The sequence below is a fragment of the Octopus sinensis genome, linkage group LG23 (genome assembly GCF_006345805.1).
Source record: "Octopus sinensis linkage group LG23, ASM634580v1, whole genome shotgun sequence".
In the NCBI taxonomy this organism is placed as follows: Eukaryota; Metazoa; Mollusca; class Cephalopoda; order Octopoda; family Octopodidae; genus Octopus; species Octopus sinensis.
The window spans coordinates 18,035,946-18,108,034 of record NC_043019.1 but is presented as its reverse complement, the minus strand read 5'-3'; the positions used below and the strand labels follow the sequence as shown (position 1 = coordinate 18,108,034).

General features: G+C 39.2%; 2 protein-coding genes across 4 annotated transcripts; one reads left to right on the top strand and one right to left on the bottom strand.

Moving 5' to 3' along the window:
• Window positions 1-29,521: 29,521 nt before the first annotated feature.
• LOC115223429 (transcription elongation factor A protein 1) lies at window positions 29,522-47,907 on the bottom strand. Of its 2 annotated transcripts, XM_029793968.2 has the most exons (9): window positions 47,594-47,905; window positions 40,992-41,060; window positions 37,730-37,856; window positions 37,375-37,587; window positions 36,528-36,581; window positions 35,699-35,853; window positions 33,514-33,660; window positions 32,030-32,101; window positions 29,522-29,800 (listed from the first exon to the last, which is right to left on the bottom strand). In XM_029793968.2, the coding sequence occupies exons 1-9, from the start codon at window positions 47,660-47,662 to the stop codon at window positions 29,792-29,794; spliced, it is 915 nt and encodes a 304-aa protein (XP_029649828.1). In that variant the 5' UTR covers window positions 47,663-47,905; the 3' UTR covers window positions 29,522-29,791. The 2 variants fall into 2 exon arrangements, with proteins under 2 accessions (XP_029649828.1, XP_036368443.1); XM_036512550.1 differs by lacking the exon at window positions 40,992-41,060 and having other exon boundaries at window positions 47,594-47,907.
• Window positions 47,908-48,937: 1,030 nt separating this feature from the next.
• On the top strand, window positions 48,938-68,219 carry LOC115223422 (integrin beta-1-binding protein 1). Of its 2 annotated transcripts, none has more exons than XM_029793952.2 (5): window positions 48,938-49,152; window positions 51,894-52,076; window positions 59,500-59,595; window positions 60,491-60,634; window positions 62,607-68,219. In XM_029793952.2, the coding sequence occupies exons 1-5, from the start codon at window positions 49,123-49,125 to the stop codon at window positions 62,682-62,684; spliced, it is 531 nt and encodes a 176-aa protein (XP_029649812.1). In that variant the 5' UTR covers window positions 48,938-49,122; the 3' UTR covers window positions 62,685-68,219. The 2 variants fall into 2 exon arrangements, with proteins under 2 accessions (XP_029649812.1, XP_029649811.1); XM_029793951.2 differs by having other exon boundaries at window positions 48,938-49,170.
• Window positions 68,220-72,089: the final 3,870 nt, after the last annotated feature.

Genomic DNA, 72,089 nt, shown 5'->3' with positions numbered 1-72,089 from the left:
TTGACATATTTTTCTTTCTTAAATATATATATATATATACACACACACACACAATAGTTAAGGAATGGAGTAGATAAAATTCGGGCTACATATGTTTCATAGCGAGCAGAACCTTGGAAGTGGTAAATATCCAAGCGATGTGTGTATCGCAGGTTACTCTTCAGGCCAAGGTCATCTTGATTAAATGAAGTTCCCATTGTCCTTAGGAGGCACATGTTAACACAAGGAAGATTCGATCAGGATGACATTGGCCTGAAGAGTTTGGATATTTACCACTTCCGAGATTTCGCCCACCATGAAACATATGTAGCCTGGATCTTATCTATTCTGTTACTAAACTCTTGTATTCTTATTCACACACCTGGCAACCCTGGTTGCCAACCGTGAAACATGGAAAGAACTTGTAGTGATACTATAACGGTGCGCGCGCGCGCACCGTCCATTTTCTATTTCGCGCGTGTTGGTGCCTTCACCAAGGCACAGAAAGGAAGGGCCCTCTCGCGCATGCGCGAACCACCGGAAGCACGACCCTTTTGCCTATCGTGGTAGTTAGCCAAGGCAGGGGGGTCGTAGAACGTTTGACCGCTGGCAGCAGCAGCGGCGACTTTGAGACATGGCTATCGAAGGCAACGGTCACGCATATTTTCTCTCCGTTCGAACTTGCTTCTAGCAGTCCTTACCAAAAGGCCTTTAACCAAATTGTTGCAGACCAACATCGTCTCCATTGTTCGACGCCATCTTGAATCCGTTCTGGTTTTAGCGGCTGAATATTGTAAATATTACAATCGATTAACTTTCAGCCTTGCGCGCCCAGAACCAAGGACATCAGATAACACACTTATTGTTATTGTTACCAAGAAAGAGAATAAAGTAGTTATATGTATATTTTACGTCTGCGTCTTGTTGTTTCTGACTGGTAGAATTCTGGATTATTAAAGCAACGGCTAGTGAGTGATTGCTTTCTTGTACCCCGAAAGTACAAGACAAGATATTCACACTCACACTAAGTTCGTTACAAACTTTTTCCAGTTTATTGTACAAAAGAAATCCACGAACTTCTGTCTCAATAAACCACTTTTGAAAGTTTTTTTTTTCTATTTAGCAGATTGCTTGAAGCTAACTTTCTTGCAGTACCTTGATCCCTGGATCTTACATTTATGTGTGTGTGTGTGTGTGTGTGTGTGTATGTGTGTGTGTGTGTATATATAATAATGAAATTATTGTACACACTGCTCAGGTGCACCACAACTTGTCAAAAGTGCATATAAAGCATATGCAGTAATGTACAAATGTCTGGGAAGTGAATAGGTGTATGAGTCAGATACATGCTTGCGTTTGTATGGGGGAGGGGAGAAAATCAGGTGTAGTGATGGTGAATCTCAGGAAGCATGGAAGTTTTGAAGGATGCAGTGCTCCGACAACTAACACTTGATGCCGGCAGTTTGTTCCATGCTTCAGCAACTCTTAGCATGAAAAAATGTTTCCGAAAGTCATGGGAGCTGTGCTGTTTTCTGACTTTCTAAACATGTCCACGGGTGTTAGACAGGTGGAGTTTGAAAAGGTGCTCAGAGTTATTGTTTGTAAGATGGTTAATAATTTTATGAGTGTCTGCCAAGTCAGCTGCCAGGCATCGGAGTTTCAATGTGTCCATGCCCAGGGAAGTAAGGCGTTCAGGATATGGCCTGATGGAGGGAATTCTCTTGGTTGCACATCGCTGAATGGTTTCCAGATGATTAATATCCTGGGCAAGATAGGGGTTCCAGACTGATGATGCAAATTCCAGGTGAGGCTGTACCATAGCTATATAAAGCCTCAGATAAATAGCCGGAGAGCAGCTCACAAAGGACTTGGTAAGTGATGGGTATATATATATATATATATATATATATATATATATATATATATATATATATAATATATATATATATATATATATATATATATATATATATATATATATATATATATATATGTATATATATATATATATATATATATATATATATATATATATATTTATATATATATGTATATATACACCAATGAAATCAAGTACAGAATGAGGTTGAACCTTGAAGGTTCTGATCCTTACAATCTCATACTGAAGTTTTATTTTTATATATTCATTCATTTACTTTCTTTTTTTTTTCGTTATTAAGTAACCATGGTTACATGCTATATCTATATCCCAGATGACTTACCTGGTTACCTGGCACTTTGCCCAGGTAAACATCTTTAGAGGTGAGCTCTTCTCATTAGGTTCAAATCTATGGCAGGGTTTACTATTCTAATGGCAGCAAGAGTTGAATTGGTGCTGACTTGGAATCGGTGAACAGAGTTTTGAAACTGGCATCACCACCACCACCACCACCACCACCACCACCACCACCACCACCACCACCACCAGCACCACCACCACCACCACCACCACCTTCATTCTCTTTATAATCTTTGTCATCATCATCATCATCATCATCATCATCATCAGTAGCAGCAGCAGCAACACCATTATCAGAGCTGCCCATTGTAACCATCCCCAGAATTATTTCAAACATCAATCCACTCTTAACATCACCACCACCTCCATTACCACCACCATCCCAAACACAACCAACCCTTCCACTCCCATCACCCCCACAGTTACCACCAATGTTATCAAAGTCTCACCCCAATCCCGACCCTACAACATCACCATGACCACCAGAAAAACAGTCCCTCCACCTCCCACGATAATTAAGCCATCGGGTGGGGAGGAGGATACTAGTCATAACATTGGTAGCTTTCTTTTTTGTTTGGTCTTGTCAAGCAACCAACTAATTACAAAAAACTACCAGTCTGTGTTAGACAATGGCAGGTAGGACTATATGCTGCTAATTAACAATAATAATGATGATGTTGATCATTATCATTATCATCATCATCATTATTGTATACAGTGCTCAGGTACAATACAGCTGAGAGTAGCCAAAAGTACGTGGAATGATGGAGAGGAAGTGAACCGTGAGTGGGTCGTTAATAAAAAATTCTTTTTAAATAAATAAGAAGATGGAGGGACATCAGGTGTGCTGTTGGTGAATTTCAGGTGTGCTGTTGGTGAATTTCAGGAAGCATGGAAGTTTTGAAGGGTGTAGTGGGGATAAAAATTGTCCTTTAGTCTCATATAATAAAGCGTGAGGGAGTTGTGTTAGTTTATGTCATTTAAGGGTTCATAGGGGCTGCTTTGAGAGACTGTGTTGACAATCCAGCTTTTGTGTAATCACTAATGAGGTTGCACTTATGAGGTTGGACAGGTAGACATGCCAGGGAATGGAACCATTCTGGCTTCACCACAATATACATATGTTAGATATGTCTGTAGATAAAAATTTTGATCTTGAGCTGCTTCTATAAGATAATTTGAATTTTATTTTAGCGAAGCCTGGGAAATGTTTCTTAACTGTTTCTCTATACTTGAGACTGGCTGACATGATTTCCTGCTGGAGTATATGACGTTGACAAACTGCAAAGACAGTGAAGTGCACATCTGTTGTTCTCACAGTTGCTTTCAGGATTTCATTTCATTACAGCGCCGGAGTGTATTGTTTTTAACACACTACATTGACAAAAGGGACTTGTTCCCAAATTATCACAGCAGTTTCTGGCTTTTCAACAACACATATGCATTGTTTCATATACATAAATATATATAGAAAGATGTTTGTATGTATATGTTGGGCTCAAATCATTTGCGAACCCATGGAAAATGAACCTCTACCAACTATTCTGCCTATATGTCTGTGCACACCTTTGAATGCAAGGTATGCCAGAAGGTCTGCAAATCTAAGGAAGGCTTCAAAACACATTTTAAGATCCACAAAGATCAGAACTTATCTGCAGCTCTTGGTGGTCCAAATTGGATGTGCATTCTATGTGGGTGTCTTTTCAAAATATTGTCTGCTTTAAAAATCAGGCACCAAGATGGTTCTAAGGTGTAGGTAGAAGGGGGGGGGGGTCAGACTCTGCATAAGGAGTAGACAACCATCAACTACCATATATATATATATATATACGTGTGTGTTTGTGTGTATTTACACATACATCTATTTATATACATGCTACACAGATACATAGACCAATGAAATATAATATTTTATATTATGTAAGTATATAAAATATATTAAAATGATTTAGTCTTCATCCCACCACCTCCACCCTCTTTCCCATTGCCTTAATCCTCCACATCCCTTTTACCTCCAGCCCCACCCAACCATCTAGTGTACAACATCATTTAAACTGAGGATAGTGTATGGAGTGAGGAGATAATCCCTGCCAACCCCAATCTTCTACCCCAACACATTAGCAGCCCCTAAGCTCTCGTAGCAACCCCCCCACACCTGCCCTCCCTTGCTCCCATCACCCTCGTTTCCTCGTCATCAGAGTAGTTCTTCTTATACTATGCAAACATGCTTTTGAAGAGTGGGTGTGCATGCATGTATGCATATATGTGTGTGTGTGTGTTTGTGCGTGTACACACATATGTATGTATGTATGTATTTATGTATGTATGCATGTATATACGTATGTACGCATGTATGTACGTATGTACGTATGTATGTATGTATGTATGTATGTATGTGTATGTGTGTGTGTGTGTGTGTGTGTGTGTGTGTGTCTGGATGGATGGATGGAATGTGTATGTATATATGTATGTATATATCTTTGTATGTGGTTCCACTGCCCTCAAAAGCCTGCAACTCCTGAATCGGAGCCGCTCAACCGGATGCAGTTTTCAGTCATACTTAGGCAGCAACCATTAGAGCCTGAGGGCGTGGTGCTCGTGCCATACAAGCACCCATCACTATAATCCAGTTATGTAGAGAGATCTCTTTGTGCTGACCTCATTTCTCATCCTGAAAATCCGATGGTGAGGGAAAAGTGGTGACATGTGCAGACCTAACCAGTTGGAAGGGGGCAAAAAGTTAACAACTTTTGTCAGTCACATATGCTTCAACCCATGCAGATCTACAACGGGACTGAATTGTCATCTGAGAGGTCATGGATGGAAAGTCACAAGTGCTATACATACTTCACATCACACTTTGAAGGCTATGCATTTGCAATCCATGAACAGGAGATGGCCACAAAGTACCTGGTGAACAAGAGAGGCAGTGATGCTTTTGTAATCCCAAGGTGCAACCCCATGTGTAGGCTATGTCATGCTTCTGTGGAAGTCATTATGCATGTGATTAGCAACTGTCCTAAAATGTTGTCACGGTACAACCTCCCAATGCGGAACGATGTTGTTGCTTAAACAATTTACAATGCCCTCCACAAAAAAGACTCTCCTGAAATAAACTTAGAAAATCCCTCTGTTACGGAATACATTCATAAACACCAACTCAAGGAATACTGGTGGAATATTCCCATCAAAACTTCAGTCAAATGTAAACGTAACATTGTTGTTTGGGAGAGAGGGGCAAAGGTATGTACCATGATAGAGGTCAGCTGCCCAGCGGATGTAAATGTCTCTTTGAAAAACAAAGAAAAAGAGGATATCTATGGACAATTGCCTCAAAACCTCCAGTTTCTGTATCCAGACTATGAATTCCTGTTCATTCCGATAATAATTGGAGCACTGGGTTTTGTTAGTAAATGCTTAAAGGAGAATCTGGATGAACTGGGATTTTCAGAAAGGGAAATTGACTGGATGATTCGTACATTACAAGTGCAATCTGTGAGTGGCAAACGTGAATTTGTCTGTGTTAAACATAGTCCCAAAGATGGAGCCTTGTATCTTTGTTGGGAACCGGTTCCCTCCTCAGTGGAAGATTTATAATATTTAAGAAATAGAAGAGACCTATATGTGCATATAATCTATATAGACACATGCACACATACACATTTGTGTATTACACACACGAAAACGAAAAAGGCAGAGTGAAAGAGAGAGAGAGAAAAAGCCTGAGAGAATTAATTGTAGAAGTCTGGAGAGAGGTGGAGGAAGAGGAGGAGTTGGATAGTGAAGGCAATAGGGGGGGGGGGTGAGGGTTGAATTAAAATTGAGATTATCAGTTTTGTGAGTGTTTCCACCTTTCAGTTTAGCTGTAACGATAGTGATTGCCAGATTTACAGATACCAAATACCATTTATCAGTTTAGGGAAATTGCATATCACTGTAACTCCTCCTTCCCTTTTTCACATGCAAACACACACACACACACACACACACGTATTACATGTTCAGGTAATTGTTACACATTCTGAAACTAAAAGAAGCTCTTCTGGAATGGTCTCAGTGAATTCCTTAGTCTTCTTGATTGGAGAGATAGGTAGATAGATAGACAGTTGGAGAAAGAGAAGGAGGAACAAGAGAGAGGGAGAGAGAGTTAGAGGGAAAGAGGGGAGAAAGAAATAAAGGTGGTTTCTTAGTAAATATATATATATATATATATATATAGAAAATAGTAAAAAGTGAAAAAACTACAGAAGGCTTGTTTTAAAAGGTTAAAATATATATTTGAGTCATTATGTCAGAAGAATGTTATAAAATTTTTTCATACAGTAACATAGTTTTTGAAGAAATTACCGGTTTCGTGTTAACTTTTCAAATTTCTCAAAACATCGTGTTACGTCTTCGTTATGAAGTGCAAAGAAGAGTTCCAGGTAGGGGGAGGTAATAACCGATTTTTCAGGTATAAGGGAGATAATCGCTTTATATTTCTTTTCCCTTTTATTTAATGGGGTGAATTTCTCTGTATAAGAATGTTAGAGTGGTTAAGTTTGGGCTTATATTTTTCAATGAAGAATGTTTCCTTGTTTAGTCTAATTTGTGTTGGTGTTCCAATAGCACATTGATAAAATGGAAAGATTAAAAATTGTGGTAGTAGTTGCTTTGTGCATTTCTCAATATGCTCACTAAAGGGTATCATTCTGTATTCTGGGAATGCAATTTGTTGTCGATGCAGAGTGTATCTATGTCTGAGTGATAGTCCCGTGGACCCCACGTAGTTTTGGTGGCAGCCCGAGTATCTTATGACATAAATTATGTTTTCAGAAGCACAGGTTAAATTAGATTTGATCTTGAATTTTTGTTCTTGACTAGTGATTCATCTTCAGTATTGAAACTGGTTGATGCTTCTGCTAGTCTTAATTTTCTGCAGAATTCTGTTATATTATCCTTGATTTCATTTAGGTTGGCTTTGCGTGGAGTTGGAGTAAATTTGAGCCCTTTTGAGAGGATGTCAATTTTTATGTTAGAGAGAGGTTTGGTTGAAAGGCTGATTATCTTCGGTTTTTCCTTATTACTAGGTTCAAAGAGGGACAAAAATTCAAGATCAAATCTAATTTTACTTGTGCTTCTGAAAACATAATTTAGGTCATAAGATGCTCGGGCTGCCACCAAAACTACGTGGGGTCCACGGGACTATCACTCAGACATAGATACACTCTGCATCGACAACAAATTGCATTCCCAGAATACAGAATGATACCCTTTAGTGAACATATTGAGAAATGCGCAAAGCAACTACTACCACAATTTTTAATCTTTCCATTTTATCAATGTGCTATTGGAACACCAACACAAATTAGACTAAACAAGGAAACATTCTTCATTGAAAAATATAAGCCCAAACTTAACCACTCTAACATTCTTATACAGAGAAATTCACCCCATTAAATAAAAGGGAAAAGAAATATAAAGCGATTATCTCCCTTATACCTGAAAAAATCGGTTATTACCTCCCCCTACCTGGAACTCTTCTTTGCACTTCATAACGAAGACGTAACACGATGTTTTGAGAAATTTGAAAAGTTAACATGAAACCAGTAATTTCTTCAAAAACTATGTTATAACATTCTTCTGACATAATGACTCAAATATATTTTTTAACCTTTTAAAACAAGCCTTCTGTAGTTTTTTCACTTTTTACTATTTTCTATATATTCAACCATGTGCTTTCACACACCACTTTCTCACCTATATATATATATACATATATATATATACATATACATATATATATATATACATATATATATACACACACGCACATCCATATATACATATATTCACTCACACACATACACACACACACGTGTATGTGTAATTACTTGCCCAGCTGCCAATATAATCTGCTACATAAACCAATAACCAATCTCTCCTCCTCCTCTTCCTCTTTGCTAGCCTTACTCCAAGCCAATTAAATTCCTCCATAGCAGCTAAATCTCCCTCAAATCATTCCCTACCATGTTAAAGTCAGGATAGATTGAATAATTTAGTCCTACTCACACAGACATATATATAATATGTATGTTTGTATCTATCTGTCTAATTATGAATATATATGTATATACATATACATATAATATATATATATATATATATATATATATATATATATATATATATATTATATATATATATATATATATATATATATATATATATATATATATATATATATATATATATATATATATATATATATATATATATATATATATATATATATATATATATATATATATATATATATATATATATATATATATATATATATATATATATATATATATATATATATATATATATATATATACACACACTAGCTTAAGGTGACCCGCTCTACGCGCGGGTAAGAGTGTGATTGTTACTTTCTGTTGCTTCCTTTCAGCACGTAAAAAGCACCATCCAAACGTGGCCGATTGCAGTGCCGTCTTGACTGGCTTCTGTGCCGTTGGCACGTAAAAAGCAGCAACCGATCGTGGTCACTGCCACCCACCCTGGCACGAAAAAAGCACCCACTACACTCACAGAGTGGTTGGCGTTAGGATGGGCATCCAGCTGTAGAAACACTGCCAGATCAGACTGGAGCCTGGTGCAGCCTCCTGGCTTCCCAGACCCCGGTCAAACTGTCCAACCTGTGCTAGCATGGAAAACGGACGTTAAACGATGATGATGATGATGATGATGATTCTCCCTCTTTGTTTCTCTCTCACTTTCCCACTCTCTTACTTTTCTTTTCTCTCGGACTCTCCCTCGCTTTCTCTTACTCTCTATCTTTATCTATTTCTCTCCTATTTATAAACAACAAAAGATCTTGAGTAAGTTGAGAAATAAAATATTTAGAAAAATCAATCATAAATATCAGGCAGTGGCAACGGAAAGGTCTGCTTCAAGGCAGACAGCAAAACACTAACATTTAAAAGGGACAGACGAACTCGCGAGCTGAATAAAAATAATAAAATATTGGAAACCAAAGTTTGAAGGGATAGAATCTGATGATAGTAGTAGAGTCACCATGGCTGGCATTTCTTAACGACGGACAGCAACGTTTTGACAGTTTTAACGGCTGGCGTAAAATTTTGAACTTGATGAAAAAGAAAATTCGTAAACACCAAGTTTTGAAGTGATTCTTTCTCACAACAGTAGACTCACGATGGCAAGCATTCAAAACTTCTTCATCGTGGACGGCAACACATTGACGATTAAAAGGCTGGCACAAATTTTTTAGCTTGATGTAATTTTAATCCCCTTCCAGCCCCATTTAGACCCCTTTTCACATTTTGGTTAATATAACCCGATTTGATTCGGGTCTACTGGGGCCACACTTTATAAGATGAGGAATTTTGTCTTAGAGGTCATGCCTTTCATTTGAGGAAAAAAATAGTTGTCATGCAAACTTGCCAGCACTTTTAACATAGGTGTGCATATTTTCAGTACATATATATATATGTATATATATATATGTGTGTGTGTGTGTGTGCATGCATTATATATACAAATGTATACAAATCATATATATATGTATAAATTAAATTAGAGATAAAACCACTAATAGGCAAATCAAACAGTGAAAAACAAAAAACAAAAACATAAAAATAAAAATATAATATACAAAATATATACAATATAAAATTGAAAAATTTAAATTATTTAAATTTAAAATAAAAATTATTAATTTATATTTATAATTTTAAATAAAATATATAATAACATATACATATAATATATATAACAATATACATCACATATATATATGAACTGATTCATAATATTTGTTCTCATGACTGTGTGTTTGTGGTGGCGATGATAATTCTCTCTATGAATGCAGACAGACGTAGAGAGAGAGAGAGAGAGAGAGTGTGAAAGCGCTGTGGGAGGCGGGGAGGAGGAGGGGAGGAGGAGGGGGAGATATAGAACGCCGTTATATATAGAAAGTGATGGGGGAAGGAAATAGAGTGAGTGATGGAGGAAGAAAGATACATAAAAGAATGAGAGTCGACTTGTCAAAGTGGATTTTTGGCCCTAGCAACGACACCTTTTAAGGTAGGGATTTCTAACCTAGCCCACTGGCATCCTCATCTCATTTTACATGTCCCTGTAAATTTTGGAGTCAATCCGATGGGATGTAGTGGCCTTTAAACCGTTCCAGACAAACAAACAAAAAAACTTTTCGCATTTCAGTTTTATAAATAGATATATATATATATATATATATATATATAAATATATATATATATATAAATATATATATATATGTATGTATGTATATATAGAGGTATCAAGCTGTTGGATCAGGTAATGAAGGTCACGGAGAGGGTCATAGCCCAACTAATTAGGGTGAGAGTCAGTTTGGATGAGATACAGTTTGGGTTTGTGCCAAGGAAAAGCATCACTGATGCTATATTTCTGGTAAGACAGCTGCAGGAGAAATGCCTAGCCAAACATAAACCTCTGTACCTGGCTTTCATTGACATGGAGAAAGACCCAGATCCCTTATCTGGTGGTCAATGAGGAAACTAGGGATAGATGAATGGTTAGTGAGAGCCGTGCGAGCCATGTACAGGGACGCTGTCAGTAAGGTGAGGGTTGGCAACGAGTACAGTGAAGAATTCCAGGTAGAGGTAGGGGTCCACCAAGGTTCAGTCCTCAGCCCCCTCTTATTCATCATAGTCCTCCAGGCAATAACAGAGGAGTTTAAGACAGGGGCTCCTCTATGCTGATGACCTTGCTCTAATTGCTGAGTCACTATCAGAACAAGAGAAGAAGTTTCAGGTGTGGAAGCAAGGATTAGAATCGAAGGGCCTTAGAGTCAATCTAGCAAAAACCAAAGTCCTAATAAGTAGGAAGGCAGGCAAACCACAAATCCCTTCAGGTAGATGGCCCTGCTTGATCTGTAAAAAAGGCATAGGTAGAAACTCTATAAGATGTACCCACTGTAAGCTATGGACACATAAGAGGTGCAGCAATATCAAAGGAAGGCTAACTGGGAAGGTAGTTTTTGTATGTGGCAGATGCTCGGGAGCAATAAACATCGAAAATGTGCAGAGACCAACTTCTGCCACATTCCAGGGAGAAGAATTAGAAGTAGTTGATAGCTTCTGTTACCTAGGTGACCAAGTCAGTAATGGGGTGGGTGCTCTGAAAGTGTAGCTACTAGAATAAGAATAGACTGGGCAAAGTTCAGAGAGCTCCTACCTTTGCTGGTGACAAAGGGCCTCTCGCTCAGAGGTAGACTGTACAACGCATGTGTATGAACAGCCATGCTACATGTCAGTTAAACATGGGCTGTGACTGCTGAGGATATGCGTAAGCTTGCAAGGAATGAAGCCAGCATGCTCTGATGGATGTATAATGTCAGTGTGCATACTCGACAGAGTGTTAGTGCCTTGAGAGAAAGGTTGGAGCTAAGAAGCATCAGATGTGGCGTGCAAGAGAGATGACTGCGCTGGTATGGTCATGTGGCGAGAATGGATGAGGATAGCTGTGTGAAAAAGTGTCACACCCTAGTGGTTGAGGGAACCTGTGGAAGAGGTAGACCCAGGAAGACCTGGGATGAGGTGGTGAAGCATGATCTTCAAACACTGAGCTTCACCGAGGCAATGACTAGTGACCAAGACCTTTGGAAATATACTGTGCTTGAGAAGACCCATCAAGCCAAGTGAGACCATAACCTTTGGCCTATGCCAGGGGTGTAACCAGCGCACTTATGCGTACCTTTCCTTCATTGAACATTAAACTCTGCTTGCGAAGACCTGTTGAGACAAGTGAAATCGAAATGAAAATCAAATTCGATGACAGCACCACATGACTAGCATCTGTGGTAGTGGAGTGCTAAGAGCACCATCCAAGCATGATCGTTGCCAGAGCAGCCGACTGGCTTCTGTGCCAGTGGCACATAAAAAGCACCATTCAAACATAATCATCACCATCATCATCTTACTGGCACTTGTGCCAGTGGCAAGTGGAAAAAAAATATTCGAGCGAGGTCGTTGCCAGTGCCACTGGACTGGCTCCTGTGCAGGTGGCACACAAAGATCACCATTTAAGTGTGGCCGTTGCCAGTACTGCCTGACTGGCCCTTGTGCTGGTGGCACATAAAAGCATCCACTACACACTCGAAGTGGTTGGTGTTAGGAAGGGCATCCAGCTGTAGAAACTCTGCCAGATCAAGATTGGAGCCTGGTGCAGCCATCTGGTTTGCCAGTCCTCAGTCAAATCATCCAAGCCATACCAGCATGGAAAGCAGATGTTAAACGATGATGATGATGATGATATATATATATATATATATATTTCAACAATTGAGGGCAAAATTAATCAATTTCACCAAGTGTTCAGTATGCAAAGGGACCATTCAAGGCGAATTCAAATTATTACATTATATAAAAGGGCTTAGTAAAATAAATTACTTTGCCGCATACTGAACTCATTAGAAATAGCAGCTAAAAAACTTTTTTAAGGCTATTTCTAATACTTAAAGAAAATCTCTCTCATATATAGTGTTTGCTTAATTCAACTCACAAAAGTATATATATATATATATATATATAGCTGCTATGCCTCAGATTGTAGATCTTCATCAGAGCTGATTTGAGATTAAACAACAACAACATCAGCCACTTTTATCATCATCATCATCATAACCATTGCCATCGTCATCATCAAGACCATAATTAACGAACCATTTAGTCAGTTTGCTAAAAGTAGCAGCCAGATTTATTTCAAATTTAATGATGATGATGATAATGAAGAAGATGATGTTAGTTGTACCACCAGTCAGTGAAATACTGTAAAGATGGCAACCACAGAACCTGGGTACCCCATCCACCTACCTAAAACCCCACCCACATCAATACCATATGTTTACCCAACTGTAGCAGTTTCTTGATGTATTTCACCACAATGTCTGCTTCTGCTGTAGCAAGCTTGATTACACCTTTATGGCTGGTGGTGGTGGTGACCTCCTCCTCCTCCTTCTCCCCCCCCCATCATCATCATCATTGTACTTCTGTTTTCAATGCTGGCATGAGCTGGTCGGCTGATCCAAGTCCATCCCCATTGGGTGCGACTGTTCCCAAAGACTCAGAGCTCAAACATGTCTGCTTTGGCACAGTTCCCAAGTGTTCCAGTCAGTGTTTTCTTGTGGCACCAATACATGATGAGCAAGGCTGAACAGACCAGAGGGATCTCATAACCCTACACTTCTGCCATTCATTCACGGAACCACTTGAATATGTGAACATTAAACGTAGTAATTATGATGACCTCTTCCTTAATTATAAATCTAATGAGAAGATTGCTTTAGTGTCTCAATTAATTATTTTTATGCAATCAAAATTTTTGTGGAAGAGGAAGTTAAAATAACTGAAACTTTACAGTTTTCTTTTATAAATGCCAGTTTTCAAACTGATGACCGTTCTGGTCGATAATGCACAGAAATGGAATCATGAACATCAGGAAAGATTTCCTTTGGACTTTCTCGTTCAATGGTTGCCCTGAATTCTGTGATTGCTGCTGCTTTTCTACCAACTGAAATATCATGGTGTCATTCTTGTTAGAATATGGTCTTGGAAGATTTAGTGAAGTATTTGTCACTTCATAGAGATTAATTAAGCAGGGGTTTTAAGCAACTGAGGTCAAAGGATATCATTCCTGATTGACTGGAGGAGATTTTGATGGAGGTTTTAATTTAAATGTGAATATTTTAGTTCACTTTAGTCTCAAACAGGTTGATATTAAAATGGTTGATGAAGTTTAAAGAATAAAAGAGGAGGATGAAGATAATGATGACAATGCCGACATCATCATCATCATCGTCGTCATCATGATTTTAATGTCCACTTTTCCATACTTGCATTGGTCAGATTTTCTACAGCTGGATGCCATTGCTTCACCCATTTCCAAATTAGGTCATCTCTTCCCCATGGCAGGACATGTTTTCATGAAGGAGTGGAGATGAAGGGCACAGCTTGTTTGATGATGATGATGCTCGGTTACAACTATCATCGGATGTTAAGATCAGGAGACGTTAACACACACACACACCACACACACACACACACACACACAATGGCCTTCTTTCAGTTTCTGTCAGTTTACTCAAAAGGTTTTGGTTAGCCTGGTGTTATTATAAAAGACCCATGCCAAAGGCGGCACGCAGTGGAATTGAACTCAAAAATATATAGTTGGAAGGTACATAGCTACACCTGAGTATGTGTGTGTGTGTGTATAGATTTCTTATATACCACAAGATGGTCTTAAATTAGAATATCCCCACTATTCAGCTGGTACTTAAAACATTGACCTTGGAAGGCTAAAAAGCCAACTGACTACTGCCAGATTTGAACTCAGGCCATAAACATGCACAACACAACAGCACAAGCCTTCTCTGTGTGTCACTCTACTGACTCTACCAATCCTCCATCCAATGGAATGATTCAATGGTTTCTTCCTTATTTTAAAAGACATTTGGTTCTGATGTGAGGGAGATTTGGCTGCTGTTTCTAGCATGTTTAGTGACCATGTAGACGTTCCTTTATTGGTTTATTTATAATAATAATAATAATAATAATAATAATAATAATAATAATAATAATTGTGTACAGTGCTCAGGTGCACTACAACTCATCTAAAGTGTATATATAATCAGGTGTAGTTTCGGCGGATTATTACTCAGTTGTTGATGTAATTTTTCTATGTGAGGGGGCAGCATTCATTAATGCCCCCTCTTTCTGCTTTATTATTTGAAGAGACCCACTTCATTTGTTGTTGTTGTTGATGTTGTTGGTGGAAGTGGAGATAGTTGGGTGGCCCAAAATCAATCCTGACTGAGCAGAACTGTTATCAAAGGCATTCCAGTTGTGACCATCATGTCTTTTTTTAAATACGTGTAGGGCTGTAGTATTCAACATGTCCTTTTCCTATTTAACTTGGCAAAATGCATAATTTTTATCCGGGCGATGTGACTGTTATTTCTAGCAGGTCGAGCGACCACCTAGAGCCTGCCTTCCTCGTTGAGTCGACCCACTTCAGTTGATGGGTTGTGTTTATTAATAGGCTGTTAATTGTTTGTTTTCAACAAGAAGACTGAAACAAGAAAAACAGCAACAACAACAGCAACAACACTCACATGCACAGTAACTCACGCCCACGCATGCACTTGTATGCACAAAGACACACATAAACACACACACACACTCACATATGCATACATACACATTAATACCTCCATGTACACAAACTCACACATTCACAAATATATACAGACACATATATACATGCACACATATACATACAAACAAATTCATTCATACACCCAAGTACACAGACTCACTCCCACACACACACAAACCATCCACTTATTCCCAGTGAGACCAACTTGGTTAAGTAGAAACTCAGTGCAAGGCAGGCGGAGGGCGGGAGAGATCTTCGTCAGAAGAACTTCTGCCAAGCAAGTGTTTGGGCTCACTGGTTCCTAGAATGTTTGTAGATCAACTGGGGAGTTAACTGGGTATTGTTTCAATGGGGTACCAGTCAAGTTCTGGGGTTGCTGGAACTGACTTGGCCCCTCCCTTCAAATTATGCTTATTGTAGAAAGGACATGTTTCAATCATTATTATACAGATGACAGACGTAAAACCCCTGATCCCTGGACACAACATGCAATATTTTTGTGGGCAGTGTTGGCCATATTACAGGGGTTGTCGCTAGATTTTTGCCAACACTGCCCACAAAAATATTGCATGTTGTGTCCAGGGATCAGGGGTTTTACGTCTGTCATCTGTATAATAATGATTGAAACATGTCCTTTCTACAATAAGCATAATTTGAAGGGAGGGGCCAAGTCAGTTCCAGCAACCCCAGAACTTGACTGGTACTTATTTCATCGACCCTGAAGGATGACAGGCAAAGCTGACCATGGCAGAATTTGAACTCAGAACATAAAGAAGGACTACATACGGCAAAGCATTTTGTCCAGCATGCTATTGGTTCTGCCTTAAAATATGTTTTGTGGAGGAGTGAATAGGGTCTGTCTGGCAGTAAATCGTTTTGAGGTGGAAATGCAACATACCATCCAACATAACTAATTAATACTCTCTCTCTCTCTCTCTCTCACACTTATAAATATATGTATGTATGTAAATTCCAAACTACGGTAGACTGTCTGAGTACAAGTTTGGCAATTAGTAAATTTGATAATTGTCATCATATATTAATTGCCTAATTTAAAACATCAGATGATGTATTGTGAATATTGCATGATAGAAGCACGCACACACATATGCACACACACGCGCACACACACACACACACACACACACACACACACACACACACACACACACACACACACACACACACACACACACAATGAGACATTGATGGCTCTCTTCAGAGAGGGCTATGGCCCCAAATCCCCCAAAACAACTTCGTAGAAGAACCAGCAAGCTGAATGATATGTATATAAACACCACCAATAACTCACAGCTCTGCTCTGTGTGTTTGTGAGGAGGCTGTGCAGTGGAGAAGAAGACTCTCTCAAAGCACCAGGTGTTAAAACACCTGAAAGTTGGCCACAGTCAAATGACTGAAACAAGTAAAAGAGTAAAAGAATAAAAGAAATCTATACCAGAATAATGTAAGAGAAGGATGGAGGATATGAGGCTTTCACTGCAGATCACAACATTTGTTTCTGCACCCAACACCAGCTGTGAGTTGCTGAGTAAATAGTCATATAACATTATATTCACACACACACACACACACACTAGCACACAAACACACACACACACATACATATATATATATGTGTATGCGTGTGTATGTGTGTATACATATATATATATATATATATGCATATATACATACACTCATGCACATATACATTATTATTATTATTATTATTATCATTATTATTGAGTGAGAGAGCAGTGCATGCCATCAAAGTGACACTGGGGTACAAATATACGAAACCCAATATACCCATCATGACTACCCGTCTGATAAGGGTACACCTGGCACATGCATCACAGCAATATGTGCGTGACATGGTGATCTCATATCAAGATAAACAGCACATGACCTTGCAGGTGGGGCCCAGTTAGAATTTTCTTCTGGTCGAGTAACCCATCCTGCTCAAAAGGTTCCTGAATAAGGGTTGTTTAAGGATGTTGAATGAACCACCCATGTTTCCAAAGGTGAATTATCCAAACCCCAAAGAATCCCTCTCAACACATGGTTATGATGCTCCCCCACTACTTCTGCTTGTGATCAGAGATGTACATATCGTCAGCCACTAAGGGACACATTCAACTGGTTAAGGTCAAACAACTGACAAGCAAATCGGTGGTGTTGAGCAGAATATTTGCTGTAGCCCATCTTTTATACCAAGACAAAACAATGGACATGATAACACTTCCAATCAGTTAAGATCAGAAGCCATGAGAGCCACTGCCTGGTACTGCACCAGGGCATTTTATTATTATTATTATTATTATTATTATTATTAGTATTATTATTATTATTAAGTAGTAGTAGTAGTAGTAGTAGTACCAGTCAAGAACTGAGGGTTAAATCTATTGCTGAGCCTCTTCCCCTCAAAAGTTCTGGGTTTGCCTCTTGAGAGAAAAACAAGTGTGTTTCTAACATTACCAAACTTAATGAGATCCATACCACACACACACACACACACACACAGTGTTTTCCCTCCAAAATTGTTTCACAGCAAAACCAGAAACATTAGAGACTATCTATATAGAATTACTGAATTCCAATGGTTTATGGTGTATTATGTTAATTCATAAGGTGGTGGTGGGTGCGGTGGTGGCGATGGTAGTAGTGGTAGTAGAGGTGATGTATTTTGTTATTTGTGGTTGTGGTTGTAATTGTACTTTTACCGTTGTTGTTGTTGTTGTTGTTTAGTCCCAATTCATCCCTGACTGCACAGACTAATGATTGAAGCTGTTCTAGCCATGACCATCATATCTGTTTCTATATTCACAGCTGAATTGTTCAACATGTCCTTAATTTTCTAACACTGTTGTGCATGATTGAAAAAGAACATGGCTGCTATTTCTAGGAAATTGGATGACCACTTCCAATAGTTGTTGGTGTTGATATAGAACCTCCAGTCAGTTGTTCAACAGCTGCAACCCATTCTACATGAGAGACTTTAGCGCCAAAACCCTCGTCTTGCTACAGAAACAGGGTGTGCTACTGGTAAATATTACAACCGACCAAACTGGAACACTGGTTGCAGTAGACACAGATAAATGCCATATGTTGAAATGGTGTCAGATGCTGGGCTTATTGAAGAATATATACACTGTATACATGTGTGTGTGTGTGAGAGAGAGAGAGGGAAAGAGCGTGTGTGTAAATATATATATATATATATATATATATATATATATATATATAAACAATTGCCGCATGGAAGGTGTTTATAAGCCATTTAAGAAACATACAGAAGCCGTTAGATTCACTTCAACATTTAAGTTTAATTTGTCAAAATATTTTCGTCGCTTTAAGACCGCGACCTGTTCACTGACAAAACTTCGTGCAACACAAAGTTTTGTCAGTGAACAGGTCGCGGTCTTAAAGCGACGAAAATATTTTGACAAATTAAACTTAAATGTTGAAGTGAATCTAACGGCTTCTGTATGTTTCTTAAATGGCTTATAAACACCTTCCATGCGGCAATTGTTTTCGTTCCAGCACACAATCTCAGATCAGGTCACTCGCTATGCAAGTACATCTCTGTATATATATATACATACATACCAGGACTTATTCTTTGTAAGCCTAGCACTTATTTTGTCAGCCTCTTTGCCGAACTGTTAAGTTACGGGTATGTAAACACACCAATAATGGTTGTCAAGCAACCGTGGGAAGGACAAACACAAACACACACAATGGGCTTCTTTTGGTTTCTGTCTACCAAATCCAGTTACAAGGCTTTGGTCGGCCTGAGGCTATAGTAGAAGACACTTTCCCAATGTGTCACACTGTGGGACTGAACATGGAACCATGTGGTTGGGAAGCAAGCAAGCAACCACACAGCCATATAAGTGTGTATATATTGTGTCAGGTCCCTTGTGAATTGTCTCATGTGTGCTACTAGCAACATGGAATCCAGCACAACCTGTTGCATGGTCAACCAGCACCCCGACTAGGCTTGCCTGGTGAACTGCGGAAAAGGGTTGCGAGAAACTCAGCTGAACTAAAAACAAATCCTGTCAAAAGCTGAGATGAACCCAGTGTAAGTTCAATGACTTTCTAGGAATAGCGTGGGCCCTCAGAAATTCCAGGTTGGTGTCTGGCATGCTGGAAGACTACAGGGTGTGGGTACACCTCAGTTTTTGTTAAAGCATGTCTCTAGAAGATGATTGCTCTGATATAAAACCTGATATGCAGGGGATGACATGGCACATTTTGGGGTTCTTTTGCTTAGGCTGGAGATCATGATGCTCCCACATTCCTGAGACTGCAACCCATGTTGGCACTGGGTATCTTTCCTTGGTTTGTCCCTGGATCATGTCAGTAGGGTGAAGGTGTGTGAGGTACTGTACAAGCTTTATTAGACCAAAAACTTCAGGTTGTGCAATCACTAGTGAAGTGACTTTCTGATGGCTGGCCAAGTAGAAGGGTGCTGTAGGGAGCATGGAAGCCACAGGTGCAAACCCATGTGCCATAGGGAGCATGGAATCCACAGGTGCAAACTCAGGTGCCATAGGGAACATGGAAGTCACAGGTGCAAACCTAGGTGCCATAGGGAGCATGGAATCCACAGGCTCAAACCCAAGTCATAGGTGCAAACCAAAGTGCTGTAGGGAGCATGGAAGTCATAGGTGCAAACCCAGGTGCCATAGGGAGCATGGAATCCACAGGTGCAAACCCAGGTGCCATAGGGAACATGAAATCCACAGGCTCAAACCCAAGTGCCATACAGTGCATGGTAGTCATAGATGCAAACCAAGGTGCTGTAGGGAGCATGGAAGTCACAGGTCCAAACCCAGGTGCCATAGGGAGCAAGGAATCCACAGGTGCAAACCCAGGTGAGGCTGACCATAGATGTAATAACCTCATGCATGAAAATTGCTGACATTTTGTACAGGTTTTCTTTGGTTATAAGTGGACAGCTGTTATCATCATTGTCACACACAAATGCATATACATTATGTCTATCATCATCATCATCATCATTTAACATCCGTTTTCCATGTTGGCATGGGTTGGACAGATTAACAGGAACTGGTAAAGGCCAGGGGACACACTGGGTCCCATATAGTCTGTTTTGGCTTGGTTTTTATGGCTGGATGCCCTTCTTAATGTCAGCCACTCCACAGAGTGTACTGGGTGCTTTTTACATGGCACCATCACCTGTGCTTTTTATGTGGCACCCACACCAATATTTTTCACATGGCACCTTGGTTTTAGGATCTCAATTCTGTTGTGGTGGTCAGGTCTTCTCAAGTACCACATATCTCCGTCCTCTGTCATCTCCTTTGTAAGGTTTTGAGATCAGCCTTCAAAATATATTTTGCATTTTTAGAAATGTGTGTTGCATGTCTTTGAGTGTGTGTGTGTGTGTGCATGCATGCGTGTGGGTGCATGTGTGTGTGTGTGTGCATGCATGCGTGTGGGTGCGTGTGTGTGTGTGTGATATACATATACATCCGTAATGCACAGAGCTACTCTGAACTCCTGTTACAGTCTGCTGATAAACTACTTGTGGCTGAATGTGTTAAGTATCGACCAGAGTGGGGCTTCCGGTGGGGGAGGTGCAAGACGAATGGGGGGGTGGGGTGGCGAGGAAGGAAAACACTGACAATTCACCCACCACCACCCACCACCATCCATCCAGTTACATTCTTTCTGCATCCTTTATTTTTCTTCTTTCCCATTATTTTCTTCAACAAAGACTGATTGATACCACACTGATGAGGGTGAAATGGTGATGACGATGATGATGACGATGATGATGACAAACCAAACCCACCACAGTTACCGAGGTCAGTACTACAGCTGCCACCTCTACTATTACAATCACAACAACTTGTACCATCACTTGTTACACCCTTTCTCAATATGTATTAGAGAAGTATTCAGCTGTCTGTCTGTCTGTCTAGCTACCTCTATGTGTGTGTGTGTGTGTAAATATATATAGGGTAAAGAGTAAAGACCCCCTTTGGTCATGAAGGACCTTGGGATTGTACCTAGAAAGTTCCCCTCTGAGGCACATGTCAGGGCAATGTTGTTTGTGGAAAACCAGCAATCGTCCATGCATACCAGCCTCGCCTCCCCTCCCCATGCCACTGATGTTGTCCAAGGGAAAGACAAAGGCCGATACAGCTTGGCACCAGTGATTTCACAACTCATTTCTACAGCTAAGTGAACTGGAGCAACGTGAAATAAAGTGTCTTACTCAAGAACACAACACGCAGCCCAGTCTAGGAACTGAACTCACAACCTTGTGATTGCGAGCCTGAGGCTCTAACCTCTGAGTCATCTGCCTTCACCATACATATATGAAGAAAGAGGAGGCAGTCAGAATTTTGGATAATTCTTTATTTAGCAGTTTCATCCATTCATGAGGATTATATATATATATATATACACATATAGTGGGTCATTCCACAAATAATGTGTTTTTTCTATACTTCTATTTTTCAAAATTAAGATAAAGTTCTTTTTTAATCTAAAATATTCTCTCCTTCATTTTCTGCAATGCTCTTCCATCTCTCTGGTAGACTTACAAGGCCCCTCTTCCAAAATTCACTTGTCCGTGATTAAAAATACTCCTCCAGTACTGTTCTGACCTCGTCTACAGAATTCATATTCTTTCTGTCCAAATGATTTTGAAGACTGCGGAATAAATGCTAATCAGATGGGGCAATGTCTGGCAAATATGGTGGGTGGGGCATCGTTTCCCATTCAAACTGCTCCAGCCTTTGGAATCTCATCCTTGCTGTATGTGGCTGAGCATTATCCTGATGGAAGAACACCTTCTGCCTTGAAACCAAAAATGGTATTATGATGACTTTGAAGTTTTGGGTTTGATTGCCTGATGAAATTTCGAAGTCACTGTCACCCTTCTTTATCTTAGAGTATGTATCAAATAATACGTACTCAGCCCCCCCCAAGGGCTGGTGGGGGGGAGCATTGAATAATTCTCTAGATTAATGCTAAATTGTTTTTAATAGAAGATGACAAGGGGCAGCAAACTGGCTGAATGATAATCCTCAGAAAATGCTTAGCAATATTTTATCGGTCTTTACATTCGGAGTTCAAAGTGTGTGTGTGTATAGATATAAACAATTAATCATCAGTATATAATTAATTAATTATCAAATTTCAGAGATTTGAAAGATAAAATATATTTTATCTGTGAATTCTCGGAAATTAGAAATATTATTATTTACTTCCTTGACCATTGTGATTCCTGGATTTTCTCAACGATGGAGACATTTAATTACATGAATTAAACTCAACTCCACTCTTCTTGAAAGTTGTAAACTCAGCAAAGAGCTTAGTGTGAGTTTGGTTTCATTCTTTGAATTCCAATTCTTGTTTTATGTGTATATATATATACACACACACACACATAACATGTGTGTATGTACACAAACATTCAGACATATATTCTTGTACAACAAACATCTTCCATGGACTAAATCCAGTCATAAGCATTTTGGTTAGTCTGAGGTTTTTGAGAGAAGACACTCGCCTTAGATGCTGTGTAATAGGACTGAACCTGGAACCATGTGGATGGGCAGCAAAACTCTTCACACCGTATATATATATACACACACATATATTTATATCTATATAAACATGTTTATAAATAGACCTATATATATATATATATATATCAATCTGTTTCTTTCTTTCTCTCTGTCTCCATATGAATGTGTGTGTGTGAGAGAGAGAAAGAGTGTGTATGAATTGGTAAATGTTTGTTTTTACATTTGAAGAATAAACTTAGAGTTTGTGAATTTCGTTGGAATCTGAAGCTGTTGTTGATGAGAATCGTCAAATGAATAATTGGAGCAATTAGCAACAGGAAGCTTCTTAGGAGTTATAATAGTAATAACGAGTTTACTGTACACAATGCTTGTATACAAGAAGCTTCAGTTTATAAATAATAATAATAATAATATCTACTGAAGGCACAAAGCCTGGAATTCTGGGGGAGGGCAAGTGAACTTTGACCCTGAAAGGACGAAAGGGCAAAGGTCGTAACACTTGTGAGGTTTCCATGCAGAATGCAAGAAGGTACCTCAGGCTAGTCACATTGTAGAAGAGGGCTGAGGAGCTACCCCTGGGTGGACTCTCAACATAGCACACTCGTGTATCATATATATATATATATATATATATATATATATATATGCATATACATTAGACATATATTCATCATCATTTAACGTCTATCTTTTGTGTTGGGTGGGGGCTGGCATAAAATATATAGTCGTTGTATATATATATATACTCTTTTACTTGTTTCAGTCATTTGACTGCGGCCATGCTGGAGCACCGCCTTTAGTTGAGCAACTCGACCCCGGGACTTATTCCTTTTGTAAGCCCAGTACTTATTCTATCGGTCTCTTTTGCTGAACCGCTAAGTGGCGGGGACGTAAAAACACCAGCATCGGTTGTCAAGCAATGCTAGGGGAACAAACACACACACATACATATATATATATACGACAGGCTTCTTTCAGTTTCCATCTACCAAATCCACTCACAAGGCATTGGTTGGCCCGGCGCTATAGCAGAAGACACTTGCCCAAGATGCCACGCAATAGGACTGAACCCGGAACCATGTGGTTGGTTAGCAAGCTACTTACCACACAGCCACTCCTGCACCTATATATAAATATAATGTCTATGTATGCATGTATATATGAGCTGCCGGTGCTTTTAGGAATACGTGTAACGTGTGTGCTTGCAGCTCTCCATCCTCATCAGCAGTCAAGTGCGCGTGTGTAGCTTCATCATTAAGGATATCAACCAGGTGTTACCATGGAGCTCTGAGATTATCTCTGATTAGAGGGAGATGAACTCCTTCCACTTCCACCACACCTGGTTGGCCTGACTCCAACCTACACAGATACTTCTGCAAAAAGGGAGTGTGTGTGTTTCAAAGGATTCGGTAATTAGATCTGTTCATATGAGCCCCAACCCTAACCTGTTATCAAATTACACGGATGATTTACTCATAGTAAAGGTAAAGAGGCAGGTGTGAGAAGAGGGATTCGGGTGGGTTGGGGTCTCCCATTTCCCTGGTCGGAATCAACGGGACTTTTTTCTGATGCTTTTCTCCAAGCAAACCCATAATCAAGTGACTTTTATTATTCTTTTTAGGCATAGTGTATCAAGGATGACATAATCCAATGTACTTTCACTCCTTCTTTTGCTTGTTTCATTCCATGACTGAAGATCTTCCAACCATGACCATCCAGTTTAAGTAGGATGACTCCGACCAATATATTTCTGTTGTTTTGTCCTAAGTCAGTCCTGATCCAGTAAATGAAACCCAACCAATAAAAATGCATGGGGAAAGAATCTGAACCATAATGGATCCATCTATTCTCAAGATGTTCTGAAAGATCCGATCACTGCTGCTTTTCACCATCGAATAACATCTCCACTTTTTAGATGATCTGTGTTTAGGACACATATTTCCTGGATGGGAAGCCAGTCCTTCACAAGGTTAATTTCCCAGCCATTGTGGGAACATCTTCTATGGCTGAGTAGATTGAAATGACATGAAATGAAGCATCTTACTCAAAAAGACAATGTAGTGCCCAGTTTGTGAGTGCAATACCCTAAATATGGGGCCATGTGCCTTCACCTGAAAGAAAAGAAAATCCTGGAGTCATGGTTGAGTGATTAAGGTCACTTTGCAACCATGTGGTGTCAGGTTCAGTCCCACCGCATGGCATTTCGGGTGTCTTCTGCAACAACTCCAGCAGATCAGTGCCTTGTGAATGAATTTGGGAGATGGAAACTATGCGGAAGCCTGCCATATCATTGGGTTGGACAGATGACCAGGCTCCATGTCTGTTTTGACAGGGTTTCTGCAGCTGGATGCCCTTCATCTATCCTTTGAGTTTTTTTAATGTAGACTTTCCTAACATGACATCATCCAATAATTGCTCCCCTCACCCACCACCACCACCACCATTTCATATCTGATGTTGGTTTGTTTACAACCCTGAAACTTAGCAGTACAAAAAAGTACTGATGGGGCAGGTAGGGGTCATCAATCTGCATGACCCCTACTCCCAGCATGGCCACTGTCCAATGAGAAAATAAGGAGGAAAAAGAAGAAAAAAAAAAGTTCCAAAGAAGACAAAAAATGTGGAAGTGTGAACAAAGTTTATTTTAAAATCCAACAGAATATTCCTTTCTTTCCTGCCTTCCTTTTTTTCTGCTTGTTTCTGTAACCCAGGGGCGGAGGGTGGTCAAAGCAGCTGGAGGCAGCAGGGGGGGGGGGATGAAGAGGGGGAACCTGGGGATTAAAATGAAGACAACAAAAATACAGGGTCTTTGACAGAAAAGACAAAAAACTGTTTAAATATATACACACAAAGACAAAGCTATAGAAAGAGTTTGTGTGTGAGAGCATCCTGGAAGCAAGTACCCTGCTTCTATTTTTAAAGGTATATTATGTTGCCACAGGTGGACACAGACAGTCTCGACTCTCATACCTTTTGAACCAGTGGTATATTGAGAATATGGCAGCTGAGGAGAGAGACCGGCATTGGTTGACTGGCTAGAACAGGAAATGGAGAACGTTGCTCAAGGACAACAGGTCACCAGGCCCAACAATTGAACTCGACACGATTACAAGCAGAACACTTCAACCACTTGGCCACGGGTCTCAATGCGTCTGTATTTATACACACACACACACACACATTCTCTCTACACTTTTGCCATGATACATATACAATATATATCATTTATACACACATACATGTATGTATACAATCATACACACATTATGTGCCTGTATATAACACAGACATACATAAAAGTGGAGGGACATAAAACAAAAGACATTTACTTTGTATAAAGTGAGTGGAGAATCAGTGATGTTGCTGTAAATGAAAATAGGGAACAAGCTTGTAATATTGTGCGAGACAGAGACAGGAACGGTGTCGGGGGAGGGAGAGAGAGAGAGAGAATATGTGAGTTGGAGGAGAGATGAAAATTTAAATAATGAGCATGAGAGAAAGAGAGGGAAAAAAAAAAAGTTCATTTTAAAATTGCAGACACGTGTATCTATGATTGTGTGTGTGTGTGTGTGTTGGAACATATATTTTTGGTAGGAAGTCTTCTGAGATTTTATACAATGGCGACAGTGACAAAACATTTTTTCTTTCATCTCTAAAACAACGACGAGATTAATTAATCTTGATCTGATAATCACATCAACAATAACTTATCTCAGAGATTTACATTCAACAGATATGTATACAAAACCAGTGCATGCGTACGCATAAATGCACATACATATTGACATGCAAAAAAAGTGTGTGTGTGTGTGTGTGTAGCTGTGATCAAAAACAAAGCCCAGGGGTCGAGGGTGGGGCAACACACAGCAAAGCCTCACCAGCAGATTACAGAACTGCAATCCAGTCAACCAAGTTGGCAGCAATGGATCAAAAATGAGAGAGAGAGAGGAGATTCCTTCACCAAACTCTATGTTCCTCTCTCAGCCTCTTTCCTTTTCACCAAGAGCACTGCAGCCCAAAATAAGCATGGCATATAATTGTGTGAGTGTGTGTAAAAAGCACTCACTACACTCTTGGAGTGGTTGGCGTCAGGAAGGGCATCCAGCTGTAGAACCTATTCCAGATCAAGATTGGAGCCTGGTGCAGCCCTCAGTCAAAATCGTCCAACCCATGCTAGCATGGAAAGCAGACGTTAAACGATGATGATGATCTCACTTCCCAACCTCAAGGATTCAGGTTCAGTCCCACTGCATGGCATCAACTCACACCCAATCCTTTCAAGTAGATTCAGCAGATGGAAACCGAAAGAAGCCCATTGTGCGTGTGTGTGTGTATGTATGTATATATATATGATCATCATTTAACGTCCACCTTCCATGCTGGCATGGTGTTTGCATATTTGTGTGTGTGTGTGTCTCTCCCCCAGTCTTGACATTGCATGATGGATGTAAACAAACAGGCACACCATCAAGCAGTGCTGCTGGTTGCCATTCTTCCGTGAAAACATTTCCTGGACACGGGGGACATAACACCTTGCTTGGAAGTAATCAGGAAAAGGCATCAAGCTGTGGAATATTTGCCTCAACAAACTCCACCTGACCTACGCAAACATGGAAAAGTAGATGTTGAAGTGAAGATCATATATATATAGTCTTCTTTTTTCTTGAAAGGGATTTAAATCATAAAACCGATCCCAAAGAAGCAGGATTCCCCTTTCGGGTTTCAGAGATGCTTTTATGTGTGGTTGTGAACAATTGGTTCAATGAACACCCAGCCTCAAACTGAAACAATATCCAGAGATTTAGTTTTAAAGTAGAAATAACCTATCATTATATACACACATATATACAATATAAATACATATCATAATTTAAGAGTAGTATATTAAAAGGAAACATTATCTCAATACATTGGATAGAAATCATTGTTTACTTTGAGTACAAAGCTCTACTCTGGATCTGGTACTGAAGCAGACAAAGGATATCTTTCGAATACCCTAAGAGATGATGCCCTGGCATAATAAACTTGAAATATTGGAATTATTTGACGGAAAAAGAGAGTCTGTAATTGGTAAAGAAAGACCTGGATGACTACAAGAAATTCAGGTATTGACAAAGAATTCTTCTGCAAAAAATTGAAGCAGCAGAGAAATAAACTGGGTTTAGATTCCTATTAAAGCAGATCAAATGTTAACTCTAAGTTTATCCTTGATTTCAGGCTCTTAGCCCTTGTTTCATATGTTCTGAAGAATATAGTTTTCTTTCACAAGGCCCCTCCCCCTCTCCGCCCCAGCTACTCTGGACGTTGAAAAATGTTGCCAATGTGTATGATTTATGGACACCAAGGAAATATGTCCTGAATACCAGCAGATGTGTTTTCACAGGACAGGCAAAGGGTGAATACAGTCCACAGAGTCAAAAGACTTATTTTTAGAAGAGTATTTCTGCATTTTGCAACTGTGAACAGCAGCACCATTTACAGCAAGTCTGCAATGATGGACTCACACCATTTCTGATGGCAACAGGGCATGTAACTTGATGCAGAACAAACATCACAGGGGACTTATTACATTCTCAAAACATTGGCCAAAACACTTGTGAACACGATGGGAGTGCAGACAACTTCAATGAAATGAGGGAAACAAATGTGAGGAAAGCCTTATTTCCAGAACAATGTCACCCGCCCACCCCACCCCGTTACTTTCCCTTACAACCTGGATGACACCCCTACCCTTCTCCAACCCATTTCTTGGATGTTTCCTTGTCTCGGGAATCATTTATCAGAACTCAGAAGATATTTATTTTGAAAATTAAAGAATGAATTTAAGCCAAGAGCAATGGCAGTTTTTTGGTGAAAGCAACCGAGGCCTTCTTGCATCTCAACAATGTGTTAGTAGTTATACAGAGGAAACCCTATATAAATGTAATCATCACCATCGTTTAACACGTCTTCCATGCATGCATGGGTAGTAGGATGGTTGACAGAGCCACATACACACACACGTCTGTACTGAGAATATAAATATATTTATGGATCATGTTGGGTAATTCAGCAATTATGAGAAGAATGGTGTGTATGTGTGTGTACACAGACACACATTGTGAAAATTAATTTATACTTCAGGTTGGGCAACGACAAACACACGTTGACAGAGATTCAAAATACAATGTATGCAACAACAAATGCAGACAGATAATAAATACACACACACACACACAAAAACACAGCAGGGTGGGAGAGAGAGAGAGGAAGAAGGAAGGCAAAGAGATAAAGAAAGACAGAGCCCTAAGAGGAGGAAAAAGGGAGAGAGCAAGGCTGAGTGGGAGTGGAAAGGTCAGATCCGCAGCAAATCAACAGCCATAGAGAGAAAGGAGGAGGAGGAGGAGGAAGTGGAAAACGATGGACGATAGGTTCCAGCTTCAGTTTGGTCTATCCTTTCATAATTCTTGTTTCTTTAAAAACTCACCATGTTTTTAGTGATGGGGAAAGTGAGTGCATTTTTAAAATTCTTTTTTTTTTCTTCCAATTTTTTAAAAATTTGTTTTATGTCAAGTTCTCCGGTTGCTTTCTGGTGTTAAGAACCCTGGAAACACGAACAAACTCATCCCACCATTAACTGATCAGAGCTTTTCTGTCTTCCTTCTCTTTAAAGACATCCAGTTTCAGCAAAGGGATGATAACAATTAATGATAATAATAATGGTGGTGGTGGGCGATGGCGGTGGCAGCGGTCAATGGTCTCTGATCAGAGAAAGAACAAAAATTCTATGGCTGGAACATCAACAAAACTGAAAAGAGAAAATAACACAGATCAAGTTAATAATGGGATTAAAAAATTTTTTCTTACTAATTTAAAGCATCAACTTTAATAATGATATTCTGTAGCATAAAAGAAAATGCTGAGATGTGAGGCTAAGTGTGATGTCGGTGGGGAGCAGAGCCGAGAAAAGAATAAACAGTCACAGCAGACTTGTCTGCAAATGAATGCCATCTGAGAAGATGGAACAATATGGAAAGTAGAATGTCCAATGAGGTGTGAATAGGAATTTGGACACTTTTGGCAACAGAATGGATGGACTATGCAGTTTATGGAGATCAAACTGATGTCCTCACATTCTGGGCCCAATTTTATGCATTAAGATAGAATTATAGTTTCACAAAACAGAACAAAGAATGAATCACCAAGGAATGGTTTGTTACAAACCTAGAAGAGTTATACTCGGTATTATTTAAAAAAGTATGTGTATATATAAACATACAAGTAGCAATGATATTTAGCAATCGAACCTGGACCACCAAATTCGATGTCCAAAAAGAGATCAACAAGCTTCAAACTATTTTGGGATTAATTGTTTGTAATAACATTTTTAAAGATAAAAATATTTTTTTTTACTAAAAATCCCAAACAGATTTCAGTGTTTTTTATCGTAACATATATACTGTATGTTATACGTGACTTCAACAGAAAAAAAAAGTGCAACCTAAATACAAGATAAAGCTAAAACCAGGAAGAAATTTTTGCACAGACTTTTAAGGCCGAAACTCGACCAAGGCAGAGGTAAACGAAGGGAAATAACTCTTGACGACTAACGATATCGTTGTCCTTATAATGGAGTGTTTTCCCAAACCTCCAAGATGGTCTCTCATACACACACAAGAACCCCTAAAATCCTTAGTTTTTAATCATGCTAACATTTGTGGCGGCTCCCAACTTTCGTACCTGATGGAAAGAAGAGAATTTTCTACTGACGGGTCGGTTGTTTGAGATATTCCTACACACCACCAGATAATCCCACCATCTCAGCAATAACAACTTTGTGCTAGTCCTGTATATATACAATTATTTTTCGTATCAGGATTTTGGTACAATTCTATTGCCTGGATACCCTTCTTATCAACAACAACTTTACAATATGAATTTGGTGCATTTTATTGATGTTGCCAGCACCAAAGAAGCTGTTTCCTCTCCATTGGAGTAGATTTCATTCAGGGCCACAGCCGGCTCCCTACCATGATGGAGTTACCTTCATTGTAGTTTGTAGAATCTCTCTCTCCTTTGCAGATTTTCATTCAACCTCACAGTTTTCATTTCCTTGGCTTGAAATTTTGTAGGTGATACAAATCCCTGAACATTTGAGGTGGACCTACATATACTTATTATTAGGAATAGTTTACATCATGGAATATTTGTTGTCTGATGATTAGGACTCAGCGGTGCCATAAACTGAATTCCTTGTTCTGGAATTAAAGCGTAACTGGCTGAGTATTCCAGATAGGTACCTTTATTTTAATTCTCAGGTAGCATATTTCTTCTGATCCAATTTCCCTTAAATGGAATAAGTTGACTTGAGGCCATAAAGAATGACAATCTGTCCAAGATGCTTCAGAGAGGGATTGAATTTGAGACATAGCCTTGTTCAGGTTGGGAAGCAGACCACATAATCACTCAGACATATCTCACCTATTCTTACTCCAGCCCCACCTTTTTTTTTCAGGCGAAGAATGTACACCACCACATATATTGGGCCTTATTGAGGCAATGACTAGTGACTTGGACCTTTGGAGATATGCTGTGCTTCAGAAGACTCGACAAGCCAAGTGAGACCATAGCACATGGCCTATGGCAGTGGGTGTAACCAGCCCACTTATGGATACTTCTCATTCATTGGACAATAAACCTTACTTGTGAAGACCTATTGAAGCAAGTGAAATCAAAATCGCTGACATGGCCAATGACAGTACTGCCTGATTGGCACCCATGCCAGTGGAACGTTAAAAGCACATCCGAATGTAGGGTGTAACCAGCCCACATATGAATACCCCTCATTCATTGGACAATGAACTTTGCTTGCGAAGACCTCTTGAGGCAAGTGTAAACAAACTAAAATTGCTGACATGGCCGATGACAGTACCACCTGATTGGTACTCATGCCAGGGCGTTTACCGATATGGACACAACCCCAATCCACACCCCTATATTTTCGAATCTTCCACCTAATAATAAGAGATGTACTTACTTTCCATCTGTGGCCACATTCATTGCACAACACAAATGTGGTCATTGGTTCATCAGCACTTCTTGTCTGTACCTGAAAGAGAGGGAGGGGACATCGTCAAAACTGGCTTCAAAGAGAGAGAGAGAGAGAGAGAGAGAGAGAGAGAGAGAGAGAGAGAGAGTGAGAGAGGGGGGTATAAGAAAGACAAAACTACTCGAAATGCTTGACAACAAATAAATCAAAAAACAAAGACTCAACAATGTACTTGTTGACATCAAATTCCACCCCCCCTCCCCATGGCCCCAACTTTCTACGATGTTAAGAGGTGCAGCAATCGTTGGTAGCCACTCACTCAAGCACACTCTTCACGTACTCACAAAATGAATAAGAATCTCTGCAGGCAGTTGCCCCATTTGCAAGATATAGCAGTTAAATGCCTTTCAAATTTGTGGCGACCACCTTGAAAACAGATGAATATAGTGAGCGAGTGCTGGAGGATGTAACATAATAGAAAAAGATGAGATGTTGATTGTTGAAATGCTGGTCTATCAAGGAGAGGGAGAGGGCCTGCCCTGGTTCTGAAAAAAAAAACACAGCAATTGTTAGTTGTCGGAGCACTGCATCCTTCAAAACTTCCATGCTTTCTGACATTCGCCAACACTACGCTTGATTTTCTCCCCTCCATACACACACAAGCATGTATCTGACTCATACACTGTTCACTTTCCAGACATTTGCACATTACTGCATATGCTTTATACGCACTTTTGACAAGTTGTGGGGCACCTGAGTAATGTATACAATAATTTCATTATTACTATTTTAAATAAATTACCTCCAAGCACTTGTGTTTTCTTGATCCCTGAAGAAAATACACTCATTTGTGTCATTTGTTAGGACCAGAGGCCTTTATATTTTTTTCTATTAACCGGATCTTACAGATCAGCAATGAACGAATCAGGCACAAACGAGGATAGATGAGAGCCCCATCACTTACAAGTTTCTATTGGACAAATCAGTGGGTCACTGTATTACTTCTCGAAGAGCGACAACACATCAAAATGAAATTTCATTTTTTATAACTGGACACACGGACACACACAGAGTCTCTGTAATGTTCCATTTTCTGTCAGAGAGTTATACTTCATGAAAGGGGGGAATCAGAAATTTCGGGCTGTTCAAATTCTTTTACTGGCTTCAATCACTGGACTATGGCCATGCTGGAGCACCACTTTCAGGAAAAGAGTAATTATATCAAGTGTAGTGTTAGTAGTAAACTGGTAATATTTTTATTGACCCCAGAAAGATGCTAGGCAAGTTTAGCTTGAACAGGATTTGAACTCAGAACACGAAGGGACATAACCTGTTTGGTACAAACATGAAAAGAGGATGGAAGGTGGAAGTCCATAAGGAAATGGGAAATAAAATAGAGAAATATTCCAACAAGTAACAATGATGAAAGACAAGTTTTATGGCATAAATGAATGCAGAGAAATCTGACATACCTGGTTGTATGTACAGTTTGTCTTCTTACACTTGCCACATTTAATGAGATCAGTGACACTTCCAGTTGTCTGAGCCATCTGATGTTCATTAATGGCTTCTTTTGTTAATTTGCTCCGCAATAACTTCATAGCGTCACTGGCCATCTCCTGCACAAGAAACATTTATACTGAGTTAGAGTTGTAAACTTAATATAAAGGACTGGTTTTCCCTGCTGAATGGAATGAAACAAATGAGAAAGAGAGAAGAAAAAAACGTCTGTGATTCGTATAGAATTTAGAGGATGAGGCATAATTTATATCCATGGAACTGGATGTCTGTCCACCACAGGTAAACATTGTCCAAAGCTTCAGCACTGACTCCCCTGAGAGCCAGGCAAAGTGCACAGTGCTGCATTGAGTGAGCTGACCTGAGAATTCAGGTAAAAGGCTCCGAGTTATTGTCGAGACGTTTATTCCCCTTCAACCATTGAGCATCGCATCAAGTAACATTTCTACAGATAGAAGCAACAACTTGGAAATGCACCATTAGCAGAACTCTTCTCATGTTTGAATTGTAAACACAGCGTTGTACTTAATGCACCCTTAGCAATAACACCACCACTTGGCTATTTGAAAGTGCACAGGTGTGCTTTGATCACTCTCCACTCTGTTGCTTCCAGTCTGCAGATATTCCAGAAGTCCTGGTTTTATCTTTCTCCTCTCTCACCCCACCTCTCAATCAGAGAGGCCTTGTAATGCCCGAAGCACTGCTTTTCTTCCGCTGAGGAAGTCAAAATTTGACCACTTCATACCAGAGCCATCCAACTGCTAACAATTCAAATTTAAGACCCACAAAATAATTATTTGAATTTACAACAAAGTTTCAATTAATTTTTTTCTTAATTAATTAGGATGGATAATAAACTTCAAAATCTTTCATCTTTCTCAAACATAATCCATAATCCTCTTCACACCCAAAATTAGAACAAATTTTTTTACAAGCTTTTTCTTTCAGGTTAAAATTCATACTTGATTTTCGGTTAGACTTTGGGATCATCCACCAGTCTTCTGTTGTGTTTCTTGGAAGAAACCCACATTTGTCTTTGGAATGGTCATATATTGTTTCAATACCATGTTGTAGATTAGCTTCTGTTCAAACCTGACCAAGCAGATCTGATTACAAAAACAGCTTTCAGCTGTTGTCTTTTTAGCAAAACTGAAGATCGTATCAGGATATGTCATCAGAATATATCAATTCAGACTCCACAACATACAGTATCCAATTTCAGAACTTGATTGTTATGCAATTCACAGCTAAGATGGAGGTTATTTTCAATGCAGATACAGAAATGAGATAGGACAGCAAATATGATGGGCAGTAGAAGAAATAACCTATTCGGGTAGAACGAAGTGACAGAGAAAATTGTACAGCTAAAGTATCCTACACACATCTGGAAGAGCAAGTGTTCTGTTGTCTAATCAGTATCGTGATTGCACAGCCAGATGAAGATATAGTATTTACTTGTGTAGGAGTTGTATTATCTTATAGTTGGTTAATTCAGAAAAAAACGGGGGGGGGGGTTATAAACAGAGCAAAACTAAAACTATGAGAGGAAAAAAATATTTTGCAGCAAGATTTAACAGCATATTAGGGGTGCAATGCACACACAGGTAAATATAAGTATCTTGTTCAAGCTCTGTCAATGGCTTTGTTTTTCTTTTCTATCCCAATGTGAGCACTTTAATTATGTCTAATATCAAGAATGCTCCATGTTCCACAATCTGTCCCCCAGCTTGTAGAATTCTTGGAATTCTCACCATCATTTAATGCCCTTGTTTCATGCTGAGATGGTTTGATAGGGTCTGATGGGCTCAAAGATTGCATCTGGCTCCACTCTCTGCTCTGGCATAGTTTCAAGGGATGGATACCATTCTTAATGCCAATCACTTCACAGAGAGTACTGGTGTTTCTTTTTCTTTTCTTTTTTTTTTAAATGTCATCAGCACTAGGGGACAACTTGTATGCTAGGAGAATAAAGGAGTTGAGAAGGGTAAAGTATGGAAGAAACAAAGAAAAAAAGGCTGCCGAAGAACAGGTTCCCTATTGTTGAGGAGGAAAAGGTAAACGATTCCTCAGGATTTAGAAAAGAGTCAAGAAATAAGACAGGAAACGGTTGTGAAGAATTAGAAAGAATACTGTTGTTACCTCAGCGGTCATTCCAGCCATTCGACAGGGATCAATGATGCCCTGCAACACACTTTCCCGCAATTGAGGATTCTTTGGATCCTTTAAATTGGCCACACGACTTCGGACACGATTTTTATACTTCATGTCAGTGTTTCGGAATTCTTGGTAGATAGTTACATTCGGTTAAGAAATACATTGAAGATCAAGTAATAAAAGACACAAGATGAGAGAGAGTGATAGAGAGAGAGAGAGAGAGAGAGAGAGAGAGAGAGAGAGAGAGAGAGAGAGAGAGAGAGAGAGAGGAGAGAGAGAGAGGAGAGAGAGAGAGGAGAGAGAGAGAGGGAGAGAGGAGAGAGAGGAGAGATGGAGAGAGAGGAGAGAGAGGAGAGGGAGAGAGAGAGAGAGGAGAGAGAGGAGAGAGAGAGGAGAGAGAGAGGAGGAGAGAGAGGAGAGAGAGTAGTGAGGAGTGAGAGAGAGAGGAGAGAGAGAGGGAGAGAGGAGAGAGAGAGAGGAGAGGAGAGAGAGGAGAGAGAGAGAGAGAGGGAGAGAGAGAGAGGAGAGAGGAGGAGGGAGAGAGAGGAGAGAGAGAGAGAGGGAGGAGAGAGAGAGGAGAGAGAGAGAGAGGGAGGAGAGAGAGAGGAGAGAGAGAGAGGAGAGAGAGAGAGAGGAGAGAGGAGAGAGAGAGAGAGGAGAGAGGGAGAGAGAGAGAGAGAGAGAGAGAGAGAGAGAGAGAGAGAGAGAGTGAGTGAGTGAGTGAGAACACAGAACATTTGCAAATGAGTGAGTGCAAAAAGTTTTAAGAAACTTGCACCAATTTCATTTAAGAAATGGTACGTCTAAAGGATATAATCTTCAATTTCTGAAGCAATTTGTGGCATTGGTTTGACACCAGGAGGGGGATCTGAAAATAAAGTTTAGCAATTAGTGTAGCAGGAATTTATTTATTGCCCACAGGGGGCTAAACAAGGATAGACAAAGGGTTTAAGTCGATTACATCGACCCCAGAGCGTAACTGGTACTTATTTAATTGACCCCAAAAGGATGAAAGGCAAAGTTGACCATGGAGGAATTTGAACTCAGAATGTATAGACAGATGAAATGCCGCTATGCATTTCGCGCGGCATGCTAACGTTTCTGCTAGCTTGCCGCCTTAGCAGAAATTTATTGTAGCCTCAACAGAATAGACTGGAGAACATTGTCTGTGAAAGGTGAGAGAAAGCTTGCCAATTAGATCAACAAGAGTTTGTCTTTATAATTTAAATTGAATAATTCAATATAACGAATTTTCTACTACACTGAGTTACAATCTTTACCTGAAGACTATTTGCGGAGAAAAACTTGAGCAGGAGTCAATAATAACATTGAAGTTTCACACCTACAATACTCACACACATCCCCCTCCCCCGTCAGCCAGTTTGTGAATGCTGGGGGCTATGTCAAAAGCATTCGTTTCAGTGTCATGAAGAAAGTACCTGCGTTGGTGCACAGAAAAGCACCCATGCTGGAGCCACATATAAAACACCTGTGCTGGTACCTCATTAAAAGCATTCAGTACGTTCTGTAAAGCGGTTGACATTGGGAAGCGTAGTGGGACAGAACCTGAGAACACATGGCTGGGAAGCAAGCTTCTTAAGCACACAGCCACACCCGTGAGTGAGAGAACAAAGCAGAAAGAACAGCCAAACGCCACTCACTGTCTACTTTTAAAGCATTGAAGAGAAGCTCCCGGCATTTGAGACGTATAGGGTCACTTGTGTCAGTTAGTTTAGTGCCAGACTGGCCCCCTTTGGCATCGCCTTCCAGTTTCTTGCTCACATCATGAGAATTACTGTCCGTGCTGTCACGTGAAGATTCATCTGTTTTGTTGACGCTGTTGCTTCTAGCAGAAGACTGTGATGATGATGATTCTGGAGGTCAAACAAGAAGAGGAGAAAGAAAAAAAGAAGAAACGATTTAAGAGATTCTGAAACAACACATATTTAACAAGGCAACAGCATGACACCAACAACAACAACAACAACCAGAACAGAGGGAAATGCCGTTACTCACTGGAATTTGTGCTTTCTCCTGGCAAGAGTTTCTTCCAACTCTTAATCAACGCCTTCGACAGACTGATCACCTCATCCGCATTACTGGACTTACGGAAGTTATTTACCGTCATTCCAATTCTGGTTTTCTGGAAAATGATGGGCAGCAGTGAATATCTCTTGATAATTTGCAGTACAATAGCTTTCTCGATGCCTACAGAGCCCATGCCATATTTTAAGATATTAAACGAAACAAAAACTGTTTAACAGAAAGAATTTACTTATAAAAAAAGCAAAAAGACATTAATTCTGGATAATTGAATCCACATTCCTGGATCAAATGTGTTGCAATCTATAGTTTTCGTGCTGACCCGTTCAAGAAAGCTACATCCAAAAACAATAGAACTTGAGGCAGCATATTCTAATACATAGTAGCAGCACAACTTCACCATAATTCCTTCAAATTGCAACTTTTAAGTGAGGATCTGAAGTGATTTTAAATAAACTTTTATCAACTGCCAGAAATCCTGTTGGCTTTTAATTAACTGTCAATAAATTTTGTAGCCAATAATTATTTTTTCCTTTTCAAATCTGATGAAAAGAAATCCTCTCTGTAGCTTATTAGAATTTCAGAGATTCTAACAAGAAGCAAAGATGATTTCTGAATATCAATGTGGATGTCAACTTCAAAATGCAGCTCAGATTCTTGAAAAATCATTTCTCAAAATCAGGGAAATGTCAAAAGTAATTTGTTGGACAGCTGAGTTCTTTAACAATTCCTATGATGACAAATACCAGTTTATCTTCAGCTTATATTGGTTGAGATAAAAAAAAAAATTCTTCTTTTTTTCATCAGTCTGATAATCAAAGTTCAAGATTGGTAAAATGTGCCAACTGTTCTTTCTGCAATTCAGAGTTTGTCACAAGAAAATTATTCCAAATTTAATTTGTGTATGTAAATATGTTGCAAAGTCTATCCAAAAGCAAGAACAACCCAAATTTACATAAAACCAGCCAGATTGTAGTGATTACTCAAAGACTTTAACAAAACCCTTGTTTGAGTGCCAGTTGCTTTTGTTATAGCGCTACATCCTACAATCCATTTGTCTCAGTTTATATCCTGTTTTTTTTTTTTTTCCTCATGAAACGATCAATTTTTGCAACAAGCCAATCAGCCAGTTAGAAAATCGCTATGGAACAGCCATGTTGAGGTGACGATAAACGTTACCAGTCAATTATTTTGTTAAATAAGATATTTTCCATGGTTTGCATTTCCAAACTTTCACAGGAAAACAAATTAGTTCAATTGTTTTTTAGTTGATGCCATTTGAATGAATCTGCCAAATTCCCTTTCTTTAGACCAGCTGAGCTGTAATTGTCGAAGCACCAAAGATATATTGTAGCAATCGCATGTGCTGTAACAGCTGCATCCACCATTTGTCGTTGATTCCTTACTAATCATGGCAGTGACAACCCTCCGACCTATTGGTCCGTCTGCTGTGGCTGGTGAGGGTCAGAGTACAAGTCCAGCCTGAACCGCTCTCTCTAGTCTTTTACAACACAGAGGAAATGCTGGGTTTATTCTTTTGACATGCTGGTCCCCCCACAACACTGGAGTGGTGTGAAATGGAGCGTTTTGCTCAAGAACACAACATGCTGCTCAGCCTGGGGATTGAACCCAGGATCTGGTGATCGAGATTGGCAATATCCTAAATAGATGGTAGCAGCGTGACAGTCAGGTGGGAAAAAGACAGCTTCAACCTTTTTTTTTTATCATGTTTTCTGAGAAACTGAAAGAAGCCCATGGTGTGTGTGTGTGTGCGTATGGCCTTGTCTTGACTTGGTGAGATGATTCTAAATGAGCATCACAGCCATTACAAGTGATGTTTGTTCCCATTCTTAGATATGAAACATGTCTGGCCATGTGGAAACATTACCTTATTTGGAAATAGGTGAGGGTTGGTAACAGGACTGGTATTCGGCTGTGGAAAATCTGCCTCAACAAATTCCATCTGGCCCATGCCAGCATGGAAAAGTGGGCATGTGATGATGATGCGGAGGAGGACGAATCTGTAGTCCACAATTTGTGAGACAATATCTTTTGGGGATTTATCACGTGATGTTCGCTTTATATGGCACCTATGTTGCATTCCCCATATGCAGATTAAATATCTAAACCTTTTAGCATCCATGTTAATCCGTCAAATCTGATGTGTATTCATTTATATCGTCTTGAATTAATCCTGCATTATCTCATAGCTTTGAGATTTCAATGATTGTTTATTTCTAGACTAATGACTAGATCAATCAAGCTCACAAACCATCTTCCCTCTGTAGGTACAATAATTTTCCCTTTAAATGACTTGTGTTTTTACTTTTCTGGTGAGTAAACCCCTACAAAAATCCTAGCTTGGGACCTGACTTGGGTATTAAAATGGTCAAGAACTATTCGGCCAGACAGTCTGTATCTAAAATGGTTTGGATTTTGTTGAATCCCAGCACAAAGTTCTGTGAAAGTAGAACTGCATCTTTAGAGGATGGTAGTGGTGACAGAAAGGGAGCTTAGCTAAGGAGAGGGGCATGCTAACCACTCCTTCCCAACCACACATTATAGTGTCGACCATTTCCAGACATTCTTTTATTCATTCGATCAGTCAACCGTGGCCTTGCTGGGGCACCATCATAAAAAGTTTCAATCTATCATGACCAACTCCAGTGTTTATTTCAAATTGTTACCCATCAATCTCTATTTACCAAACAGTTATCTCTTGATGTAAAGTGATGCACACACGCACACACACACACACACACACACGTGTGCATGTATCAGACATGGCTGTGTGACACCTTTGCCAAGTATCTTCTACAACAGTCCTCGGCTGACTAAAGCGAATTTAGTAGATGAAAACTAAAAGAAGGCCAATGTGTGTGTGTGTGTGTGTGTGTGTGTGCGTGTGCATGTGTCTTTGCCTTTACATGAAGTGACAGTTGTAAATGAATGCCATTCATCACCAATGGTTGGCAACAGGATGGACAACTCTGCCAGCATAGAAAAGTAAATGTGAAAAGAACAAAGACGATGAGAAATATACAAAGCATGGGCTTCGGGTTAGGGTTTTATCAACCCTATTTCACACTCAAGTCATTGGTTAGCCTGGCCCCAGTGCTATGGAGTGGGACTGAACCCAAAACCATTTGATTGTGAAACAAACTTTCAACCACATAGGCTACAAAAACACACACCGAAAGAGGCTGGTCTAGTGAATGGAATGAAAGAGACTCACCTGGAGCACATCAAGAGTCATAGGTAAATCCTGTAAGGATTTGAGGAGGTCAACTGAAGCAGCATGGTCCTGTTGGAACAAGAGAGCAATGATTGATCAGCCTGATGCCAACAACAATAAACAGAAACAAGCACATCTAATACAAATCATCCTTCTTGTTAGATAAATTGCTCAATGCATCAGGCTCCCTAATTTTTATCAAGAGGGCTCTTACTTCCATGGTTTGCAGCCTGCTGCGGCCTCCTGGCTTGCTAGTCCCCAAACTGTCCAACCCATTCCAGCATGGAAAATGGATGTTAAACGATGATGATGATGAAGATTTTAGAGAAAGGTAAAATGTATGTGTGTGGGTATAACTACAGAAATGAAGAACAAAACAAAATAATTGAAGCTGGTAACAAAAAGAAAAAAAAGAAAAAAGTTTGCCATTTTCCCAATGCAGAGCTGTCAGATGTGATGTCCACTCGAAATGTGAATATGACAACATAATTCTTGTCAGACAATTTCAAACGAGGAGCAGCAAAGACAATTTCCACACAAGTTTAGGTTGTTATAGCTATACACATGGCTGTGTGTACGTATATATATATATATATATATATATATATATATATACTAGCATTAAAGACCCGTCGTTGCCAGGTCATAGTGCTAGTGCATGTATATATGTGTATATATATGTGTACATATTACATGTACATCTATATATATACATCTACACATAAAATGCAAAATACAAAGTTATATCTTGATATCGCTAGTGATAACAATACTCAAACTATATAACAGACTGGAATTGTTAGCTCTTCTTTTTTCTCTACATTGTATACTTTATAGACAATAGTCTTTTCTTTTCTTTAATTTTTTATTATCCATCTGGACTATTCCATTTCTGCACGCTAATTTTATTTTTATTTTATTCCCATTCATGTGAAACCACTTCAAGTCATTGATGCAATTTTATACCAATTGCTATTTTTACTTTTGTTATGTTACGATTATATTATACTTTAGTTTGATTTTAATTATTACTTACTACATATAATTCAATTGTTATTATTATTTTTATTGTTAAAGTGAAAGTATCTGACATAAAATAGAGAAACGTTTTTGTTTCACTTTTAACACGTAATACTGAAATAGTGAAGATATGATATTGCTATGGGCTCACTCTAGGCAAGAAGTTGAACATTTTTTTTTTGCCCATGAAACTACATGGATCCTAAGTAAGGCATGTGTAAAATTTGAATGAAATTGGTTGGATAGTTCTCAAGTTTTAGGGAAACACACAGACAGACATTCTCAGTTTTATATATATATATCATCATCATCATTTAACGTCCGTTCTCCATGCTAGCATGGGTTGGACGGTTCGACCGGGGATCTGGGAAGCCAGAAGGCTGCACCAGGCTCCAGTCTTATCTGGCAATGTTACTACAGCTGGATGCCCTTCCTAACGCCAACCACTCCGTGAGTGTAGTGGGTGCATATATATATATATATATATATATATATATATATATACACACACATACATATATATAGAGTTAATTTTTATGCCTGTTTGTCTATGCTATGTTGGGTTAAGTCAGTCATTCTCAACTGGGGTCCATATAAGATTTTCTTTGTGCAATAATTCGGGTACATTTCTACAATACACAAAACATTTTAACAATTATTCTTATACAATTCCGAATATTTAACAATAAAAATATAAAAGGATTTTTAAAAACTTAATGACCTCAGGATGCTGAGGTCATTGATCAGGATGAAGTACTGAAGGACGACCTCAGGATGCTGAAACTTTCAGGCAAGACGGCAAAGGACCAGGATGTCTGCTGCCTTGTTGTGCTCAACGGTTTATAAACCTACAATTTCATGCGTCAAAATCTAAAAACCTAGAGATATTCCATGACCAATTCTGATGACATCATCAGTATTGCAGACCCTGAGGACTCTACAGGGTAAAAAAAGATGGAGGTCACTACTGGAGTGTCTTAGATCATAGATCTGTCTGCTATGTCAAACTGGAGATGAGGTTAGAAAACAAAAGAAAAGACTGTTGAGCATGAACCCACATATGACCAACCAAATAGGTTTTTTTGTTTTGTTTTTGTAAAAGACTTTTGGGTCAATCTTCGACAAATTCTACCGTTCATTACAATATAATGAGATGTGATGTGCAGGGGCAATTTGTTCAACTGCACCAGCATGGCTGCAGTCCAATGTCTGAACAAGTAAAAGAAGACGGTATATTGCTAGGTACACTGTGCCTGAATAGATGGGATAATAAGAACACCGTTGATCGTAGTTTGCTATAGCAAGGCTGAGACAAGATGTTACATGGTTGCTCAATGTGATAGAAATAGCAGCCAGATCTCTCTTGAATTGCATCATAATGTTTTTGAAAATGAAAAGGAAAGATGCACTGAGTAGTCTAGTCCTTTACTGAAAAGGCAAAAAAAAAAAAAAAAAACTGACCCCAGTTGGAATGTCTTTGAACACTGATTCAGTGAAGGCTAAACAACAACACAGACATAGTGTTGCTGGTGGTACCTTATGAGAGACAACGTGCAGGATATAACTGTTCATAATAAGTGTAATGAATTCCAGGGTAAACGAGTCTACAACATGTTACAATTTCAATAATTTCCTGAGAGCGGAACTGTTAATGTTTACGGTTGAGTGATTCTTATGAGTGAATTAGAAAGAAACAGAGGAGCTCAAAGAAATTGTCAGAATTAATAAGCCGAGAACTGTTAGAGGAAAGAAAATCACAAATTACAAATCGAGGGAAGCAAGAATGCATGAGTGTGTGCCCATGCTGTGTGATTTAAAACATGTACTTCCCAACCACATGGCTCTGGGTTCAATTCCACTGTGTGGCACCATGGGCAAGAGCTTTCTACAACCCTGGGTCAACCAAAACCTTATGAGGGGATTTGGTAGGGGAAAACTGGAGGAAGTTTGTCAAGTATACATATACACATACCTCAATGACATTCTTCCATGCTGACATGGGTTTAACAATTTGACAGGATCCAACAAGCGAGGACATTGCATCAAGCTCAAATGTCTGTTTTGGCAGGGTTTCTATAGCTGGATGCCCCTCCCAACACCAACCTCTTTACAGAGAGTACTGAGTACCAGGTGGTTTTTGTAACATGAATATCAGTGAGCTTGGTAAGTAACTTGCAAGAGAAAAGACCCTCCATTGAGAGGCTACATTAGGCCAGAGGAACAGACACAGGTGTCTTAATGTGGCCCTTGTAAATGTTGATCAACAAGATAGCCTTTGTTTCCAGTCTCCTGTGAAAACTATGCCTTGGAAACAAATGAGGGTTGGCAACAGGAAGAGCTTCCAGCTAAATGAAATCTGCCTCAACAAATTCTCTGACCCATGCAAGCATGGGAAAGTGAACGTTAAAACGATGATGATGATATGCAAGCCACTGCTCCTTGGTAGAGTCATTGTAGCCATCAAAAACACATGTTCTTTTGTATTCATTTTTTTCAACTTTATGGTATACTTCCTAGTGGAGAACATTCTGATGTTTGTGTGCCTTTAATTCCATTATGACCCTCAATACAATTATTGTCTTAGTTAACTCAAGCCCAGATAACATCATTTGGCCAAACAAATACAATTCTTTATACAAACACAAACTATCATCAGGCACACAAGATTGCTTGTGCTAAACCACTTAATACTCGTATCGTTTTAACGTCCACCTTTTCATGCTTGCATGGGTCAGATGGAATTTGTCGAGGTAGGTTTTCTACAGCCAGATATCCTCTTTGTCGCTAAACCCATGTTTCCAAGTAAGGTGATAATCGTCTCGTTTGATGAATAACAAAAGTTCAACATACTTATGCAGTAACCAGTAAAGGACACCATTTGAATAACCCTTTATATATATATATATATATATATATATATATATACACACACACACACATATATATATATATATATGTAGAGAGAGCGATAAACACTCGCATATTGCTAAAAAAAAAATAGAGCAGTATTTGAAAACCTGCACACATTAAAATAATGGCATATGTTGCTTGTGATGAAAAAGTAACGTTCAGAGAAAAGATAGCAAATTTGATAGGTTTTCGTTTGGTTTTAAAGGAAGAAACTGACAAAATACAATCACGAGATATATAGACTACGGGGTGATATTGGAGGGTTTTATTAGACAAATGACGAATAACGTAAACATTTTCCCTTTGCACGCACACTTTTGATTCTTTCAAACCATAGAATGTTTTTTCTAGTTGTTTCGCAATAGACCTTACCGAAATATTTTTGCGACACCGACCGGAAGAAATAAACTCAACCGGGACGATTAGCAATGGTTTAATCAGCAATCTGCTATGGACAACCAACAGAGGGTCACGCCGTGTTCCCAGCCACTTCTACTACTGCCACAACTATTCTAGCTTCGATGAACACACAGAGAAGCGCCACCCTTACTGTAACTGACCTAAGGCACTCGAAATTCACTTCATATCGTCACCCTTACTTGTTAGGTGTTGCGACGGCCACAATTAAGCTATTTATAGAATTAAACAGCTTGTGTGACATATAAACAGCCACTTCTATCTTGGTGTTCAAAAGTGCGGAACTCTACTTGAAAAAAAAAAAAAAAAAAAGGGGGGGGTCTGGTCTGCTACTTCCAGGCACCCGCAAACAACCCAAACGATGAGCGTTAACGGCACCACCACAAACGAAGCTGAAAAGAAGAACTTTCTACGTCTAAACCGAAGTTCTTGTTGGCATCAAATATGGCACAAGTGAATGAAAGAGCGTTTCAACTCGTCCTGCACCGAATCCAAACTGGACAGCCAATATTTCAGTCGTGCAAGTTTATTAGAAAAACGAAATTATTCAACTCGTAAACTAAACATTGTATTTGCTATTTTTTCATCCTCTTTCTCTGTTTATTAAAGACCAGATGATTAATTTACTTATAAACTTATCAATCTCCGCCTCTCTCTCTCTCTTTTTACCATCATATCGGACATTTCTAGTCTTAGGTATATACTGTGAATAAAAGACGTGGTGGTCTCGACAGGAACGTCTTTTGACCATAGGGTTGCTCTATCAACACTGACGTGAGACCCCAATCAATAGTTATCGAATAACAACTATAAAAACCAGTGCAAAGAAGAGATCCATCGATCAGCTCCAATTTGTATTTGTGATGTTGGATGAGGGAGATTTATGGCGGGTGTTGTTGGGTGGAATCTAAACATTAGCTACGTCACTTCCGGTATAAGCTCTATTGCTCGCATGGCGATGAGAGAGAGAGAAAGCAAGGAAGGAAGATGAGAAAGCAAGGAGAAACGGTGGAAACGGAGAGATTTCTCTGGATTCGACCAACGAAACACTGACCAAGCTGTTGGCAATAAACAACATCAAGGTACTACTCGAGAACAGTGGTCACGGTGCGCGCATCCGCGCTAGCTAGTCGTGACTAGTCGATTGTACAACGACCAGCTAGCAAAGTAAATAATTTTTTAAACAAAGGATCGACTAGTCACGACTAGCTAACGCGAGTGCGCGCACCGGGACCACTGTTCTCGAGTAATACCCAGCATCAAAAGTAAAAGTAAAATGGAAATAAGGCCAGCTCTACTGGTCGTACTAAAGAGATAAAAGGTGCGATCGGGAGTACAAAATGGGAGGATAGGGTTTAGTTTGTAACACCTCCACCCCCAGGGAATTGGGGGGGGGGGTATTTATATTTCAATCATACAGTGCATCTTCGATTAATTTAAACTGGAGTTTATCCTTCCAGATAAATCGCATGAAAAACTAGGGCTGCGTACCGTGACAAGGGTGGACTTAGACTGAATCAGGCACGAATTGAAGTATGCTGTCTCAAAAGGACTACGTCCGATTAAAAAGAAAGAGTAAAGAAGAGGTGGTCACAAATGGAAAGCCTTTGATCAGGTCGATCTGAGCTGATCTGGAGATAAACAACCAGGATTTTTTGTTTGCTTGGTAGAAAGGGAGGGGTGGGCTTAACAAATGTATTAATAGGGGAAATCGAAATAAATAACCCTGATCAACAAACGAGATACAATAATTACTTTAGATGTTGATTAGAAACAATTTTGAAAATTATTAAAAATTGTTTTTAAATAAACAAACGGACAAAAAAGAAAAAAAGAGTCACAACTCAATTAGTAAAATGGTGAAGAGAGTTTTGGGGCTGCTGACCCTAATTTTGGGTTCATAAATGTGCAAAAGTTGGAAGAGAGCGAAGAAAGATGAGAATTTAGGCAAGAGAAACTTTAGCAACACAGTTGTAGAGGTGGGTGGGGTAGCACTTGGGAACAGCGGCCCCGGTGCGCGCACTCGCGCTAGCTAGTCGTGACTAGTCGATCGTGCGACTACCGAGCAAATAAAACACAAAATAAATAATTTTTGTTAAACAAAGTAAATAAAACACAAAGGATCGACTAGTCACGACTAGCCAGATGTGTGTGTGTGTGTGTGTTAGTGTTGTTGTATGTGTGTGCGTGCGCGATCAACGTGTGTCGCGCTGCCGCCGCTGGCCGCCGGCCGCCGTCGTCCTCGTCCCACTTACCGATGTCCCGCTGGATATCATCTTCTCCAGTTTTTTACCAATCTTCAATACTTCGTCTTCGCATCCCATCTTGGCTTTTCCAACCCCGCAAGAGACACACACAGCTAAATAAGTAATGTACGCTTATATCACTTCAAATGAGAAAACGGCGGCAAAGGTACCAACAGCAAATGATAAACACTAAAGGTTAAGCCCAATAATAATGGGAAGAAGCCTTCACTTGTCTGTTGGACACGACTCGCCCGATCTCTCCTCACAGCAGAAAATTTGTTTGTGGCGGACCGAGGCAGCATTGCATGATGGGAAAATGGCGCGCGGCAAATACAGGCCCTGCCCCTCTCCCCCTCTCCTTATTCTCTACTCCGCTTCCTCCTTCTCCTCCTCCGTCTCTTCTTCACTGCTTGCAAATGCATACATACACACAACAACACACACACACACGCACACGCACAGACACACACGCACAGACACACACACACACTCTCAGAGAAAGCTCTCTTGAGTTGTTTTCCTTTTTTGTTAACTTTCAGTCTCTAAACATATATTTATCAGTCTTAACTCGTTGAATCTTATATATATGTATGTATATATATATATATATATATATACATACAAGTTCAGCAAACATTTAGATTCAGATGAATCTGGTACTTAAGTTAAAGGCACCAGAATTTGTTATGGTATTATCCATATAAATCAAAAATCTAAATTTATATATATATATATGCAGAAAGCTATAATTTTACAATTCTAATTTCTTGAGCTGCCAGTTGTTTCAGTTTTATCTAATATTTCTAATATAGGGCAGAAGCTCGCATATTTTGCAGGCAGAGAATAGCTGACTGGTGCCCCCACCTCATGCAAGGATTAAAGGGCAAGTCGACTCTGCTGTGATTTGATCTCAGAACGTAAAGCCTCGTAACCAAACACCCGAAGGATATTTTGTCCAGTGGGTTACTGTTTCAGCCAAACGCCCTTAAGACCCCTAAAAGGGTCATGCATTAGCAGAATCGGGAGATCCAATTGGATATTTTACCCTCTAACATTTGTATTTAAAATTCATTGAGTGTTAACCTAGTTTCAGAAATGAAAGATTAATCTTTAAAAGGATTAAAATATTCCACTAAAGATATTTTTGGCTTCGTGTCGCCTAATGTTAGAAATAAAGTGACAACAATGATACAAATAATAAAAAATATATTTCGTTTATTATTGAATTTCATGTATTCATATTTAATAAATATGTATGTATGCTAAATCAACTTTTATGAAATTATGAGATTTGAAAAAAAAAAAAAAAAGTGAATTTAAATTGTTTGACCGCATTTTGGGTTCGAGATTAAAGCTTCACTTCCGGTATATTGTTTGTTGTTGGAAAAGAAGGCAAAAGTTTGTTGATCGATCGATCGATCTGTTGTTGGTCGATTGTTGATTTGTTGCTGGAAGATGATTATTTAAAGAGGGAAAAATAACCTACTCATAATTAGGCAAAGCTTTGAAAACTAATAACTCGACTACATTTGTGAAAGATGCCGAAGAAGAAAGCCAAGCAGCAAAACGTGAGCAAAGAAAGCGTCGTGAGTCTCCAGCTTTGCACAAAACTCGTTCATTGTTTTCTTATTTGTTGTAATTATAGTTAACGTATTTAATTCATGCAGTGACTGCCTCTAGATTAAATCATTTCACTTATTTACATAAAGGTTTTAAGCGGAAGAGTTTAATTAAGATGAAAATACATGAACTGTGCTTTTGTGGTTGTAATTATAGATTAGCAGCTAAGCCCGGCCCCCCGCGGTCTGTTTGGATGATGGGGCTGGGATCCTTTTCTGTTGGGTATAATCTACAACAGCGTTTGTCAACCTTATCATTTCGTGTCCCCTGTTTCAGTTGGAACCTCCAGCTATATGAAAATTTCCTGACCCCACCCCGTCAGAAAACAGCTCCTAAGCAACTGGTTGTTTTAATGGCAGGAGAAAGAAGGAAATTCCATTAGAAAAAGTTTTAATCGCTTTTCTCGGGGTTAGGAAAAAAATACAAACTGCATTCCAACCTATGCACCCGTCTCCACATGTGTGCCATTTTTCACGCGAATCCACCCAGCCGTTTGGCTGTGAACCTCAAGACAAAAAAGAATGCAACGATCGCCCATGTCCAATTTATATTAGAGATGCACTTATTTGAATACGGTGCTCAGGTGTTGCGTTTAGATTAGTAGAGTTAAAATGTTTCTTATCACGAAAGGTCAAGTAATTGACTTTGGACTTTTAACCTTTTCATTTAAGTAGCCTCATTAACTGAATATTACCCTCGGCAGGTGCTTTCTGCCAAAGCCTAGAATCTTCTCGAGCCTTGTTTGTGAAATTAGGGCGAAATCGAAGTGCCGGGTTGGGTAGACAGAAACTATAAGGAAACCCTTCGGGTCGCCAGAAAATGATTTGTGAGTTCCAATAGAATCGAGTCGACTTGGTCCTTGTAAATGAAGTGGGTTAACGAAACCTGACAGTTTGTCGAATGAAGTACCACCACCTGTAATTGGAAAGATCAACTTGGTTACTACGTCGCATCGATTCCTACCTGAATATTATGTGAAGAGGTTCAAATGTTTGTAGAATTCACTTAAAAAGAATTATTTATGATCGACTAACTGGAAACCGGGAGATTTATCGACGTTCAATCCCAAGTCAGCCCCGAGCGAGGTATTTAAGCTTGACCGACCCAGCTTCTATTTTTCGAACAGCAATTTTATACGATATGTCCTTTCTTTTTACAATGGTGTAATGATATTTGGCCGTTATTTCTACTAGGCTGAGTATCTACGCAGAAATTCCCTGGCTACAGGGGCCATATTTTCCAGGATAGGAAAGGATCTCAGTTCACACACACACACACACACACACATCGTGTACCTTTTATGTATGAGAATAAGAATTATTGACAATGTACTTTGTTGAATTATTGAAAAAGAAAAAAAAACATTAAAATGATTAACACCACAAAGTATGAAATAACTTTTTCTTTTTTGTTTAATGTATTCAGTGCAAAAGGTGAAAAAACATTTTTATTCGGGGAAACAGAGTCGGTTGTTGCCTGAGGAAAACATTTAAAGCAGTTATAAGTCTGGAAAAACTTCAGTGAATAACTTCGATAAACAATCAGAACTTGTAGAGTTTTGATCATGTTTTGAAGATGCATTCCATTGTGAAAATGCGTTTTGAAAGAGACAGCCTTGTTACCTGATTCCGCCGTGCCACCCCCCCCCCCCATTAATATTATTGAAGCACCATCATATTTGATTTACATTTCTTTTAAAAAATTTCGCTTCATTGTTGCAAGTACACTTTCTATTGATATTCAACTGTGAGATCAAATGTAATACTCTTGCAAGAAGGCTTTGGCCAGCCCAGGGCTATAGTAGGGGTCACTTGCCCAAAGTGCCAAGCAGTAGGACTGAACCTGAAACCATGTGGTTGGGAAGTAAACTGCTTGATCATGCTGCCATATCTTGGTTAACTTGAATTGGCAGTGAGCTGGAAGAGTTGTTAGCACGTTTCATCTGTCTTGACGTTCTGAGTTCAAATTCTGCTGAAGTTGGCTTTGCTATTCATCTCTTTGGGGTCAATAAGATAAGCACCAGTTGAGCACTGGTGTCAAGTAAACAACTTGTCCCTCCCTTGAAATTGCTGGCCTTGTGCCAAGATTGGAAACAAATATAAATTGTTATATTGTAGGACAAAATACCTTGTGATATTTACAGCCATTAATCTTCTCAGTTCATATACTGCTAAGGTTGATTTTGCCTTTCATCCTTTCTGGGATGATAACAATAATACCAGTCATATACTGAGGATGATATAATCAAGTGTTCTTCCTTCCCTAGTCTTCTACATTACCATCATCCTCATATAATGTCTGTGTTCCATGCTGGCAATGTGTTGGACCGTTTGACAGGATCCGACTAGCCTGAGGGCCATATTGGGGTCCAGAGTCTGCTTTGACAAAGTTGGATGCCCTTCCTAATGCCAACCACTTAACAGAGTGCACTGGGTGCTTTTTTTTTTTGTGGTACCAGCACCAGTGCAGTCACCAAGTAACTTGTAAAGCAAGACCCCTTGACAGTATTGAGGGAGGTGATTTCATGCCAGCTGCAGAGAGGCTAAAATAGAAAAGAGGCAGGAACAAGCAGTTCATTGGAGAGGAGATAAAGGGGTTGGAATGTTTTAGTGTTATTTATCATTTATTTTTTCCAAAAATCATAAATGTATATATTTATTGATATGCATTTGAAATAATTTATTTTCAGGTTGGTTCCAGTAATGAAAACCTGACTGCACTAAAAGACACCAAAGATTCTGTGGAGAAGATTCTCCATCAGAGAGTCTTTTTTAACGTGTTCTTTCTTGGAATGGTACGGGAAATGAATATGGGTGATGCAAGGAAGAGGGATACTGAGGCTCAACTAATCGACCAGCTGGAAGAAGCACAAGTATGTGATGGTGACTCTTGATTTCATTTTGTTTCATCTCGTGGGATAGACGTGTATATTTGCTGGTGGCACATAAAAAAGCACCTTTTTTTGAGTATTGGGCCTCATGGAGCCAATGGCAAATGACCAAAACTTTTGGCAATATGCTGTGTTTGAGAAGGAAGATCCACCAAGCTGAGTGAAATCATAGTTGTGGCAGATACTGGTGTCACGCAACTGGCACCCATGCTGGCGGCACATAAAATTCCCCATTATACTCTTGGAGTGGTTGGTGTTAGGAAGGGCATTCAGCCGTAGAAACCATGGCAAATCAGACTGGAATTTGGTGCAGCCCTGGTCAAACTGTCCAACCCATGCCAGCATGGACATTGGACATCAAACGATGATGATTTATAAATATTTCTATTAACATTTACTTTTATATCAAGTTTTATATAAAAATGATTCACAACAAACTGAAAGATTATTCAATCCTTTTTACTAAAGTAAACATATTTATTAGTTTTTATAAGGAAAAGGTTGAGAGTAGCTTTCACTTGTTTGCCTTCGTCTGATGAAGGTGAACAAACTGAAACTTTGAAACCTTTTCTTGTAAATCCAATTTATAGGTATGAGTGTGTGTATATATATATATATATATACACATACACATACACACACATACACACACACGCTCCACTCCTACACTTTGCTATCATCCTTCTACTTTCTGATCTGTTCTCCTTCTTGAGCTATTTCTATTTCTATCCAACCTCACATCTCTCCATATTGGCATTTCCCTTCAACCAAACCTCCACCTTTGTTCAGCAAGCAATACATTCACTTCCACCCTCATCTTTAATCATCTGTTACTACCCCCCACCCCCACATTCTTATGGAAATATCCACTCTCTCCTCTCCTCCCATGACCTATTGTTTGTATCCTGTCTTATGCTTACCTTGAGAGTTAGCTCTGGCCCTCCTCCATCACTACCTTGCTTTTATCTTCTTCTCTACTACTCCCACCTACCCCTATATAATGTGGGGTAGCCATATATCTCCTCTGTAGCATGACACCTGTGCTGGTCCTTCAAAGCCCTTTCAACAATTAGCCTAAAGCCACCTCCCCCTCACGAATAACCCCTCCCACTTAATAGTAAAAGTTTTTCTCTTTCCCTGTCCTGCAATTTACTTGGCAACCTCACTGGTGCCAGTGTCATGAAAGACAAGCACCCAGGCCACTCTGTAAAGGGGTTGGCATTAGGAAGAGCATCCAGCCATAGAAAGCCATTCTGAAAGGAACATTGAAGCCTGGTGCACATCTGGAGGTTGCCAGGTCCTGTCAGAAACCATCAAACCATGATGTGGCCAGGTGGTAAGAAGTTTACTTCCCAACCACATGATTCTGTGTTCAGTCCCACTGCCATAGCACCTTCTACGATAGCCCCACACCAAACAAAGCGTTGAGAGTGGATTTGCTCAATGGAAACTGAAAGAAGCCTGTTGTACATACAAAGGGGTGCTGAAAGATTCCTGGCTTTGGGTAAGAGAAAATACAGGAGGATCAGTTAATTATGATTTCATTGAACATCTTCCCCTCTCGGATTATCACACTTGTTGCAGGGGTCCTTCAGTTTTTCTAAGTCTTTTAAAAGAACTTGGAAGATTAGGCTTCCAACCAGGCCTTTCGTGACAACCTTAAAGCCAGGAACTTTTCAGCCCCACCCTTTCGTATATATATATGTGCCTTTGTGTTCAAGTTCCCCCCCACCACTGCTTGACAATTAGTGTTGGTTTGTTTACATCCCCATAACTTAGCAGTTCAGCAATAAGAGAACAATAGAATAAGTACCAGGATGTAAAAAAGTAAGTACAGGGGTCGATTCATTTGACTGAAATACCTGAATGAGGTGCCCCAGCATGGCCACAGTCTAATGACTGAAACACATAAATGATGTGTGTGTGTGTATATATATATATCATCATCATAATTCTTGTTTAACATCCATTTTCCATTCTGGCATGGGTTGGACAGTTTGGTGGAGAACTGGCAAGCCAGATGGCTGCACCAGGCTCCAATCTGATCCGGCAGAGTTTCTACAGCTTAATGCCCTTCCTAATGCCAACCACTCTGAGAGTGTAGTGGGTGCTTGGCACATAAAAGCCCCCATTACACTCTGGGAGTGGTTAGCATCTGGCCGTGGAAACCATACGAAACGAGACTGGAGTCTGGTGCAGCCTCCCAGCTTGCCAGACCTGGTCACAGCATCCAACCCATGGACAATGGACGTTAAATGATGATGAGATGCATATATATACGTGCAGCTTCTTCCAACAAATAAAATACATCCCTAATACTAGGCTCAAGCAACATATTTTGCAACGACACACCAACCATCAGAATCACAACAGACCACATACACTAGAACCCCAGAGGAACCCATATGAAGACAACCTAGACCCCACATGTAACACTGGGTCAAAAACTAAAACAGCAATGGGCCATGTCACCCCACTCCATTTTCCAAAAATATAGATAGCACTACCCCCCCCCCCCCCAAAAAAAAGTGGTGGACGCTCTATTCTATGGTATACACTCCACATTTCTCGCTAAATGTTAAGAACTTAGCTAAATCCTTCTTTAATATACTGGACACCAACTTCCCTCGTCAACATAAATATTACTTTATCTTTAATAGATCTACCATGAAGCTATCCTATTCCACCCCAGCCAACTTTGAGTCTACCATAGCAGCCTCTAATAAACAAACGCTTTTTCTCTACTATCCAAACTCATACTATAACAACTCTGAATACATGAGTGCCCAACATGTACACAGCTCCAGCATTGAGCCCCATACGTTAGGCCACAACCTATCCTACTAACACTATCCAGAATACTAGTACAACTTTATTCATATCAGAGCGACAAAGGAATGAGGAAGGTACTGGGTAGTCATGGGTGGTGTTAGAAACTACAGCCTCCTTTAAATTCAAATTATTTTGAAATTATAATTAGAAACAATTTGCAGATTCAGACTGTCTGTATTTTAAAATTATGCTTCAAAAAAAAATTTTGGAAAGAAGCTGAAATTTTAGGATTTGTGAGAGAGAAAACATTTAAAAAAATGTCTGTATTGTTTTGAAATTGTTTCATTTTCTTTTTGAAAATAAAGTAGGGATTGTAATTTCCAAAATTTTTCTATATTTAGCTTTCAAGGCTTTTCCCATCATTTTAAGTGCTTAGTCCAAAAAAAAAAAGATTAGCCAAAACCAGTACTAAGTGGGGGAAGGGGTTTGAAAAAATTTAAAATTTACAAAAGATGCTTCCCCGCCCCCTTATGGGTGGGGTGGGGGTTAATGAAATTAATTTTTAAAATTTCTCTATTTTTAAATTATGTTTCATTTTCTGTTTGAGAATAAAGGAAGTGGAGATTGTAATTTCCAAAAGCTTTTTTGAACTTCATGGTTTTCCCCATCATTTTAAGTCCTAAAAAACATTGGCCAAAATTGATAGTGAGTGGGTTTTGAAATAAGCTTGAATTCTCAGAAACTTTTTTCCTCATTTGCATGTGGTATATATATATATATATATATATATACATATACATATACATTTACATATACATATATATATCTTTATATATAAAAGTGATGTTGTGTGTCTGTCTCCTACGATTTAGATTCCCAACTACTCCCACATTTTGCGGTGCAGTGTAACCAAAAGTGGGTATCTTATAGTCGTGATTCATATCGAGCCCTCCTGGGTATCAGCGCGCGTCTACGATGAGTCTATGAATTAAAAAAAAAATTACCATCATTTTTTCCCATTTTTAATGCATTTTTTTGCTATTATATAAGGGAAGTAACACTCTAAAAATGTATTATTAAATCTCAGAATGTAAAAAGCTACAGTAACACCCCGCCTTTGTGGTTAGCCATATTGAGATGGCTATTATACTTTATCTCTAAAAATGCTTATATAGTTATTTCCCTTACAAACCCGAGCAATGCCGGGCGATACTGCTAGTATTATATATATATATATATATATATATATACTAGTTAAATAACCTGCTGTTGCAGGGTAATATATACATAATGTACGTACAAAATTTTGAGGATGTAAATTCCTTATAAGGGTTTGTTGATACCAATCCAGATGCCAACTGGCTTTATCAAATATATTGAAAGAAAGTTCCTCAATACATAAATAATCTAATAAATTATAAAAACTGATAAAAGAAAATAGAGAAGAAAAAATATAATAGATACTTGGTTCATTTTATTTGTATCACAATGGGAAAATGATGCAAAGTAAAAGTGATAAAAGAAACTGGATCAACAAAACAACCCAAAAATATCCTGAAAAATATCCTACACATGTTTCAATCCAACAGTACGTTTGAAACATCAACATTCAAACAATTATAGATGTAAAAAAACCATCTTCAGGAAAAACTAAGTGTACTTTCTGGTCTTGAATTGAATTATGAAATAATTAATTTAGTTATTTCTTAATTAAAAACTGGAAAATATACTTAGTTTTCCCTGAAGATACTTGACAATCTATTTCTTTTTTTTTTTACTTGTTTCAGTCATTTGACTGCGGCCATGCTGGAGCACCGCCTTTAATCGAGCAACTCGAACCCGGGACTTATTCTTTTCTAAGCCCAGTACTTATTCTATCGGTCTCTTTTGCCGCACCGCTAAGTGACGGGGACATAAACACACCAGCATCGGTTGTCAAGCAATGCTAGGGGACAAACACAGACACACAAACACACACACGCACGCATACACATATATATATATATATACATATATACGACAGGCTTCTTTCAGTTTCCGTCTACAAAATCCACTCACAAGGCTTTGGTCGGCCCGAGGCTATAGTAGAAGACACTTGCCCAAGGTGCCACGCAGTGGGACTGAACCCGGAACCATGCGGTTGGTAGACAAGCTACTTACCACACAGTCACTCCTGCGCCCTATGTTTTTTTTTTTTTTACATCTATAATTGTTGGATCGTGTAGGACAAAGTATTTGTGATCAAACATGCCATGGTAATCCTTCGTTTGATTCTTTCCCCCTTCAAAGATATCAGCCTGTTGTTCATTCAATCATTGATCGTATGATGCATTCTCGTGCTGACAGTAGTTCTTGTGGATGTAGCTTTCATCTCTATAAACAATCCTCTCACTTTTATTTTCATTTCTTTTCATCATTTGCTTGACCTAATGGTCACATATGAGTGAAATCTGTTCCCTAAGGCAGTAGTTTTTACTTCTTTTCTTCTGTTAAAAATCCCTCAGAGAGAAAAAACAATTATTAGGATATAAACTTCGTGGTGAGCTCCCTCACGTTCTGGAGTGTTTAGGGCCTGGGAAATGATTGGTCGGTGGGAAAAATTCAAAAGTGCCCTCGATGCTGTCTTGGACTGTAAAAAAATTTGCTGGAAACAGCTGTAAGGAATTGACACCTATCCATTATATGTTATTTATTTATTTATGATTCACCTGTCTTGGAACCTGCTTCTTGCATGTTCCAAAGTATATTATGGATTGTATATTTAATAGAAAGTGTGTTTCTGAATTAGCGAATGGGCTGATAATATACTCAGTTGCATTCAATTAATTGTATACACAACCTGCGTATTTTCCTGCCTCTACTTCACTATCATTGTTTTTATTCGTCTATTAGAGGCTGTGCATGCATTTTTATTTTGACCCGACCTTCTGCCTTATTCACCTGAATCTTAATATATATATATATATATATATATATATATATATATACACACACACACACTCACACACACACACACACACACACACACACACATACATGCATAAATATATTCCACTCTTTTGGCTCTTGGATGGAGGTCAAAAGGATTGTCCTGATGATGCCTGATGTAGCTGAAACATGTCTTCCCTTATTTCCAGATAATGAACTTGTCGTTTTCTTTCATGACATATCAACTTTGGAGAATTCTTGGAGATTATCTCCCCTCCATGTGAGACATCCTCTGGAGGTGGAGATAATTCTTAATAAATGAAGAATTTATGTTGTACAGTATTTAATATACCTGTATGTGTCTGTGTTGTTTAAAGACATACCACTGACCTGCTCTGAGTTATTCTTCTGAGCACATTCTTGTTTAATACGCACACATATACATGTGTGTGTGTGTGTGTTTGTGTACATACAATTGCAGGCATGGCAATGTGGTTAATAAGTTTGCTCAGAGGTGCCACAGCATGGCACCTTTGGGCAAGTGACCTCTACTGTAGCCCTAAGCCAAGCAAATCCTTTTGATTGTTGAGAATTGAAAGTAAACTTTGCAGGATTTAAAATTTTCTTGGAAAATACAAAAATTGTTTTATTTCCAAAATTAGGAAATGTTTCTGCTTCAAATAGTGATCGGTCCTTGACATAAGGGGTTCAAGTGTTTATTACATTCAGCACTTAAGTTGTGCAGTACTTCCTATCCTCATTACCTCATAGGACAGTGAATCTAGGTTTTGATTTAAGTATCAAGTGTTAAGTGTAATAGTTAAGCTAGTGGATGTAAGTTCAATCCCTGGGTTGGTCTAGTAGTATACATACATTCTAGTTCAAGCAACATCACAATCAACTTCATCATCATAATTTAGCATCTGTTTTTCCATGCTGGCATGGGTTAGAAGGTTTGACAGGAGCTGGCAAGACTGGAGAGCTGCACCAGGCCCTAATTGTCTGTTTTGGCTTGGTTTCTACAATTGGATGCCCCTCCGAATGTCAGCCACCTTATGAGGTGTTTTACACGTCACCAGCACAGATGCTCTTCACATGGCACCAACACCAAGTTTGAGGAGATTCAATTAAAGAACATCACTGGCATTTATCTTTTACTTGTTTCAGTCCTTGGACCACGACCATCCTAGGGCATTGCCTTGTAGGGTTTAATCAAAGAGATTGAGCCCACTGCTTGGTACTTATTCTATCAACTCCCTTTTGCCAGACCACTTGGCTTTGATTGACCAGGACCTTACTAGAAGACACTTGCCCAAAATACCATCCTTTCTGGGGTTGCACGATCCTGAAGTGGTTTCTTAATCCCATGGCCGTACCTTGAACAGTGCAGCTGTTTTATCTACAAACATTTGTCACTCTGCTCATTTTCTCATCTCAGAAATACTCCAAGGATTAAAAAGATTTGTCACATCTGTGTGAAGAGAATTCTATGAGAGTTGACCACCATGGTCACTGAGCTGGCCAAACACAACCTTGAAACTAAGATGTTGATAGTGCCATGTCTCCTTAAAATTTGTGATGAGGTTGGGTGTTTGTTAGAAATGTTAATGCAGTTAATCAGTGGTCCCTATTTGCTTTTTAAATTGGGGGTTCAGTGCTTAGGGGTTGCTTTGAAGGGTTTTTAATGTGTCTGTCTATGTTTCAGATTGATGGCAAACTACCTGTCACTGCCCGAGAAGAAGATACCGTGAAACTAAATGTGTCAAGGCATGGAATTAAGGTCCTTGACAAGAAGGGCCAGGTAAGGATTACCTGCTCTGTTTAGCAGTTTAGTATGCTTGTATGTGTGTGTGTGCAATGATGTCTACTTTTCCATGCACAAATGAGTCAGATAGGATTTGTTGAGGTCGATTTTGGATTGCCAGATGCCCTGCTTGTTGCTAACTCACTTGGTACCGAGGAAGGCAATTCTTTTCCAAGACTGGACATGTTTTCACAGAAGATTGGTAATGAAGGACACTGCTTTTATGATGGTGACACTCATCTGCTGTTATTATGTAATGTCAAGACCAGGAAACACTGAATCACACACACACACACAGAGCTTCTTTCAGTTTCCATCTACCAAATCCACTCACAAGGCTTTAGTTGGTCTGAGGCTGTAGTAGAAGACACTTGCCCAAGGTGCCACACAGTGGGAATGAACCCAGAACCAAGTGGTTGGGAAGCAAGCTTCTTAACCATGCAACGATACTGTGTGTATGACATCGTCATATGATGTGTATGTATATATATAAATGAATATATGTATGTGTGTTTGTATGTGTTAAATTGTTTATAGTTTGTCATGGCTGTGCTTCAGTTCAACAGCAATGTGTTATGGTTCCATGAGTTTCCTTGCGATTGAGGGTCAATGACTGTGTTATAGAGGCAGTGTTTTACAGCTGGGTGCTCTTTCAGTCACTAACCTTACCTCGTTTTCAAGTAAGGGATCTCTTTACACATCTTTAAAGGCACAGAATCGGCAAATGATTTGTTAACAGGAGAAACAACATCAGTGTCACTGTTTGTAGCTTTTGATACTTGGAGAGATGCAAATGCAAACAGCCTCACGCACACACCTGTCTGTGGTGGTGGTGGTGGTGGTGGTGATGATGGTGGTGGTGATGATTTCCTCTTCTGTTTTCTTCCATCAGGAAGTGCTGCAGCGACACCCGCTGCACACGATTGCTCAGATCATCCAATATGACGATGACTTCCAACACCACAACGTCGCCGTGAAGATTGGTCAGTTCAGCAAAACAGTCTTCCATTGTTTCGTCTTTCAGTGTGTCTCTGAGGTAAGTCTGCTAAAATATTTAGCTTTTCTTTTCTATCTTCTTCTTGTTTCAGTCATTCAACTGTGGCCATGCTGGGGCACCACCTTGAAGGTTTAGTCAAATGAATCAACTTCACTACTTTATTTTTTTATGGCTGGTACTTGTTGAAACCATTAATGGGACATAAACAAACCATCACTGGTTGCCACTCAGTGGAGAGAGTGGTGGCAGGACAAACACAAACACCTTCCCCCAACCATTTATAGGCATTTTCACACCGAGTGAAATGACGAGAGGATCTAACAAACAACTTATTGAAACAATCACCTGAGGAAGTGCATTTCACACTTCCTCAGGTGGGTGAGAACGATTACACACCTGACTGATGTAACGATGTGTGGAAACAATCGTAGGGATTTCGAAATAAAGAATGTCATTCATTCCATTTTTTATTGTTTATCTATTTGTGTATGAGAGAGAGAGAGAGAGAGAGCATTCTGTCTGATTTGGTGCCACTTCTGCCAGTTCATTGCTGCCTTACAACAAACAAATACAAATACAAATAATAAACTGATGTCAGGTCATTCCATAAGTTCTGCCCAATTTTACCTTTTTTAAAACTGAATGAAGTTTAATAGTATTTTAGAATGTCTAATGGAATTAAAAATTATCTTTATGCATTTATGTACATTAAACTAATTACAGAATAATAGAATTAAAATTTCTTTGATTAAAACCCTTTCTAAGATGGAAGTATCCAAAGAGCATTTGTGGCACATAAGGCTTTATGAGTACAAAAAAGGAAACTCTGCTGATGAAGCGACTCGAAACATGCACTCAGTTTATGGGAAATAATGCTTGAATGAAAGAACTTGCAGAAGATGGTTTGCAAAATTCAAAAGTGGAGATTTCAGCCTTGAAGATGAAGATCGAACAGGACGTCCAGTTGAGTTTGATGATAAGCTCCTTGAGGCATTATTTGAAGAAAATCCTGCATTATCAGTTGAAGAATTGGCAATAAAGCTTAGTTCAAACCATACAACTGTTCATCATCATCTTCAACAACTTGGAAAGGTTCCTAATCTTGGAAAACGGGTGCCTCATGAATTGTCCGAAAGCAACCACAAATCCTGAGTTGACATTTGCTCTCCTCTCCATTCTGGTGAACTCATTTCACCCTTTTTGGATAGACTTGTGACTTGTGATGAAAAATGGATCTTCTATCGAAATGTTAAATGTCGTAAACAGTGGCTTGGTAAAAGGGAAAAAGCTCAACCACAACCGAGAAGGGAACTTCATGGGAAAAAGGTTCTTCTCTCTATCTGGTGGGATTTCAAAGAAGTAATTCACTTTGAATTGTTGCTATCTAATGCAACAATCTATGATCACATCTACTGTCAGCAATTAGAGTGATTGAACTAAGTTTTGAAGAAAAAAGGACCCATTTTAGTGAATCGAAAAGGAGTGATGTTTCATGAGGACAATGTGTAACCCCACACTGCAAAGATCACATCACAGAAGATCAAAGAGCTTGGTTGGGAAAACATTCCCCGTCCACCTTATTCTTCCGACTTTGCTCTTTCAGACTACCATTTGTTTCGTAGTTTACAGAATCATTTGGGGGGACATAACTTTCGCAAGCCAGGAAGAGGCTGAAACTGACATTTCAGAGTTCTTCGCTTTGAAACCAAAAGAGTTTTACATTGATGGGATTAAAAAGCTTGTAAATAGATGGAAGAAAGTCATAGATAATCAGGGAAAGTACATTGATGATTCAATTTCAATTAAATATAATATTTGATCACTTGTTTTCTTTATTCAGAATTCAGACAGAACTTATGGGATGACCTGATATTTTTGGTAAAAGCATGAACATCACATCATCACATTCCCCCTTCTTCTGTAAATCTAATTTAAATTCCAATCAACAAATCATTATTCAAGGGTTTTAATGCAAATTTTTTCCTTTTTCTTTCTTTTTTTACTCCAACAGAATCAAGCCCAGAATATTTGCCAATGTCTTCAGAAATTGTTTGATGCTGTGACAATGAATATATCGATGGATTCTTAAAAAGATTTTCTTCCTAGCTCTGCATTCCTAGACATAAACATAGAGATTTCTTTTGAATGGAAAATAATGCTGTGCATTTGGTTCCAAGCCACAGCAATATATTACTGGCAGGATTACAATTTGGGATTCTTTGAGGAATTCAGATTGTTATTGAGATTTTGTTTTTGAAAGGTGAATTGGTTTTATTTATTGAGACATTCTTTCAATCAACTTTCTCTCGATGCTCTGTCTGTCTTGAAGAACCATGAAATATCAAAAGAACAAACAATTCCATGTTAAAACTACCGACAACAATGAGTTATTCTTCCGGCTGTATTTACTGGTAACCACACAGTTGAAGAACCTATACTGTGATAATTGGAATAGAGCTGGTCTGTGGACTTATTCTGTACATATCACCCCACTACCCACCTTTCAAGTAGCTTTCAGGGATCCTTCCAGAGTGTTAATGCATTCAAGTGGTCCCTTTATATGCACAAGTGCTCTATAAAACTCAGTCTCTTTTATACTGAGATATAAACAACTCTCTGAGTTTATGGGAAGTGATAGAAAATATCGATGTGTCTTAATCCTTTCTTTTCAACCCTACAATGTTACGAGATAGAGAATGATAAATGTAGGACAACGGGAGTAAATAAGCAGAACATTTGAGAGAGGACTCTGAATGCTAAGGGGTCAGGCTTAAGATTATATTTATGAGATTTATTCAGAGGTTTTGTGGAGATTTCATGGAATAACAGTGAAATTTCGGCTTGCTGCTGATGGTTCTTGTAGTCCCAATACTTTGTGAAATAAGCAAGGGATTGAATGAAACATTTGAGTAAATGCGGGAAACTTGGTGAAGAGCTGGCATTTTAACTGTATAAAAGGTAATTTTCTTTGAAACCAGGTAAATGAGTTTTTTTTTATTGAATGTGTCTCATTCATGTGTGTGGGTGTGTGTGTCACCTTCACAAAATGGGATGGAATTCTATTTTGCTTGAAGAAGGGAAAAGCTAACATTTCAGGCAGAGCCATTTGTGGGGAGATGAAGTGGTTACTTGTTGTGGGTGGGGATTAATAGATTAGGAGTAGTGAGAGGAGGAAACAATATTCACAGCAAAGAAAGAGGGGGGAGGAGGGGAGGAAGGGGTGACACTAATATGGAGAATAACAGTATTTGTGCAGAGAAAAAAAAACAAAAAACAAATTTGGAAACAGAGAAAAGGAAGGGATTAAGATTATTAGGAAAAGAACCACACACAGTGAAGGCAGCATGAGGGGTTAGGGTTTTGGGCTGATAATGATCAGGTGGTGGGTTTGATTTCTGGCCTGGATAAGTGGTGTCTTGAGCAAGACTCTTTATTTCACTGCCCCAGTCTGCTGAGTACTGATGCACCCTTCTCCAGCTCCCATCTTCTGGATCAAGTGTGTCAGGCTTGTCACATTGTAACCTAAAACAACAAAAGCATCTTACAAGCCACCAACTCATCATTGTTTTCTTGTGGATACTGCAGTTTTATTTTCTTTCTCTTTTCAATTCATAGTTTCATCATTTTAGTTTTCTCTTTTCCATTCCTGGATATATTAGATGCACTTCATCACTTGTCTCTCATCATCCTGAAATCAGCTTCCTCTGCTTCTTACCGTATCTTGAATGTCTTCATCTTCTGCAGGATTCTTCCAACACTAACATTTCTACCCCAGCCTTGCACTATTCTTTTTTCTCCCAAAACAAATTTTTGCAACCACATTTATTTTCTTGGATTCTGCTGCTAGTTTAATTTGATCCCTTGCTTCAATTTCCATCCTTCCATATTTTCCTCCATCCCTGATCCCTAGCCTGTCTCTTACCATGTCTTCACATTAATCTCGTCCCTCTGCATTGCACAATTAACTCTTCTTCCACATACACAACCTCACTATTACACTCCATCACTTTCGAAAATATCAACAGAGCCACTAAATTTCATTAAATCAGCAATCAGCTTTCCTCTCCATCCACTCGTCTACTTTACCCTGTGCTCACCATACCAGATGATTTATTCCTCTTGGATGCTTGTGATAGAATGCTCCATGCTAGACAGAGGCAGAAACTTCATCCTCACGCAATAATACACTGAATAAGTTTGGTCTCCGTGTTAACATTGAGTCGTCCCTTTGTCAAACACAACTGAAAACATTTCTTTAGAAGATGGATCCTTTCAAACCAATAACTTAATTGTATTCAAATGACTTAGCTCTGCATGGACACCTGGTTTCACAGAGTTCAACTCTGTTGCATTCTTTCTAAAGACTTGCCAATGTAATCTGGATTGGTTCAACTTTAAAAAGCATCTCGATGGCTTTTCATATGACCTTTCATAAACTCTGTACACTTTGACACTTTGATAAAGACCAACCAACAAATGGGCTTCTACTGTTCTTTGGTCAACTGACCTCTACCACCAAGTAGAAACTCTTTGGTAGCTTAACAATACAAATTTCTATCACAAGTTACCCAAAGACTTTGCCCTTCACATTCGAAAACTTTTATCCCAAACCATTAAAGGATAACCAACCCCTTCTCCTTCTCCGTCCCTTACATCACTACTAAACTCCTCCCCAAGTTGCTCAACCATCCCATTCGCCTCAACTCCTTCAGTGTAGCTGTCTCACTCAGCTCCCCTACCTTATTAAACTCATCTCACTGCTCTGCCTTCTAATATCAGTGATATGAACCCTACTTGAATTTTTTCAATTCCTCCCCTTCTGGACCCTCAAATCTCCCTGTTTTCTCTGGACATAAAATCCTTATATACTGTCATCCTCTATGATGACTGACTCTTATCTCTTCTTTAATCTCCACCCTTCCCTTATACCTGTCACTACCACCACCACCACCACCTTCTCCTCTTTGCCAAATTTATCCTTATTCTGAACTGCTTCTCCTTTTCCAGTAAGTTCTCTCCGCAAACCACCATTGCAACTTTGGATAGCAAGATGAACTCTTCTAACTCCAAATACTTTGTAGGTATTAATTGAGGCTTAGATTTGTGTTCAGTTTCATGTCTGGAAAATTCACTGCTTACATTTTTGCCTTGGGAAATGTTGCCTTAAAGGAGGCATTCAACCCGACTGTAAACCAGAAAACTCATTTTAAAGAAATTACCTTTCTCTAATTGACAGGTTAATTAGTGAAGTTGCCATTTTAAGAAAACAGCTATTCTCTTTTTTTTTTTACAGTGAATTTTCCTACAGCAAAAATGTTTATGGTGAAATTTCCTATAACTGTTCAGGTTCCCTAGAATTGTACAATTATCAAACCAATGACTTTGTCAGCACCTTTAGAATTGGAGGAGATCAACTCACTGCCTTCATCTCTCACATCAATACTTTACATCTATTTATTTTTTTCCTTTTCGCAATATGAATGGCAGTGCCCCAGCATGGCCACAGCTTGTGAGCTGAAACTAGATAAAATAAAAATAAAATACCTTTGCCATTTCCAGCATCTCCACATCTATTGATAACTCTCCATGAGAAAAATGGTTGATTCCACCTGAAATCTTAGACTTCTCTTCCACATGCTTAAATAATTTCTCCCATTTTGTGAACTTCTTTGCTGCTGCAGACCAACGTCGGTTTCTCTACTTTTCTAATATTTGACTTTGATTAAAGTAATGAGCTGGGGGAAATGCTTGGCTCTATCTTGTCCGTCTCTAGGTTCTGAGTTCAAATTCTGCCAAGGTTGACTTTGCCTTTTATTATTTTGGGTCGATAAATTAAGTACCAGTTGCATACTGGAGTTGATCTAATTGACTGGCCTCTTCCCCCAAAATTTCTGGGCTTTGTTCCTAGAGTAGAAAAGTATATTTGACTTTGATTGCATCTTTGTGTAGTGACACACACACACACACTCTCTCACACACACAAACACTCTCTCACACACACAAACACACACCTGTTCACCTATTTATGTTAACTGGAAACTCACTTCACAAACATGTCAGAGAGGATACATTGACTTGTATTGATCTCACATCTTTCAATGATTCGCTAATTGTATATTTTCGTTGTGTATTTGAGTGTTGTTGTTTCAACCTAGGTCAGCCTCCTGTGGTTCTTATGGTCAGAGATGGGCCAACAACAACCAGCTTCTCTCTCTCTCTCTCTCTCTCTCTCTTTTTCAGACATATTTAGGATTATAGTTTCTAATGCATCCTTCCCTTTTTAAAAAATTCTTTTTGAAAAACTGTTGAGTGTGATTTAAGATCTGACTGTTATTTCTAGCAGTTTGAATGACCAGGTACAGGCAACCTCATTGTCTTTTAAACCCTGTAATTGTGATGGTGATTATGAATAACACTATTGTCATGTTATTTAAGACAGTAGAATGTGATTTGTGGAAGTTTTGGCTGTTATTTCAAACAGAAGTGCAACCACTTAATGGCTTTCTGTTTTATGTATGTCACAGCTTCTTTGGTTCAGAGTAAATTTTTGGCAAATTAGGTGCCAATTCTTGTCTTTTTTTATCTATATTATCAGTGGCCCCTAGGAAAGCCTTGAACACCACAAACTCCCTTTGGCTCTGTTATGTTTATGTGGAAAGTCACCATTATTATTATTATTATTATTATTATTGGCAGAATTGTTGCTCTGCCGGACAAAATGCTTAGCACCATTTCTTCCATCTTTAGGTTCCGAGTTCAAATTCCAGTGAAGTTGACTTTGCCGTTCATCCTTTCGGGGGTCAATAAAATGAAATATCAGTTGAGGAATTGACCAAGCCCCTTCTCCTCAAGTTTCGGACCTTGTGCCAGGATTATTATTGTCACACACCAATGTGAGAAGCTGGCAGAATTGTCTGACCCAACGCTTCGTGGAATTCCTTCTGGCTCTTTATGTTCTGAGTTCAAATTCTGACAAGGTCAACTTTGAGCTTTCATTTTTGTGGGGTTGTAATCTCGTCCTTCCCCCAAATTTCAGATTTTGTGCCTTAATTAGAAACTGTTATTATTAATGGACAGTGAGGGGGGGGGGCAGTGAGAGAAGTAGTTGGGCATCAAACTAAATACCTGGTGGTGTTATGTGGTTACTCCCTTTACATCCAGGGCCTGCCAACTTAACCCCTTATCCGTTAGGCAAGGAGGTAGGGGTTCTGTCAGGTGCTATAATCAACTTTCTTCCTCCTCCTACTCCACTTTGTCTGCCTTCCACCAAATATCTGGCCCCTTGTGTCATTATTTAAGGGTCCTAGGGTTGTAGAAAGAGTAAAAAGTCAGGCAGAAATGCTTTGTGATATTTCGTTACGTCCCTTTATTGCATAAATCCAAGCCTTGTTGAGACTGACTTCACTTCTTGTTCCTCTGGGATGGGAGAAGTGGTTGATGAAATAGATACCAATAATATTTCTGGGACCTGATTGAATCGACTACCCCTCCCTTAATGCTGTTTATTCAAACTGTAATTGCATTATGGTTTCTTTTACGTTTTTTGTTATGTTGTTGCTTCATCATCATCATCATCATCATCATGTAAATATGTATTTAAATAAAGAATATTTATAACATCTGATAAACCTTTGTTGTTATGTTTTAGTGTAGAGTCTAATCTCAACAAGGCAGAGTGGTGACAGCTTGAATGGCTCTGGACGTTGGTTGAAGAGGTCATGTACGGAGAGGTACTCCAGCCATGACCATTTGGTTTGATTGGCTGAGAAGTTGGCTTTGGTGTTGTAGATCTCTATCCAAAATCTCTTTTCCTGAAAGCCTTGGAATTTGGGGAAACAATTTGTGGTAATTAGCCAAAGCATGGATTTAGTCTGGAAATCAATTCCCACTAATCTAAAGAGGAGATTTTTCCCCATGCAATGGTAAGAGTCGGCCCTTTTAAATGGAGCAACAGCCTGGATGCTTACCCCAAATCTGGAATCCAAGCTCAATGGCACCTACACTCACATGTTAAGAGCAACCTTAAACATATGTTGTCCCACTAAGAAACGGTTGTATGGAGATCTGCCTGTGTCCACTCTTATAAAGGAAAGGCATTTGCAGGAGGACAATGCTGGTATGGATGCCAAAGCATGTCCAAACACAATATATGTAAAGCAACTCACCAGAGACACTGGTTGTCTCTTCGAAGACTTCCCTCAATTAATGCAGAATCAAGAGGGATGGTGTGTGCTGCTTGACCAGATGATGAGCAATCTAGACATTAGACATTCAGCCATTAGGAGGAGGAAGAGGATGACCACTGGCTAGTTATTGTTATGTGATAATTCATATTGAGTCAAAAAAAAAAAGTGGCCCATTGTTGTTTTGAGAAGATATGATGGGGCTAAGGTAGCCAATGTACACCTGTTCATCCTTGATGCACTTAGCAAACCTTACCACATAGATCTGATCTGTACAAAGAAGATAACCTAGAGATCTCTTGCAATATGAATGTCATGCCATGGACAGATTTATGAAGGAACAGATAGACATATCCAAAGAGTTTGTTTCATATGTAATGAATTGTATCAATCTAATACTAGTCAACTGCTCCTGTAGGAAGCTGAAAGGGAAGACAGTATATCTTCACAGACATTCTAACCACCCCAACTGTTATTGGAAACTTGATGGCTGCTATAAGTAGGAGATACTCAATAATCTCTCCTTGGATGAAGCAATTTTTACAGAGGAGCTCCCTTTTATAATGAGGCACAAACCAAGGAGACTTCAAGGGGAAACTAGTTTCCTTATTACTCCTAATCAGAAGAAAGCTAGGAAGACAAAAATGTGCTTTGACACTCCTCATAATCTAGACACCTCCATGAATCTATCCAGGAATTTCCTACTCTTGTAAGGCACCAGTTCTCACTAAGAAACACTTGCCAGATTTTCTTTAAGACATATCGTGTTATGGTTAGCTAGTACTGACAAGACAATAGTATTTTCACTCTCAAATACTATAGCAGGAAGAACACCAATATACAGATCCCACTTCAACAACCATCTGGCAATTGTTGAACTCAGTCCACTTGTCTGCTCAGGGATCTGATCTTGCCTCTCTCATGGAATGCTATACAGAGCAGTAGTTCATTTAATTCGATGGTGCCAAAGGAAATACCTGAAATTTCTGAGTCTTGCTTGACATGAACTGCTCCTTTCTTCATTATGTAGGACATAGATCTCAACTTATGTGCCACACATCTCACTCTTGTCACCTTGAGCTGTTTGTTATCAGCCCTTATCAATCTGTCTGGATTATTGACAAATCTAGTCTTGAACCTACTGGACAAACTCAGACACCTGATCTCTGAGAATGTTCCTTTCTTTTGGCACTGAATGCAAAAGGACTCAGACACATAGAAGAGTGTGATTGGCAACAAAAACCATGACCATTGGAACCTGCTTTGTTTGATTTGTCAACATATCTGAAAAAGAAATGAAGATCAAATTTGGGACATAGACTGTCACCTTCCATTTATGGCTTTGAAAATTTTGTTCACAAATACTTGGCCCACTTTGTATATATGTGTATCTCTGTTTATTGGTGTCAATTGGTATAAATACAAATTTATAGAAGGGAGGAAACTCAGTAAAGGGACACAAATCTGGTGGACTTAGCCATTTGTGCAATAGAAGTTGGTTAGATGAGTACAAGACTAAGTAGTGAGTTTGATATGATGACTACAAAACATTTGAAAGCAGAGTCTGAGCTTGGTTGAGATCCAACGACTGACCCAGGTAAAAGAATATAATTTGTGTGTTTATGTGTGTATCTATGGTGAATGTAACTTTACAATGCTTGTATTACAGGTTATATGTGATGGCTATCGACTTGCCAGTGAGTTTGACCATCACTGACAAAGCAATATCTGTGCAGAATTTTAGGTCCAATTAAGGTTTGCACAACACCTCAAAGACCATTCTGTCAGCATGATTCAGAGACAAGTCAGGGCAAGATATTCAGTGCTCACATGGGTCTCAGGCTCACGAATGTAGGAGTGCCATTGATATCAAATGCAAGTAAAAGATCCCTAAAATAGTCCCATACCATTCCCTGAATATCAGGTTTTATATCAGACATGCTTTAACAAAAACTGAGGTGTACCCACACTCTGTAGTCTTCCAGCATGCCAGACACCAACCTGGAATTTCTGAGGGCCCACGCTATTCCTAGAAAGTCATTGAGCTTACTCTGGGTTCATCTCACCTTTTGACAGAATTTGTTTTTAGTCCTGTTGAGTTTCTAGCAACCCTCTTCACTAGGTGAGTTTTTTTTTAGACATTTTGTGTATTAATCTATATTGGCCCCTGTATTTAATAAATGAGGTGTATAGTTGTATTTACTAAAGGTACCCAAACATGTAATTATATTATGCGCGCGTGTGTGTGTGTGTAAAAATTTAAGTCGATGTATGGATTCTACTAATCTGGTGGTACGCAAAAACTAAACAGTTATCATTCTACAAAACATCGGATGTATACAGTAATTTTATCAAACTATTTCTCTCGTCATTTATAACTTTATATCTATATATATATCTATATATATATATATATATATATATATATATATATACATATATATATATAGTTAATCCAAACAAGAAAGCACAAAAAAAAACAACAACGCGAGGACGTGGAACAAATATAGTATTATTGGATACTCAGGAAAGAAGGAGGGTTTAATGTTTCGAGCGGAGCTCTTCGTCAGAAACATAGGAGGAGGAAAGATCCAGAGAAGGGAAGACAGAGGAAAAAAAAATTGCTAACGGTACACATGCGGTCACATTTTGAAAGACCGGAAGGAAAAGGGTGAAGAAAGATGTTTTCAAAGACAGAAGAGTAGCATTGTCAAAGACAGCAGATATATATATCTATCTATATATAAAGACAGCGTATATATATAGGCGCAGGAGTGGTTGTGTGGTAAGTAGCTTGCCTACCAACCACATGGTTCCGGGTTCAGTCTCACTGCGTGGCACCTTCCACTATAGCCTCGGGCCGACCAAAGCCTTGTGAGTGGATTTGGTAGACGGAAACTGAAAGAAGCACGTCGTATATATGTATATAAGTATGTATGTGTGCGTGTATGTTTGTGTGTCTGTGTCTGTCCCCCTAGCATTGCTTGACAACCGATGCTGGTGTGTTTACGTCCCCGTCACTTAGCAGTTCGGCAAAAAGAGACCGATAGAATAAGTACTGGGCTTACAAAGAATAAGTCCCGGGGTCGAGTTGCACGACTAAAGGTGGTGCTCCAGCATGGCCGCAGTCAAATGACTGAAACAAGTAAAAGAGTAAAAGAGTAAGAGTATATATGTGTGTGTGTGTGTGTGTGTGTGTGTATGCAAACCCACTTAGAAGTGCCAAGAAATGCAGAATAGCTGTGGAAAGAGCTTAGCAGATTGGGTAAAGAGCCTTTGAGGTGAGGAAAAAGTGGCCAGCAAGCTGCTAC

What these genes read in the sequence shown, in the direction of transcription:
- LOC115223429 (XM_029793968.2), bottom strand. Translation starts at nt 47,662, where the DNA reads ATGGGATGCGAAGACGAAGTATTGAAGATTGGTAAAAAACTGGAGAAG. An exon ending in TGACTCTTGATGTGCTCCAG is followed by an intron (nt 37,857 to 40,991) that starts GTGAGTCTCTTT and finishes ATCATTTTCCAG; the next exon opens with AAAACCAGAATTGGAATGAC. An exon ending in AGGAGAAAGCACAAATTCCA is followed by an intron (nt 37,588 to 37,729) that starts GTGAGTAACGGC and finishes TTTGACCTCCAG; the next exon opens with AATCATCATCATCACAGTCT.
- LOC115223422 (XM_029793951.2), top strand. Translation starts at nt 49,123, where the DNA reads ATGCCGAAGAAGAAAGCCAAGCAGCAAAACGTGAGCAAAGAAAGCGTC. An exon ending in ACGTGAGCAAAGAAAGCGTC is followed by an intron (nt 49,171 to 51,893) that starts GTGAGTCTCCAG and finishes ATTTATTTTCAG; the next exon opens with GTTGGTTCCAGTAATGAAAA. An exon ending in ACCAGCTGGAAGAAGCACAA is followed by an intron (nt 52,077 to 59,499) that starts GTATGTGATGGT and finishes TCTATGTTTCAG; the next exon opens with ATTGATGGCAAACTACCTGT.